Here is a 72,089-nt window from a genome sequence, read left to right as displayed (position 1 = left end):
AACAAGCGACATCCATACCTTAAGCCTACAATAAATTCTTAATAATTAATAATAAAAATGATAATAAATCTTAGTAGTATAAAACAAACACCTAACAAGAAATATCAATCACAAGATTGTTAAAATGTGTATTATTTTAGTTATTCACTAATCTTGGTTTTTATTTTATAATAAATTTATCGCAAAATATTCATTTGGAAGTTAGACAAACTCTTGATCTTTCAAGTAATTAACCACACATACTCGTTTCTTTTAACTTAACTAAATCATTCACTTTAACCTCTTTAATTTTATTTTTTTAATACATTAAAATCATTTATTAGTCTAAGTTCATACCAACTATTCAATTTTCAACCTAATATATACATACAACTTATTGGTTAAAATAAATATGGTTTAAATCACAACCATAAATGAAAATATCATAAGTCTATTTTTCTAATAGTTAAAAATTATGTAAATTTTCAAATACAAAACCTAAACTGAAATGTATATTTAATTAAACATCAATGTGAGACTAGCCCCCTTGGTAGAGGTTTGCTTTTAGATTGAAGGTCTTGTGTTTTAATCCGGACGGTGGTGAACTTTATTAAATTGGTTATAGTAACTTTTAACAACTAAACACTCATTATAGAAATCAAGAATTTAAACATTATAATTGCATACTGTGCAACGCGCGGGAATTCGTCTAGTATACTTATAAATGAAACATTTTTCCTTTCATCACATTCATTTGAAACCCCCCATGCATTTTTCCTTTCACCAAATTCATTTGAAACTCCAATGACTTTTGTATTTCTTTCTAATTATGATTATAAGTTGATTAAAAAGTTTTAAATAAATATCAAACCTAAAGTGTAATCATAGACAAACTAACTTTCAGTATTAAAAGAATATATTTTCTTCTACTTATAAAGTTATGTTTTTAAATTTTAACATATTATACTTAATTTATTAGGTCAAACATTGTGTTATATGTAAACCATTATCATTTTAAAGCTATAACTTTTGAACAATCTGTATAAAATACTTAGATTGTTCATTTAAATTTAATCTTACAGGGTCAACTTAAATATAAATTTTAGTTCAACTTAAAACCCAAAGAATCTTTTGTAAGTAGATAAAAGTGATAAATTGGAGTGTCTTTCTAATAATGGTTATAAGTTGGTTAATAAGGTTAAATAAGTATCAAACCTAAAGTGTAATCATAAATAAACTAAATATCAATATTAAAATGATATTATTACTTCTACTTATAAAGTTATGTCTTTAACTTTAACATATTATACTTAATTTATTAGATTTAATATATTGTTGTATGTAAACCATTATTTCTTTATAGCTACAACTTTTGAACAGTTTGAAAAAAATATTTAAATAGTTAATTTGAATATAACATTATAGGGTCAACTTCAATATAAATTTTAGTTCTACTTAAAAAACCCAAAAACTAATTTGTGAATAGTTAAAAGTGATAAATTGTAGTGCTAAATGCAAAAGCTAAATTGTAATATCAATTTAACTAAAATATTTCCTAAAAATAATTTTATAATCATTAAAAGTTTTCAAATAAGTAGCTTAAAATGACTTACAATAACAATAGTTAAAAATAAATCTATATGAATAATTATATTGTTACCTTTAAAATCAAAAAAAATTGGTTGATGTTTTAAATAGCTACAATGATAGAAATCAAAAAGTTTAGCAAATAAATTTTAACAAATTAGTTAACAATAACAACAACTATAAATAACATTAAATCATATATTATATTTAATTTTATTCATGAGTAAGCCGCGGGTAAAGGTCGTTCAAAAGATTTAGATTATGCAATTTAATAGATTTATATATTATCATATAGTTCAAAATAATCAATATATTATATCAACTTAGTATAATAATTATAATATCAAATTTAACAACATTATTATTATAATAAAAAAAATCTTATTATTTGTACAGATCTCTGCTATATAGATGCTTTTGCGCAACGCGCGGACATTTGCCAAGTATATCTTATATACTTATAGATGAAGCATTTTTCATTTCACCAGATTCATTTGAAACTCGCATACATTTTTTCTTTCACCATATTCATTTCAAACTCCCATAACTTTTCAATTTCTTTTTAATAGTGATTATAAGTTGGTTAATAAGGTTAAATAAATATCAAACCTAAAGTGTAATCATATATAAATTAATTTTCAATATTAAAAGAATATACTTTCTTCTACTTATAAATTTATATTTTTAACTTTTAACATATTATACTTAATTTATTAGGTCTAATATGTAGTTGTATGCAAACCATTATCATCTTAAAGCTACAACTTTTGAACAATTTGTATAAAATACTTAAATTGTTAATTTAAATATAACGTTATAGGATGAACTTAAATATAAATTTTAGTTCAACTTAAACAACTCAAAGAATACTTTGTAAATAGTTAAAAGTGACAAATTGTAGTGTTTTTCTAATAATGATTATAATTTGGATAATAAGGTTAAGTTAGTATCAAACATAAAGTGTAATCATAAATAAACTTAAATCCAGGTGATGCCCTCCGTCATTGAGGTCGAGGGTTCAAGTCTAGTGGTGGACATATGTGAAATTAGGTGTTAGTTTTGAAATAGATTATAGTATTTGTATTTGTCGTTTAAAGAAAACTAAATTTTAATATCAAAATAATATTTTTCTTTCTACTTATAAAGTTATGTCTTTAACTTTTAACATATTATACTTAATTTATTAGATTTAATATATTGTTGTGTGTAAACAATTATCAGTTTAAAGCTACAACTTAGAACAGTTTGAACAAAATACTTATATTGTTAATTTAAATATAACATTACACGATCTACTTTATTATAAATTTCAGTTCCACTTAAAAAAAACCCAAATAGTATTTTGTGAATATTGAAAATTGATAAATTGTAGTGCTAAATGCAAAAAGATAAATTATTCTATTAGTTTAACTAAAATATTTCTTAAATATATTTTTATAGTCATTAAAAGTTTTCAAATAAGTGACTTAAAATAACATACAATAACAATTGTTAAAAATAACTCTATATAAATGATTATATTGTTACCTTTAAAATAAAATAGAAATTATTTAATGTTCTAATATTTACACTCATAGAAATTAAAAAATTAAGAAAATAAATTTTAAAAAATTAATTAACTATAGAAACTATAAATAACATTAAGCTGTATATTATATATAATTTTATTCATGAGTAACCTGCGAGTAGTGGTCATTCAAAAGATTGAGATTATGCAGTTTTAATAGATGTATATATTATCATATAATTCAAAATAATCAATATATTATATCAACTCAGTATACGAATTATTATATCAAATTTAACAAAAACTTTATTTTTATATTTAAAAAAACATATATTTTTACAGATTTTAGCTGTATAGATGCTTCTGCGCAACGCACGGGCATTCGACTACTATATCTTATAAAGCTAGCATTTTTCCTTGAATCTAATGCATTTGAAACTCCCGAGACCATTTTCCCTTGAAGCTCATGCATTTGAAACTCTCAAGACTATTCAAATTATAAAAATTAATTTATGATTAATTGAAATTTTATTATTTGTAACTCTTAAAACCCTTCAAATCGTGTTATTTAATTGATGAGTTAAATGAAATATTTAGCCTATATAAGACATTTGTAGATTACATATTGCATGTATCTTAACAAAAAATGATAAATTATATTTGTAGGGTTTGAAAAGTTATATGAGTGGTTTCATGGATTTAAGAAAGCAATTGCAACATTTCCAAATATAAATTCATGTAAACTCAAATTGTGTGCATGTAAAGTTTTAGATATTAACCAAGGTTCAATTTAGGCATGTTTTTAAAGGTATAATTGAGATCATTTTTTAAGTTTATGTGTTATGCATCTTTCTATAATCACATGATGATGAAGTGGGATTGATAATTACTTCTCATGAGCTTTTGGTAAATCAACCATCAAGTTATTTATTAATTAAAGCAATTAACTTTTTTAACATGCATGTATCTTTATGTTGTCTCTTTTTTTTTGTTTAGAAAATATATTTTATGTACAAAAGAACATTACTTAACATGTATTTTATGCTATGTATATACTATGTTAGTTTCTATCGCTTATTTTGTTGTAAATAACATCGATGGAGTTTTTTATAATTGATTTTGATGAAAAGAGTTTACAATTATTATTCCAAATTGTTAGTTATAATGGCGAATTAGAATAAATGATTTTTAATATGATATAACTTTATTATTGAAAACAAATAATTATGTGTGTTATAAAAATGAATTCTTTATATTCTACTAAAACTTATATGGATGTACCCAATTTTAAAAGTTTTTATAGTAATAAAAACAAATTATCTTATTACATTTGTCAATTTCCTTTTTCCATATCCGTTCTTTATCGTAAAAGAAAAGTAAAATAACTAAAATATTAATATTTTCATAAGAAAATATAAGTGATAAAAATATACCTCAAGTGTAACACTCTTCATCCCCTAACCCACTCTTAACATATATCTTTTAAGATTGGTCGCAGTACATAACAATTACTATAGTTTGAAATTGTACCACAATTTTATCTAGATCATTCATTCTCTTCCAATATTTCATAACTTTAAGGAAAAAAAATAAAAGAACAATAAAAATGTATGATATTTTTTTTAATATAATAATGAAAACTGCCAAATAATTAGTGTTTAATTAGTAAAAAGTAATAATTATTTAAGATAACGTAAAAGAGTATATTATATTAAGAAATTATTGTTATTTGAAATAATAATAATAATAATATAAATAATAATAATAATAATAAATATTCAAATAAATTATTTATAATTTAGTTAAAATACCTATTGTTAAAATAATTTTAAATCAAAAACTTTATTCAACTTGATTCAAACACAATTTTTTATATCTTTTTTATCGTATACTTAAAATTATTATAATATTAGTTACAACTTAGTATAAAAATTATTATTTCAATTATAAATACTTATAATATTGTTTTTATAACATATAATTGTTAATATTTATATTACATTATTTGGTATAAATTAAAAGTTTAAAACTCCCACTACAACTGAATAGTTTCTTTTATTTAAATTTAATTATTATTTCAAATTTAATGTAATTTGTCTTTATATTTTCTACTACATTAAAAAAATTAACTTATGATTATTAATGTGCAATATTTTTTTTTTATTTTCCACTTATTTATTATACACATTGTAGCTATATTAATAGTATATAAGTAAGTTTTGATTAAAAAATCATATGTTTGAAAAGATTTGTGATACAAAATGAAAGAGTTGAAAAAAAAAAGTATTGTCGCATCAATGATTATTTCAGCACATTATTTATAACAATGTATCTATATATCAAATGTATATTGATTTCTAAATATTCATTTTGAATGATTTATAAGTGTTTAATAAGTTTTGTTTGATGTAAATATTATAATGTTGTAGAGTTTCTACTTATTATTTGTTTTATGTACAAGTCGACATGTGTTTTATATATAATTTTTAGAACTTAAAACGTTCTATAAAATCATCAAAAGTTGTAGTATTTATTTTTTCACACTACTTTTTTTAATACATAGAAATCAATATATGTTTGATATCATCATTATCTATATCTATATCTATCCATATCATCATACATACTTATAAAGTTCACATTTTTTTCTTGAATCTCATGCATTTGAAACCCTATTTTCTAAGTTCCTCAAACCACATTCATTTGGAACCCCCTTTTTTAACTAATGCAACTCAAAATTTTCTTATTTATGATCGAACACTCAAAAGTTTTATAATTTATATTATGTTTAATTACCATTTAGTGAAAAGTTTATTATAAAAAGACCAATCTTTTGAGAAGACATGCATACAAATCATATACAAATTTCAAAAAGAAAACAAAATTAAAGGTTTTTGTATTGGGTTGAGGTCTTATGACCACTTTTTAGATATGCTATTATATTAGCGCTTTTAATTTATAAGTTTGTTATACTAATTTGTTTTTATATTTTTTTCGTTTTTGGATTATTGTAATACAATGGTTGTATATTGTGGTTTAATGGTTAATAATGGTTAAATATTTTAAATATGGTTTTTTGTTTTGTAATTGTACCGTTTCAAAAAGATAATTATTTAAAACTAATACATATGTTATACTTTCCATCTCTCTCTCTCTCTCTCTCTCTCTCTCTCTATATATATATATATATATATATATATATATATATATATATATATATATATATATATATATATATATATATATATATATATATAGGTCAAAACACTTCAACCAAAATTCATTTAAAATCTAATATTTCAAATGCTTTTTAATAATGATTGTAAAAATTTCAACATGTGTTACTTAATTGATTGATTAATAAAAATATTAATGTTTTGAAACTCCTAACTCTTAAACTTATATTATTTAATTTGTTAGTTAACTAAAATATTTTTCCTACATAAAGATACCATTTTTATGTTTGGTTATTCATATTTGTTTATGTAATTAGAAAACAAGGTGTAAATAGAATGATTACTTCAATTTCACATAGGAATCGATACCACTAGAGAGGTATGTTGTTTTTAACCGGTGATAGGAGATCCACATACCCTTTTTTTTATTATTTATGTTAATTCTTAGCAATATCTATTTTATATTCCTATTCACCTTAACTTTTTAGGTACAAATAAGGAAGAGGATTATCAGCGCACCAACATAATGTCAAATGTACGCCTTGCAAAATATGTAATTAAAATTAAATATCATATTTACTAATCGACTTATTTTAAAACTCTTGATGACATTTATGTATAATGATATATTTTGTATTCATTCTTAATTTCAATTTTTAATATTTGAAAGTGTATATATGAAACCTTGGATGTTTTGGTGTAATATAAATAGTAATATACAAAGTTTAGTAGTTCAATATTGTTTATTAATAGCTCATTCAAAACAATTTATTTGTTATTTTATCCAAAAAATATTATCAACATAAGAAAAGTAGATTATATTAATGTTATACTAAAACTTATAATATATATTGGATATTATAAAAGTAAGGAAAGTTTATAAGGTATGGACTATATTAGATAGTATCAAAATATAAGTTGATGGATTTTTATGTTATTTGATAATTCGGTTAATGCCCAAAACATGACTAAAAACGTAAATTTCAACCTATTTCTATTTTTTTCCGTAATTATTTTAACCACTTAAATGCATTTTTGCCCAACGCACGAGGTTAGGCCTAGTCATTATCATTATCATTTCATTATCATTATCATTCTATACTTATAAAGGAATCATTTTTCCTTTCACCACAGTCATTTGAAACTCACAATCATTTTTCCTTTCACCACATTCATTTGAAACTCCCATGACTTTACAATTTCTTTCTAATAATGATTATAAGTTGTTTAATAAGTTAAATAAATATCAAACCTAAAATGTAATCATATATAAACTAAATTTCAATATTAAAAGAATATATTTTCTTATACTTGTAAAATTATGTTTTTAACTTTTAACATATTATATTTAATCTATTTGGTTTAACGTGTTGTTGTATGTAAACCATTATCATTTTAAAGCTACAACTTTTGAAAAATTTGTATAAAATACTTAAATTGTTAATTTAAATACAACCATACAAGATCAACTTACAATAAATTTTGGTTTAACTTAAACAACCCAAAAAATATTTTGTAAATAGTTAAAAATGATAAATTGTAGTGTCTTTTTAATAATGATTATAAGTTGGTTAATAAAATTAAATAAACATCAAACCTAAAGTTTCATCATAATTAAACTAAATTTCAATATTAAAATAATATTTTTACTTTTACTTATAAAGCTATGTATTTAACTTTTAACATATTATACTTAATTTATTAAATTTAATATGTTGTTTTATGTAAACCATTATCAGTATAAAGCTATAATTTTTGAACAGTTTTGACAAAATACTTAAATTATTAATTTAAATATAACATTATAGTGTCAACTTCAATATAAATTTCAGTACGACTTAAAAAACCCAAAAAATATTTTGTGAATAGTTAAAAGTGATAAATTGTAGTGCTAAATACAAAAACTAAATAGTAATATCAATTTAACTAAAATATTTTCTAAAGATATTTTTATAATCATTAAAAGTTTTAAAATAAGTAGTTTAAAATAACTTACAATAACAATAGTTAAAAATAATCTATATAAATAATTACAATGATGAAAATTAAAACCTTAAATAAATAAATTTTAAAAAATTAATTAACAATAACAATAACTATAAATAACTTTAAACCATATATTATATTTAATTTTATTCATGAGCAACCCGCGCGTAGAGGTCATTCAAAATATTGCGATTATGCAGTTTTAATAGATTTATATATTATCATATAAATCAAAATAATCAATATATTATATCAATTTAGTATACAAATTATTATATCAAATTTAACAACATAATTGTCATATTTTAAAACACATATATTTGTAAACATTTCAGCTATATAGATGTTTCTGCGCAACGCTCGGGCATTCGTCTATTATACTTATAAAGGAAACATTTTTCCTTTCACAACATTCATTTGAGACCCCCATTCATTTTTCCTTTCACCACATTCATTTGAAACTCTCATGACTTTTCAATATCTTTCTACTAATGATTATAAGTTGGTTATATAAACTAAACTTCAATATTAAAAGAATATATTTTCTTCTACTTATAAAGTTATGTAAACCATTATCATTTTAAAGCTACAACTTTTAAATTTTTTTATAAAATACTTAAATAGTTGATTTAAATGTAACTTTATATTATCAACTTAAATATAAATTATAATTCAACTTAAATAACTCAAAAAATATTTTGTAAATAGTTTAAAGTGATAAATTATATTGTCTTTCTAATAATGATAACAAGTTGATTAATAAGGTTAAATAAATATCAAACCTAGAGTGTAATCATAAATAAACTAAATTTTAATATTAAAATAATATTTTTACTTCTACTTACAAAGTTATGCCTTTAACTTTTAACATATTATACTTAATTTGTTAGATTTAATATGTTGTTGTATGTAAATTATTATCAGTTTAAAGCTACAATTTTAAAACAGTTTAGACAAAATACTTAAATAGCTAATTTAAATATAACATTACATAGTCAACATATATATATATTTCACTTCCACTTAAAAAACCGAAAGAATATTTTGTGAATAGTTAAAAGTGATAAATTTTATTTAAATGAAAAAAAACTAAATTGTAATATAAATTTAACTAAAATATTTCCTAAAGATATTTTTATAATCGTTAAAATTTTTCAATAAGTAGCTTAAAATAACTTACAATTACAATAGTTAAAAATAAATCTATATAAATGATTATATTGTTATCATTAAAATAAAAAAAATTGTTTGATGTTTTAAATTATTACAATGATAGAAATCAAAATGTTAAGAAATATAATTTAAAAAAATTAATTAACAATAACAGCAACTATGAATAACATTAAACCATATATTTTATTTAGTTTTATTCATGAGTAACCCACGGGTAGAGATCATTCAAAATACTGAGATTATACAGTTTTAATATATATATATATATATATATATATATATATATATATATATATATATAACTCAAAATAATCAATATATTCTATCATCTTAGTATACGAAATATTATATCAAATTTAACAACAACATTATTGTTATATTAAAATAAAAAACTTATATTTGTAAATATTTCAGCTATATAGATGCTTCTGCGCAACACACGGGTATTCGCCTACTGCACTTATAAAAGAATATATGTTTCCTTTCACCACATTCATTTGAAACTCCGATGCATTTTTCATTTCACCGCATTTATTTGAAACTCCCATGATTTTTCAGTTTCTTTCTAATCATGATTATAAGTAGGTTAATAAGATTAAATAACTATCAAATCTAAAGTGTAATCATATATAAACTAAATTTCAATATTAAAATAATATATTTGTTTCTACTTATAAAGTTATGCTTTTTAACTTTTAACATACTGTACTTAATTTATTGGTTTTAATATATTGTTGGATGTAAACCATTATCATTTTAAAGCTATAAATTTTGAACAATTTGTATAAAATACTTCAATTATAAATTTAAATATAACATTACAGGATCAACTTAACTATAAATTTTAGTTTATCTTAAAGAACTCAAAGAATATTTTATAAATAGTTAAAATTGATAAATTGTAGTGTCTTTCTAATAATGATTATAAATTAGTTAATAATGCTAAATAAATACCAAACCTAAAGTGTAATCATAAATAAACTAAATTTCATTATTAAAACAATATATTTACTTCTACTTATAAAGTTATGTTTTTAACTTTTAACATACTATATTTAATTTATTAGATTTAACATATTATATGTAAACCATTATCAATTTAAAGCTACAACTTTTGAACAGTTTTGACAAAATACTTAAATTGTTAATTTAAATATAACATTATATTGTCAATTTAAATATAAATTTTAGTTCCGTTTAAGAAACCCAATGAATATTTTGTGAATAGTTAAAAGTGATAAATTGTTGTGCCAAAAGCAAAAATTCCCATCAATATTTTGTGAATAGTTAAAAGTGAATATTTTGAAACTCCCATGCATTTTTCCTTTCATCACATTTATTTGAAACTTCCATGATTTTTCAGTTTCTTTCTAATCATGATTATAAGTAGGTTAATAAGATTAAACAAATATCAAACCTAAATTATAATCATATATAAACTAAATTTCAATATTAAAATAATATATTTACTTCTACTTATAAAGTTATGTTTTTTTTTTTAACTTTTAACATACTGTACTTAATTTATTGGTTTTAATATATTGTTGGATGTAAACCATTATCATTTTAAAGCTAGAAATTTTGAACAATTTGTATAAAATACTTAAATTGTTAATGTGAATACAACGTTATAGTGTCGATTTAAATATAAATTTTAGTTCCGCTTAAGAAACCCAATGAATATTTTGTGAATAGTTAAAAGTGATAAATTGTAGTGCCAAATGCAAAAACTAAATTATAATCTCAATTTAAATAAAATAATTCCTAAAGATGTTCAGTTCATGATCATCATCATGCCAGTAGTAATCGTTATTTCTTCTCTAAATTTTAAGCTTTGTTCATTAAAATTAATAAATAAAGGTAAATTAGTGGGTTTCATTTAAATCGGTTCTTGATTTCATTTATAGATAATTTCTTTTCAGGTTTAGGTATGAAAAAAAATGAAAGAGGGTGAAGGAGAGGAATATGTCACCATATTGTAAAAGTTGTTTTCTTGAATTTTCATTTTTCAGTGTCCAGCCCAAGGTCGGTCATCGGTCAGATTGGGCAGCTCAGTCATCCTGCCCATTGAGTTGAGCTAGGTTCCACGACAGGTCCACCAGAGTTTACCACGTTGCTCGTCACATTGCATGAGTTAACTCCCACCATAGTTCCAGTTGACACCTGTGTGTTTCCATATATTTTTTCAATTTTTTTCTGAGAGATGATTGAAGCCTTAGATTTTGTCGTCGAATGATAATGAAGCAAGTTTACGGTAGTTGCAAGAGTGTGATGGTGAGTGATGAAGATGAAGATTCGTCGGATAAATGTCGTGAGCAACGACGGAGGAGGATGGCCATGAGGAGGTTGGTCACAGGTGCGCCCGATTTATCATTTATTGCTACGGAAGATAAACGTCAGAAATATTGTGTGGCACAGACAATCACCGATATCCCGACGACTTCCATGCTCGCGGCTGCGATCATGAGCTTTATTAACAACATGGAGATGTCGCCGCCACTGCTTCACGACATCCTGTCGGTGGTCGGTAGGCAGCGTGAAATGGAAGATGAAGTTTCAGTTCGGACGCACTTAGTTTTCGAATAAGTAGCTTAAAATAAATTACAATAGCAATAGTTAAAAATGACTCTTTATAAATGATTATATTGTTATCTTTAAAATCAAAAAACAATGTTTGATGTTATAAATAATTATAATGATATAAATTAAAACGTCAAGAAAATAAAATTTTAAAGAATTAATTATCAATAACAACTATAAATTATAGTTAATTAACATTAAACCATATATTCTATTTAATTTTATTCATATGTAACTCGCTGGTGGAAGTCATTCAAACGGTTGAGATTATGCAGTTATAATAGATATATATATATATATATATATATATATATATATATATATATATATATATATATTATAATTCAAAATAATCAATATATTTTATTAATTTAGTATATTAATTATTATATCAAATTTAACAACAACGTTATTTTTATATTTAAATCTCCTATGACATTTCAATTTCTTTTTGATAATGATTATAAGTTGATTAATAAGGTTAAAAAATATCAAACCTAAAGTGTAATCATATATAAACTAAATTTCGATATTAAAAAAATATGTTTAATTCTACTAATAAAGTCTTGTTTTAACTTTTAACATATTATACTTACTGTATTAGTTTTAATATATTGTTCGATGTAAATCATTATCATTTTAAAGTTTCAAATTTTGAACAATTTATATAAACTACTTAAATTATTAATTTAAATATAACATTACAAGGCCAACTTAAATAGAAATTTTAGTTTAACTTAAAAAACCCAAAGAATATTTTGTAAATAGTTGAAATTAATAAACTGTATTGTCTTTCTAAAAATGATTAAAATTTGGTAAATTAGGTTAAATAAATATCAAATCTTCAGTGTGACCATAAATAAACTAAATTTCAATATTAAAATAATATCTTTGCTTCTACTTATAAAGTTATGACTTTAACTTTTAACATATTATACTCAATTTATTAGATTTAATATTTTGTTGTATGTAAACCATTATCAATTTAAAGCTACAACTTTTGAACAGTTTGGACAAAATACTTAAATTTCGGTTAATAAGGAATAAGTATCAAACCTAAATTATAATCATAAATAAACTAAATTTTAATATTAATATAATATTTTTACTTCGACTGATAAAGTTATGTCTTTAACTTTTAACATATTCTATTTAATTTATTAGATTTAATATGTTGTTGTATATAAACCATTATCAATTTATAGCTACAACTTTTGAACAGTTTGGATAGAACACTTAATTGTAAATTTAAATATATAACATTACATGGCCAACTTCAATATAAATTTCAGTTCCACTTAAAAAAAACCAACGTATATTTTGTGAATACTAAAAAGTGATCAATTGTAGTGGTAAATGGAAAAACAAAATTGTAATACCAACTTAAATAAAATATTTCATATATATATATATATATATATATATATATATATATATATATATATATATATATATATAATCGTTAAAAGTTTTCAAATAAGTAACTTAAAATAACTTACAATAACAATAGCTAAAAATAAATCTATATGAATGATATATTTATTACCTTTAAAAAAAATTGTTTGATGTTTTAAATAATTACAATGACAGAAATTAAAACGATAAGAAAATAAATTTATAAAATTTAATTAACAATAACAACAAATATAAATAACGTTAAACCATATATTATATTTAATTTTATTCATGAGTAACTCGCATGTAGAGGTCATTCAAAAGATTTAGATTATGCAGTTTTAATAGATGTATATATATTATCATGTAATTCAAAATAATCAATATATTATATCAACTTAGTAGACGATTTATTATATCACTTTTAACAACAACATTACTGTTATATTTATTAAAAAATTAAAAAAAAAAAAAAAACATATATTTTTAAAGATTTCAGCAATATAGATGCTTTTGCGCAATGCGCGGTCATTCGCCTAGTCATACTGCATTATAAAGAAAGTATTTTTCCTCTCACCGCATTCATTTGAAACTCCCATGTATTTTTTCCTTCACCACATTTATTTGAAACTCCCATGAATTTTCAATTTCTTTCTAATAAAAATTATAAGTTGGTTAATAAGGTTAAATAAATATAAAACCTAAAGTGTAATCATGTATAATCTAAATTTCAATATTAAAATAATATCTTTATTTCTACTTATAAAATTATGTTTTTTTAACTTTTAACATATTATACTTAATTTATTAGTTTTAATATAGTATTGGATACAAACCATTATCATTTTAAAGATACATTATTGGAACAATTTGTATAGAATACTTACATTATTAATTTAAATATAACATTACTGGTCAACTTAAATATAAATTTTAGTTTAACTTAAACAATCCAAAAAATATTTTGTAATTAGTTAAAAGTGATAAATTGTAATGTATGTCTAGTAATGATTATAAGTTGGTTAATACAGTTAAATAAATATCAAATCTAAAGTGTAATCATAAATAAACTAAATTTCAATTTTAAAATAATATATTTACTTCTACTTGTAAAGTTATGTCTTTAACTTTTAATATATTATATTTAATTTATTAGATTTAAAATGTTGTTTTATTTAAACCATTATCAGTGTAAAGGTACAACTTTTGAACAGTTTTGACAAACTACTTCAATTATTAATTTTAATATATCATTATAGTATCAACTTAAATATAAATTTCAATTCCACTTAAAAAACAAAAGGATATTTTGTAAATAGTTAAAAGTGATAAATGCAAAAACTAAATTGTAATTTCAATTTAACTAAAATATTTCCTAAATATATTTTTATAATCGTTAAAAGTTTTTAAATAAGTAGCTTAAAATAACTTACAATAACAATAGTTAAAAATAACTCAATATAAATGATTATATTGTTACATTTAAAACAAAAAACAATGTTCGATGTTTTAAAAAGTTATAATGATAGAAATTAAAACATTAAGCAAATAAATTTTAAAAAATTAAATAATAATAACAACAACTATAAATAACACTAAGTCATATATATATATATATATATATATATATATATATATATATATATATATATATATATATATATATATATATATATATGGGAAAAGTGAATATACCCTAAGGGTATATAAACGTAGGTACCCAAAGCCACTATAATACAATGTTTTATTTGATATATTCATTATAATGTTCTTAAACTTCAACCCTTAACTTGATTTACTTTCAATATTTTCAAAATTTCACCATTATCTTCCTCTTACATCACATCTTTTTGTCAAACACTACTAAGCTATATATATTATAGTTAAAAGTGAAAAATATGTAAGAGGACAATAAATGTGAAATTTATAAAATATTTCGAAATAAATCAAGTTAGAAGTTGAATTCTAAGAACATTGAACAATTACAACGTATATATATGACACAAGACGACGTAATATAGTGAGTTTGGGTACCTAAGCTTATATACCCTTAAGGGTATATTCACTTATATATATATATATATATATATATATATATTTAATTTTATTAATGTGTTACTCGTGGATAAGAGTCATTCAAAAGATTGACTAAACTGCAATATTAAAATCTCATATTATATTTATATTTAAAAAATTATGACTTCAACTTTTTAACATATTATAGTTAACTTATTAGTTTAAATATGTTGTCGTATGAGATCAATTATCATTTTAAAGTCACAACATTTGTATAATTTTTGAGTTGATGCAAAATAGTTAAATTATTAATTTCAGTATAATATTAAACAATTAACTTAAATCAAAATTTCAGTTAAACATGAAAAAAAAAATTGAGAGACTATTTTATAAATAGTTAAAGATTATAAATTATAGTGTTAAGCCTAAATTGTAATCCTAAATTAAATAAAAAAAAAACCATTAAACTATTTTTTATAATCATTAACAATTTTCAAATAAATAGCTTAAAAATAACTTAATATAAGAATAGTTAAAAGTAATATTACATAAAAAAAACTATAATATTTTCTTTAAAAATAAAAACAATGTCTTTTGTTTTAAATAACTACAATCATAGAAATTAACAATATTAATTAAATAAGTTTTAAAAACTTTAAATTTCTGAAACCAAATTAAAATAATTAAGAGTTGTGAAATACGTTATTTTAAATAATTTACAACAGCAATAGTTAAAAGTAAAGTTATATATAAAAGTTATATTGTTGTCTTTAAAAAACAAAAAACAATGTTTGATATTTTAAATAATTACAATGATAGAAAATAAAATCTTAAACATAAAAACTTTTTAGAATTAATTAATCATAACAACAACAAATATAAATATCATTAAATCATATATTATATTTAATTTTATTCATAAGTAACATACATGTAGACGTCATTAAGACACTTAGGATTATATAATTTTAAAAGATATCTACATTATCATATATACACTAAATTTCAATATTAAAAGAATATATTTTCTTCTACTTATAAAGTTATGTTTTGAACTTTTAACATAATATACTTAATTTATTAGGTCTAACTACTGAAACATTTGTATAAAATACTTAAATTGTTAATTTGAATAACCTTATAGGATCAACTTAAATATAAATTTTAGTTCAACTTAAACAATCCAAAGAATATTTTATAAATAGTTAAAAGTGATAAATTGTATTATCTTTCTAATAATGATTATAAGTTGACTAATAAGTTAAATAAGTATTAAACCTAAAGTGTAATCATAAATAAACTAAATTTCAACATTAAAATAATAATTTTACTTCTACATATAAAGTTATGTCTTTAACTTTTAACATATTATACTTAATTTATTAGATTTAATATGTTATTGTATGCATACCATTATCAGTTTAAAGCTACAATTTTTAAACAGTTTAGACAAAATACTTAAATTGTTAATTTAAATATAACATTACATGGTCAATTTAAATATAAATTTCAGTTCCACTTAAGAAACCCAATGAATATTTTGTGAATAGTTAAAAGTGATAAATTTTAGTGCTAAATGCAAAAACTAAATTGTAATATCAATTTAACTAAAATATTTCCTAAAAATATTTTTATAATCGTTAAAATTTTTCAATAAGTAGCTAAAAATAACTTACAATCACAATAGTTAAAATTAACTTATATAAATGATTATATGGTTACCTTTAAAATAAAATAAAATGTTTGATGTTTTAAATTATTACAATGATAGAAATTAAAAACGTTAAGAAAATAAATTTAAAAAAAATTAATTAACAATAACAACAACTATGAATCACATTAAACCATATATTTTATTTAGTTTTATTCATGACTAACCCGCGGGTAGAGATCATTCAAAAGACAGAGATTATACAGTTTTAATAGATGTATATTTTATCATATACCTCAAAATAATCAATATATTTGATCATCATAGTATACGAAATATTATATCAAATTTAACAACAACATTATTGTTATATTTAAAAAAAAACATATATTTGTAAAGATTTCAACTATATAGATGCTTCTGCGCAACACGCAGACACTCGGCTACTATACTTATAAAGGAAGCATTTTTCCTTTTACCACATTCATTTGAAACTCCCATGCCTTTTTCCTTTCACCACATTTATTTGAAACTCCCATGATTTTTTAGTTTCTTTCTAATCATGATTATAAGTAGGTTAATAAGATTAAATAAATATCAAACCTAAAGTGTAATCATATATAAACTAAATTTCAATATTCAAATAATATCTTTACTTCTACTTATAAAGTTGTGTTTTTTTTAACTTTTAACATATTGTACTTAATTTATTGGTTTTAATATATTGTTGGATGTATACCATTATCATTTTAAAGCTAGAAATTTTGAACAATTTTGTATAAAATACTTAAATTATTAATATGAATATAACACTATAGTGTCAATTTAAATATAAATTTTAGTTCCGCTTAAGAAACCCAATGAATATTTTTTGAATAGTTAAAAGTGATAAATTGTAGTGCCAAATGCAAAAACTAAATTATAATCTCAATTTAAATAAAATAATTCCTAAAGATGTTTAGTTCATGATCATCATCTTCTCCTAAATTATAATCTCAATTTAAATATACATATTGTACGTAATCGTTATTTCTTCTCCAAATTTTAAGCTTTGTTCATTAAAATTAATAAATAAAGGTAAATTGGTGGGTTTCATTCAAATCGGATCTTGATTTCATTTATAGATAATTTCTTTTCAGGTTTAGGTTTGACAAAAAATGAAAGAGGGTGAAGGAGAGGAATATGTCACCTTCTTGTAAAAGTTGTTTTCTTGTATTTTCATTTTTCAGTGTCCAGCCCAAGGTCGGTCATCGGTCAGATTGGGTAGCTCAATCATCCTGCCCATTGAGTTGAGCTGGGTTCCACGATAGATCCACCAGAGTTTACCACGTTGCTTGTCGCATTGCATGAGTTAACTCCCACCATATTTCCAATTGACACATGTGTGTTTCCATATATTTTTTCAAATATTTTTTAGAGATAATTGAAGCCTTAGATTTTGTCGTCGAACAATAATGAAGCGATTTTACGGTAGTTCAAGAGTGGGATGGTGAGTGATGAAGATGAAGATTCGCATGGTCATAAGGAGATTGGCCACATGTGCGCCTGTTTTATCGGTTATTGCTACTGAAGATGAACGATAGAAATAATGTAGGACACAAACGATCACCGATATCTCGACAACTTCCACCCATGCGGCTGCGATCATGAGCTTGATTAGCATCATGGAGACACCGCCGCCGCCGCTTCACGACATCATGTCGCTGGTCGGTAGGCAGCGTGAAGTGGAGGATGATGTTTCAGTTCGGGCGAACTTAGTTTTCGAATAAGTAGCTTAAAATAACTTACAATAACAATAGTTAAAAATAACTCTATATAAATGATTATATTGTTACCTTTAAAATCTAAAAATAATGTTTGATGTTATAAATAATTATAATGATAGAAATTAAAACGTCAAACAAATAAATTTAAAAAAAATTAATTATCAATAACAACTTTAAATTATATTTAATTAAAATTAAAATATATATTATGTTTAATTTTATTCATATGTAACTCGCGGGTAGAAGTCATTCAAACGGTTGAGATTATGTAATTATAATAGATATATTATCATATAATTCCAAATAATCAATATATTTTATTAATTTAGTATACTAACTATTATATCAAATTTATCAACAACGTTATTGTTATATTTAAAACTCCTTTGACATTTCAATTTCTTTTTAAGAATGATTATAAGTTGGTTAATAAGGTTAAAAAATATCAAACCTAAAGTGTAATCATATATAAACTAAATTTCAATTTAAAAAAAATATATTTACTTCTAGTTATAAAGTTATGTTTTCTAACTTTTAACATATTATACTTAATGTATTAGTTTTAATATATTGTTGGATGTAAACCATTATCATTTTAAAGTTTCAAATTTTGAACAATTTGTATAAAATACTTAAATATAACATTATATGGTCAACTTAAATATAAAATTTAGTTTAATTTAAACAACCTAAAGAATATTTTGTAAATAGTTAAAATCGATAAATTGTATTGTATTTCTAATAATGATTATAATTTGGTTAATAAGGTTAAATAAATATCAAATCTTCAGTGTAACCATAAATAAACTAAATTTCAGTATTAAAATAATATCTTTACTTCTACTTATAAAGTTATAACTTTAACTTTTAACATATTATATTTAATTTATTAGATTTAATATTTTGTTGTATGTAAACCATTATCAACTTAAAGATATAAGTTTTGAACAATTTGGACAAAATACTTAAATTGTTAATTTGAATATATAATTACAGTGTCAACATAAATATAAATTTCAATTCTAATTAAAAACTCAATGAATATTTTGTGAATAGTTAAAAGTGATAAATTGTAGTGTTAAATGCAAAAACTAAATTGTAATCTCAATTTAACTACAATATTTCCTAAAGATATTTTTATAATCGTTAAAAGTTTTCAAATAAGTAGCTTCAAATGACTTACAAAAAAATAGTTATAAAATTACTCTACATAAATGATTATATTGTTACCTTTAAAATAAAAATATAATTGTTTGATGTTTTAAATAATTACATTAATAAAAATTAAAACGTTAAGAAAATAAATTTTAAAAAATTAAATAATAATAACAACAACTATAAATAACAATAAACCATATATTATATTTAATTTTATTTATGAGTAACCCGTGGGTAGAGGTCATTCAAAACATTGAGATTACGCAGTTTTAATAGATGTATATATATTATCATATAATTTAAAATAATCAATATATCATATCAACTTAGTATACAAATTATTATAAAAAATTTAACAACATTATTGTTATATTTAAATAAAAAAAAACATATATTTGTAAAGGAAGCATCCTTTTGTATAAAGGAAGCATTTTTCCTTTCACCACATTCATTTAAAAGTCCTATTCAGTTTTGTTTTCACCACATCCATTTGAAACTCACGTGACTTTTCAATTTCTTTCTAATAGTGATTATATATTAGTTAATAGGGTTAAATAAATATAAAACCTAAAGTGTAAAAATATATAAACTAAATTTAAAGATATTAACAGAATATATTTTCTTCTACTTATAAAGTTATGTTTTTAACTTTTATCATATTATACTTAATTTATTAGGTCTAATACGTTGTTGTATGTAAACCATAATCATTTCAAAGCTACAAATTTTGAACAATTTGTATAAAATATTTAAATTTCTATTTTAAATATAACCTTATAGGATCAAATTAAATATAAATTTTAGTTCAACTTAAACAACCTAAAGAATATGTTGTGAATAGTTAAAATTGATAAATTGTAGTGGTTTCTAATAATGATTATAAGTTAGTTAATAAGGTTAAATAAGTATCAAACCTAAAGTATAATCATAAATAAACTAAATTTCAATATTAAAATAATATTTTTAATTCTACTGATAAAGTTATGTCTTTAACATTTAACACATTATACTTAATTTATTAGATTTAATATGTTGTTGTATGTAACTATTTTGGACAAAATACTTAAATTGTTAATTTAAATATAACATTACAGGATCAACTTCAATATAAGTTTCAGTTTCATTTAAAAAACCCAAAGAATATTTTTTTGAAAAGTTAAAAGAGATAAGTTGTAGTGCTAAATACAAAATTTAAATTGTAATATCAATTTAACTAAAATATTTCGTAAAGATATTTTTATAATCATTAAAAGTTTTCTAATAAGTACCTTAAAATTACTTTTAATAACAATAGTTAAATACAACTCTATATAAATGACTGTATTGCTACCTTTAAAATAAAAAAAATAAAAAAGGTTTGATGTTTTAAATGATTATAATGAAAGAAATTATAACGTTAAACAAATAAATTTAAAAAAAATAATTCACAATAACAGCAAATATAAATAACATTAAACCATATATTATATTTAGTTTTATTCATGAATAGCCCACGGGTATTCATGAATAAAACTCACATGCATTTTTCTTTTCACTACATTCATTCGAAACTCCATGGCTTTTCAATTTCTTTCTAATAATAGTTATAATTTGGTTAATAATGTTAAATAAATATCAAACATAAAGTATAATCATATATAAACTAAATTTCAAAATATCAAAAGAATATATTTTCTTCTACTTATATTGTTATGTTTTTAACTTTTAACACATTATACTTAATTTATTAGGTCTAATATGTTGTTGTATGTAAACCATTATAATTTTAAAGCTACAACTTTTTAACAAGTTGTATAAAATACTTACATTGTGTCTTTCTAATAATGACTATAAGTTGATTAATAAGGTTAAATAAGTATCAAACCTAAAGTGTAATCATAAATAAACTAAATTTCAATATTGAAATAACATTTTTATTTCTACTTATAAAGTTATGTTTGTAACTTTAACATATTATACGAACTTTATTAGATTTAATATATTGTTGTTTGTAAACCATTATCAGTTTAAAGCTACAACTTTTAAACAGTTTTGGCAAAATACTTAAATTGTTAATTTTAATATAACATTATAAGGTCAACCTCAATATAAATTTCAATTCCACTTAAAAAACCCAAATATTATTTTATGAATAGTTAAAGGTGATAAATTGTACTGCTAAATGCAAAAACTAAATTGTAATATCAATTTAACTAAATTATTCCTAAATATATTTTTATAATAGTTAGAAGTTTTCAAATAAGTAGCTTAAAATAACTTACAATAACAATAATTAAAAATAACTCTATATAAATGATTATATTCTTAACTTTAAAATAAAAAAATGTTTGATGTTTTAAATAATTACAATGATAGAAATTAAAACGTTAAGTAAATAAATTTTAAAAAATTAATAAACCATAACAACAACTATAAATAACATTAAACCATATATTATATTTAATTTTATTCATGAGTAATCTGCAGGTAGAGGTCATTCAAAAGATTAAGATTATGCAGTTTTAATAGATGTATATATTATCATATAATTCAAAATAATCAATATATTATATCAACTTAGTATAGGAATTATTATATCAAATTTAACTACAACATTATTCTTATATTTAAAAACCATATATTTGTAAAGATTTTAGCTATATAGATGCTTCTGCGAAACGCGCGGACATTCACCTAGTATACTTATAAAGGAATCATTTTTTCCTTTCACTACATTTATTTGAAACTCCCATGTATTTTTTTTCTTTCACCACAATCATTTGAAACGCCCATGACTTTTCAATTTCTTTATAATAATGATTAAAAGTTGGTTAATAAGGTGAAATAAATATTAAACCTAAAGTGTAATCATATATAAACTAAATTTCAATATTAAAATAATATATTCTCTTTTACTTATAAAGTAATGTTTTTAAGTTTTAACATATTACACTCTATTTACTAAGTTTAATATGTTGTTGTATGTAAACCATTATCATTTTAAAGCTACAACTTTTGAACAATTTCCATAAAATACTTAAATTGTTAATTTAAATATAACCTAACATGGTGAACTTAAACATAAATTTTAGTTTAACTTAAACAACCCAAACAATATTTTATAAATAGCTAAAAGTGATAAATTATAGTTTCTTTCTAATAATGATTACAATTTAGTTAATATGGTTAAATAAGTATCAAACCTAAAGTGTAATCATAAACAAACTAAGTTTTTATATAAAATCATATATTTAATTCTACTTATAAAGTTATGTCTCTAACTTTTAACATATTATACTTAATTTATTAGATTTAATATGCTTTTGTATGTAAACCGTTATCAGTTTAAAGCTACAACTTTTGAATAGTTTGGACAAAATACTTAAATTGTTATTTTAAATACAACATTACAGGGTCAACTTCAATATAAATTTTAGTTCCACTTAAAAAATCCAAAGAATATTTTGGAAATAGTTAAAAGTGATAAATTGTAGTGCTAAAACCAACAACTAAATTTTAATATCAATTTAACTATAATATTTCTAAAGGATATTTTTATAATCGTTAAATTTTTTTAAATAAGTAGCTTATAATAACTTACAATAATAATAGTTAAAAATAACTATATAAATGATTATATTGTTTCCCTTAAAATCAAAAATCAATGTTTGATGTTTTAAATAATTATAATGATAGAAATTAAAACGTATAGCAAATAAATTTTAAAAAATTAATTAACAATAACAACAACTATAAATAATATTAAACCATATATTATATTTAATTTTATTTATGAGTAACCCATAGGTAGAGGTCATTCAAAAGATTGAGATTATGCAGTTTTAATTAATGTATATATTATTATATATTTCAAAATAATAATATATTATATTAACTTAGTATACGAATTATTATATCAAATTTAACAACAACATTATTGTTATATTTAAAAAAAACATATATTTGTAAAGATTTCAGCTATATAGATTCTTTTACGCAACGCGCGGGCATTCACGTAGTGCTTGAAAAAGGAAACATTTTTTCCTTTCACCACATTCATTTGAAACTCCCATTCATTTTTCCTTTCACAACATTCATTTGAAATTCCTATGACTTTTCAATTTCTTTCTAATAATAATTATAAGTTGGTTAATAAGGTTAATTAAATATCAAACCTAAAGTGTAATCATATATAAACTAAATTTCAATGTTAAAAGAATATATTTTTCTTTTACTTACAAAGTTATGCTTTTAACTTTTAACATATTATAATTAATTTATTAGGTCTAATATGTTGTTGTATATAAACAATTATCTTTTTAAAGCTACAACTTTTGAATATTTTATATAAAATACTTCAATTGTAAATTTAAATATAACCTTATAGGACCAACTTAAATATAAATTTTAGTTCAACTTAAACAATCCAAAGAATATTTTATAAATAGTTAAAAATGATAATATGTGGTGTCTTTCTAATAATGATTATAATTTGGTTAATAAAGTTAAATAAGTATTAAACCTAAAGTGTAATCATAAATAAACTAATTTTGAATATTAAAACAATATTTTTACTTCTACTTATAAAGTTATGTCTTTAACTGTTTACATATTATACTTAATTTAGAAGATTCAATATGTTGTTGTATGTAAACCATTATAAGTTTAAAGCAACAACTTTTAAATAGTTTGGATAAAATACTTACATCTTTAATTTAAATATAACATTACAGGGCAAACTTCAATATAAACTTCAGTTCCACTTAAAAAACCCAAAGAATATTTTGTGAATAGTTAAAAGTGATAAATTATAGTGCTAAATGCAAAAAGTAAATTGTAATATCAATTTAACTAAAATATTTCCTAAAGAAATTCTTATAATCATTAAAAGTTGTCAAATAAGTATTTTAAAATAACTTATATTAACAACAGTTAAAAATAATTCTATATAGGTGATAATATTGTTACCTTTAAAATAAAAAAAAAAAAATGGTTTTTATTTTAAATAATTATAATGATCGAAATTAAAAAGTTAAGCAAATAAATTTTAATAACTTAATTAACAATAACAACAACTATAAATAACATTAAACCGTATATGATATTTAATTTTATTCATTAGTAACCCGTAGGTAGAGATCATTCAAAAGATTGAGATTATGCAGTTTTAATAGATGTATATATTACCATATAATTCAATATAATCAGTATATTATAACAACTTAGTATATGAATTATTCTATTAAATTTAACAACAACATTATTGTTATAATTAAAAAAACATAGATTTATAAATATTTCAACTATATAGATATTTCTGCACTTTTCTTCAACTACATTCATTTGAAACCCCCAACATTTGAATTTCTTTTTAAATTAATATTTTAAATCCAATATTAATTATTTATTTTCAATATAATATATTTAGTTTGTTATTCTATATATGATCTTAAATTCAAAACATAATTTTTATAATATATTCAAGCATATTTTTTCTAAATAGTTAAAAAGTTTAAATGTAAGATCTAAATTAAAATGTCAAATTAATAAAAAATTTGATTAAAATTAACTTTTTATAATGATATTTTTTTTTCTAAAAATAGATAGTTTAAATTAAATTAAAAATATTAAAAGTTTAAATAAAATATTAAATATAAAACATGTATCAAAAGATAGTTTTAAAATTTATTAAAAATAATAAGGTATAACTAAACTATTAAATATAAAACCTACATCGTAATTCCAAATTCACTCAACATATAAATATATTTCATTGAAATAATATCACATAAAATATGTCTATCGAAATTGAGTTTTTTTTTTTATTTATTTATTTTATTATTTTCATAGGCAATGGCTATTGAGATAATGCGATTTTAAATAGAATAATATGTGATCTATTATTTGATACTCATAAATCAATTACGAAAGTAATTTCTTATACTCATGCTTGATACTGTTTATCATTTATTAAAATACTTAGAATTTTCTATAATAAATCAGTGTAAGAACTATTAATTTAAAGTTACTAACAATAATATATTTATTTTAAAAACATATGAGCGAAATATCGCCTAGAGATTAGAGAGACATTTTTACTTGCATCAAATGCATTTGAAACCTCCATGACTTTTCAATTTCTTATTAATAATTATTATAAATTGGTTAATAACATTAAATTAATGCAATAACTAAATTCTAATCATAAATTAACTAAACTAAAATATTAAAATATCATATTTTAATACTATTTACACAATTATGACTTTAACTTTTTAACATATTATTGTTAACTTATTTGTCTATATATATTGTCGTATGTGAGCAATTGACATTTTAAAGTCAGAACTTATGTATAATTTATGATTTTATACAAAATAATTAAATTATTAATTTGAATATAATGTTAAACGGTTAAATTAAATCAAACATGCAGTTAAACTTGAAAACAATCGAGAGACTATTTTATAAATAGTTAAAAGTTATAAATTATAGTTTTAAACCTAAATTAACAAAAAAAAAAATATATGAAACTATTTTTTATATTCATTAATAATTTTATAATAAATAGCTTAAAAATAATTTACAATAAGAATAGTGAAAACAATATTACATAAATAATTATAATGTTATCTTTAAAAACAAAAACAATATTTGTTGGTTTAAATAACTACAATCAAAGAAACTAACAATATTCATTAATTAAATTTTAAAAAAGACAAATTTATGAAACCAAATTAAAATAATTAAGAGTTTTCAAATACATTAGTTTGAATAACTTACAACAACAATAGTTAAAAGTAAAATTATATACAAAAGTTATATTATTACCTTTAATTACATTTATATAAATTAAAATCTTAAGAAAATAAACTTTTTAAAATTAATTAATCATAACAACAACTATAAATATCATTAGACTATATATTATATTTAATTTTATTCTTGAGTAACCCATAGGTAAAGGCCAGTGAGACAATTGAGATTATAGAATTTTAAAAAATGTCTACATTATCATATAATACAAAACAAATAATTTTTATTCCAACTTATTTTAAGATTTACAACATAAGAGCTAGGAACAACGTCATTGATATATTTAGAAAAATATATTTGTAAAGATTTCAAATATATTGTAGTATTCTATGCAACGTGCAGGTATTCGTCTAGTATACTTATAAAGGAGACATTTTTACTTGCACCACATGCATTTGAAACATCCATGACTTTTCAATATCTTTCTAATAATTATTATAAATTGGTTACTAATATTAAATTATTGCAAAATATAAATTCTAATCATAAATTAACTATACTACATCATTAAAATATTATATTTTACTTATATTTATAAAATTATGACTTGAACTCTTTCACATATTATAATTAACTTATTAGTTTAAAAATGTTGCCGTATGTGAGCAATTGTCATTTTAAATTCACAACTGTTGTATAATTTATGATTTTATGCAAAATAAGTAAATTATTAATTCCAATATAATTTTAAACGGTTAAGTTAAATCACAATTTCAGTTAAATGTAAAAAAATTGAAAGACTATTTTATAAATAGATAAAAGTTATAAATTATCGGGTTAAATCTAAATTATAATCCGAAATTTAAAAAAAAAAAAAACCATAAAAGTATTTTATATAATCAGTAAGAATTTTCAAATAATAGCTTAAAAATAACTTACATTAAAAATAGTTAAAAGTAATATTATATAAAAATATTATAATACTATATTTAAAAACAAAAACAATGTTTGTTGTTTTAAATAATTACAATCAAAGAAACTAACAATATTCATCAAATAAATTTTTAAAAAGTTAAATTTTTTAAACCAAGTTAAAATAATTAAGAGTTTCCAAATATGTTATATTAAATAACTTACAGCAACAATATTTAAAAGTAACATTATATATAAAAATTATATTGTTACCTTTAAAAACAAAAAATAATGTTTGATGTTTTAAATAACTACAATTATAAAAATTAAAATTTTAACCAAATTAGCTGTAAAATTAATTTATCATAATAACAACTATAAATATCATTAAACAATATATTATATTTAATTTTATTCATGATTAATGCGTAAGTAAAGGCCACTGTGACAATTAGGTTTATAAAATTTTAAAATATGTCAACATTATCATATAATTGAAAACAAACAATGTTTATACCAATTTATTATAGATTTATTATATAATAACTAACAACAACGTTATTGATATATTTAAAAAAATATATGTTTATAAAGATTTTGAATATATTGTTGTATTCCGCGCAACATGCGAGTACTCACCTAGTATAACTTATAAAGAAAACATTTTTTTTCACTACATTCATTTGAAACTCCCATGACTTTTCAATTTATTTGTAATAATTATTATAAGCTGGTTAATAAAGTTAAATAAATATCAAACCTAAAGTGTAATCATATATAAACTAAATTTCAATATTAAAAAAATATATTTACTTCTACTTATAAAGTTATGTTTTACCTTTTAACATATTATATTTAATTTATTCGTTTTAATATATTGTTGGATATAAACCATTATCATTTTAAAGCAACAAATTTTGAACAATTTGTATAAAATACTTAAATTATTAATATGAATATAACATCACACGATCAACTTAAATATAATTTTTAGTTTAACTTAAACAACCCAAAGAATATTTTGTAAATAATTAAAAGTGATAAATTGTAGTGTCTTTTTAATAATGATTATAAGTTGGTTAATAAGGTTAAATAAATATCAAACCTAAAGTATAATCATAGATAAACTAAATTTCAATGTTAAAATAATATATTTACATCTACTTATAAAGCTATGTTTTTAAGTTTTAACATAATATACTTAATTTATTAGATTTAATGTGTTGTTTTATGTAAACCATTATCAATTTAAAGCTATAACTTTTGAAAAGTTTGGATAAAATACTTAAATTGCTAATTTAAATATAATATTACAGTGTCAACATAAATATAAATTTCAGTTCCATTTAAGAAAACCCAAAAAAAATATTTTATGAAAAGTTAAAAGTGATAAATTGTAGTCCTAAATGCAAATGTAAATTGTAATCTCAATTTAACTATTATATTTCCAAATGATAATAATGATTATAAGTTGGTTAATAAGGTTAAAAATATCAAACCTAAAGTATAATCATAAATAAACTAAATTTCAATATTAAAATAATATTTTTACTTCTACTAATAAAGCCATGTTTTTAACTTTTAACATATTATACTTAATTTATTAGATTTAATATGTCGTTGTATGTAAACCGTTATCAGTTTAAAGCTATAACTTTTGAAAACTTTGGACAAAATACTTAAATTGTTAATTTAAATATAAGATTACAGTGTTCACTTAAATATAAATTTCAGTTCCATTTAAAAAACCCAAAAAATATTTTGTGAATAGTTAAAAGTGATAAATTTGTAGTCCTAAATGCAAAATCTAAATTGTAATGTCAATTTAACTATAATATTTCATAATAATATTTTTATAATCGTTAAAACTTTTAAAATAAGTAGCTTAAAATAATTTACAATAATAATAATTAAAAATAACTCTATATAAATGATTATACTCTTACCTTTAAAGTCAAAAAACAATGTTTGATGTTTTAAATAATTATAATCATATAAATTGAAAGATCAAACAAATAAATTTTATAAAAATAATTAACAATAACAACAACTATAAATAACATTAAATTATATATTATATTTAATTTTATTCATGAATAATTCACGGGTAGAAGTCATTTAAACGATTGCGATTATGCAATTAATATATATATATATATATATATATATATATATATATATATATATATATATATATATATATATATATATATATATTAGCATATAATTCAAAATAATTAATATATTATATCAATTTAGTATATAAATTATTATATCAAATTTAACAACAATGTTATTATTATATTTAAAAACCATATATTTGTAAATTTTTTAACTATATATGTATTTCTGCGAAACGTGTGAGGATTCGTCTAGTTATTTATATGTTATATGCTCCAAATGACACTTGAACGGGTGAACTTTCAACTTTTGAAGGAGGTTGTTCATTAAATATGTTTTACACGAAAGAAATATTAAGCTTTACATATAATTTTGTCTAAAAGGCAACACATTTTCAATTAAGAAACTAAATAAAGATTAGAAATGTTACAAGGTAATCAATGGCTAGAATTAATGATTGCATAACTGCCAATTAATTTATCTTTTAACAAATCAAAACGTAGGAGGTCATTGTTTAAATACATACTATTTAATAAGATATTTAATGTTAAAAATCATATTTTTTGTTTTTCAAAAATCTTTAATTTCATTTTATAACCTCTATAAATACCTGAGTTATATTTGCATAAACATATCTCTCTTTTTTATATTGATCTATTTGGAATAATCATGAAGATTTTTGAGAAAATAGTTACGGTGATGGTTGTGCTCACGATGCTAGCAGGCAAAGCATATCCACAAATTGGACATTGCACCATTGTTGATATTGAGGATTGTTTTCTAGCATTGCACGATCCTAGTATACCACCAACCGATAAATGTTGTGATGAATTCAGACAACACAAAGATTGTTTATGTTTCTACAAACGACACTACTTCAAGTTATTTGACACTGTTCATGCTTGTCATATCGATTTCGAGGACACTTGTACATTATTATCTAAATAGTTTATATGTTGATAAGTAAAATTTATTGTTTACACTGAGGTTACATATGTTAACCTATACGACAATTTCTCTTTTGGGATTTAGATACATGTTTCCCTTACCATACTTTTGGGCTTTAAGTACCTGATTCATTTTCAAGACTCTCTCAGGCCTAAACCTGTTTCATTTTCAAAACCAAATCGTTCATACCACTCATATTTACTCTTCAAAAACAATTTCGGTTCTCTTCCTAAGTTTCACATGGTTGGTCTTTCAAGGGTGTGACTCAAAGCCTTCAAGAAAACCTAGAAGCAGGTTCACATATTTGATATTTAGTATAATTATAAAGCAGGTTGCCACTTTATACCCCAAATCAAGATAACTTAAAATATTTAAAATATTTAGAATTTTAGTTGAAAGTTGTATTCCATGCGCGAGAGTTGTCAATTAACTAATTAAGCAATTAAAGAGTTGTTAGTTGTTCCGGCTGTGACTCATTCTTTTCATCAATCAACATCCTTTCTAACTCATTCATCCTTAATATTCGTTAATCATCGGTTCCTCTCATACGTTCTAACCCCGACCACCATGAAAACGCATATACACTTGAGCCCAGGCCTCCTGGCACTCACAGTGCTCATTGTCATATGTTCCCCAGTGATCTGGTGCCAAGAAACTCGAGCATATGATGTCTGTTTTGAATCAGTTGAGTGTGGATAGCTTTGACTAGATTACCCGTTTTGGGGGTTAGATCGTCTGGCATAGTGCGGCCACCCTGGTTTCAGCTAGCCTGCCCATCGAATGTTCCCATACTCAATTTCAAATCAATAAACTACCGAGTTTTGCGTACGGATACCAGTACACGGACGATCACCGTCGCTAGAAACGATCTCTGGGAAAGCTTTTGCCCTCGATTTCTATACAACACCTACTACAACTCGATGCTGTTCAACAGTGATAATTTTCCGCAGCTGAATGTGTCTTTGTACTACGATTGCAATGCTAGTAGTACAGTGATACCTATGAGCACTAATTACAGATTTAGTTGTAATGTGAATGAGAGCCAAAGTGACAGTTATTTCATAAGAAATGATCAGCTAATCCCCAGCGTGGCCAATTTCTTGGATCAATGTCAAAATCGCATCGATGTACCAGCGAATCAATCTTCAGCAGCTCGATTGGCGTTCGGGGTGGCTACAACAGATGATCTGAGGTCAGAACATTTTTGAAAGTAAATCCGAACATTTTTGAAAAACATAAGGGTAAATCCGAACATATTTGAAAATTCAAAGGCTTCACCGGCATTAGGTAACCGGTTACCTGAAAACCGACTACAAGGGTAGAAATGAACAAATTAAACAAAACTTTGGGATTTAGTGGACCTAAAACACGTCCAAGGGTAAAACCGACATTTTTGTAAAAACTTAAGGGCTTTTATGTCATTTTCCCATTTCTTTTTCCATTTTCTTATTTTTTTTTTTTCTAATTATAATGATGATTTTGCCCCTACTACCACACTCACCCACCTTCTCTTTAAAATACATATTATCTATATCTCTCACTCCATTATGTTACAGGAAACCATCGCCATTGGCAGGAAACCACCGACATTGCCGAACATCGTCTACATCTATTGGAAACCACCACGCACCGTGCCACCCTCTTTTAATTTCTTTTATTTTTCTCTATTTTGTTGTAACAATATTCGAAGCTGTCAAAATGCTCTTCAGAAGAAGTGAGGGTTTCAGATCTACCGTTAGAAAACTCTAATCGGCTGGTGGTGGTGGTCGCATGTACAAATCAGGGAAATATAGAAAACAAAGGGTTCTGTGTGTGTATATATATATATATATATATATATATATATATATATATATATATGTGAGTGTGTGTATGTGTTTTCCAGCTTTGTTCTTGACATGGCCATCGTCTTTATCGTTTGGGAGGGAGGAGAGCGCTGCCACCTCCTGTAACTCGACTTCACCGGAAACCACTTTGGATTCCACCTCGATCGACGACATTATGTTTCGTTGCTACCTTACGCGGTTTAGATATGTTCGTCGCCAAAGTTGGTGGGGAGCTTTGGAGATGGTGGTCGAGTTCTCTGGTGGGGAGCTAGTCCATGTTGCCATCATCGGCCTTGTAGATCGTCGACAGTGTAGATCGCTTGTATTCTAGATCTACAACAACGAGATCTTCAAACAAGACCGACAAGAAGGGTTTCTATATCAAAACTCCAACAAAATCATAAAGAAATGTTTCAACATCGGGTGGAGGCAACATTGGAGAAGGAGAGAGACGGTGGAGAGAAAGAAAGACATACTGGATAGAGAATGGCAGTTATGGTCGTGTGCCAGTCTTGTTTCGATAACACCTCCTCAAGTCTGAAACAAAGTGCAATACATCATATCATACTTCTTTTATCTTTTTTTACAAACTAATATATTTCTTAAATACGTTTATTCTCAAGTATATTTTTTTTATTGGATTGTATCTATTTCAGAAACTTTTATCTTCGAATTTCAGGTTTTTGCTTTGGTTTTTTCTTTGTCATTGAGGTCACGTTTTAGAATTTATATTGACGGTTTAGCAAAAACTTTGAAAATCTATCAATGATAGCATTGTACATTCATTAAAAAATGTTTGTATTTCTTGCATTTAACCCATGTTAGCTTTGTACTTCCACAACAATTTTTCACAAAATCAATATAAGAACACACCAAACCCGTTTCTTTTTTCCTCTTACTTTTAAATCACGAAAATGCCCTCAGTTACATGTAAAAAAAGTGTAGTTTCTGATTTATCACAATTACCTCAAATATATCTCCTAAGCCATAAATAGTATAACACTTATATTATTTTTCGCTTAGGGTGAGTATTCCTTAAATTACATATTTTATCTCATATAAATGATAAATAATTTGCTTTCCGATATTGAACATTTTATATAAACAATTGGGCTAGCTTAAACTAATTGACTTTTGATCTAAACAGTTTATGGGCTAAGCACCACAAAAGCCCAATAGCATCATCTTTATATATGACTATATAGCATACACATTTTTAGATGTTACCTTTAAAATGAACACTTTTAGGTATTCACTGAAAATGTTGAAAGATAAGCGCATTCAAATGGAGCTAGAAATCCAGAAAGACAGAGATATAAGAAAGTTACCTTTTTACCTAAGATAGAGCTAGTAATTTGCTGTTTTCGTGAGTTACCCGTTTAATTGAAGCACTAAACACTTTTGATCCCTAATCTCACAATGTTGGGAAGATTTCTTGTTGGAATCGACGATAACTCACAGAAATTGGGGCAAGAACGAACTAGAATGCTGTCTTTCATCGAACACAGGAAGGAAAAGTGAAGAATGCATCGTTTTTTTTCTTTTAATCTGCGTACGCCTTTAGCAGCGACAATAAAGGCTTTACCGGCGACAAATGTTAACAGTGGCGACTATCTAGAGGGAAGGGTACCACGTTTTTTTTTATACCACAATTATCGGCGACATTTTCGATCTTTAGCGATGACACAATGTCGCAAGTATTGGTTTTGAGCTGATAAGAGGCCCCAACTGTTGGATTAGATACCCGATCGAACGACTGAGGTCAACCAAAAGGGGATAACGCGGATTCGGGTGAAAAGCCTTTAGCGGCGACACAATTAGCAGCGACAATTGGTTGCGTCGTCGCTAAAAGTCAACGTCACCAGTAATTATGTGACCGCAAAAACCATGATTTCTTGTGATAATTATAAGGAATGTGTATACAATGGAATTCAATTATTGTTTAAGCTTATTTTTTTATGGAAATTTTGCAACGGCTATGTTAATTATAATATGTGGACATTGATCTAAATGCATAATTAGATATTCCACTTCATCTATTCTTCCTTTTCAACACGGGTATAATGCGTTATGGATTTTTTCCCCCACTGTTAGTATCAAATGCTGAAATCTGTTTCAACTATGTGTGTTTTCGGTAGCAGCAACACCAAGCTTCAAATTATAACCTTTAAGCCTCTCATAACTTGTATTTCTTACAAAAAACTTTCTGTTATAAGTTTGTAATGGGTTTGTGTTTACATAACATATATATATATATATATATATATATATATATATATATATATATATATATATATATATATATATATATATATATATATATATATATATATATATATATGGCATATTAGTGGGTTATATGGTTATTTAACAATGTTTTACATTTCCCCGAATTCATGCAATAAGTCGGTTGGATATTAGTTATGCATCCGCATTTCGTTGTGTTACCAAAACATGCATCGTCTTTGTTTATAGCATATTTAATTACCAAGTTGAAAATTGATTGCATTTTCGTGACAATGTTGCATAGTTTGGTATAACACGTTGAAACATTTGCATGTAATTTGGGTAAAAAAATCAGTTTGTTCATTTTGTTTTTGAAAGTTGCTGCGTAAATAAGCATTTAAATTTAAGCCTTTGTTTATAATTAGAGTATGATAAAAATAAATTTTTATTCTTTAAGGATATGATAAACACATGTCATCATGTACTTCTTTTTCTATCACTCGGGTTACTTATCGGGGCATTTGGTTCATGGATTGTCTTGAACGGATTTGGAATATTATTAAAAAGTTAGAATTTAATTGATTAAGAATTCAATGGGAATCAAATTCTATCATTTGTTGGGTTGAAACAAAAAAAAAGATAGAAATCAATTTGGGACAGATGAAAAATCATATTTTACCTTATATTTTAGCTTATATTGAAACAAATAAGTTCTAGGCCGGTGATAAAACCAGAGGGAGTGGGTGGGTAGCACCTACCGTTCTGCCACCTCAGCTTGCATCACAACATCCCTTGTGTGCAGTTTGAACTGCACTCTCCCTTCCACGGCTTCCTGCTACCGCACACTTCTCTCTGTATACTTTCTCTTGCTGGATTATTTCTTATTTGTGGGCTGGTTTAGACATTTTCTTGAGCTACAAAACCCACAATGAAACAAACCAAGGGAATATTTATTTTGCCATTTTAATTTTTTTAATTTGTATTATGCTTGGCATATTGAGCAAAAGAGGACAAGTATTGAATTTTTAGGGCTTATATTTGTTCAAGTGACTAAACAAATGGGTTGTAGGATTTTTTTAAAAGTTTTTAGGATTTTTTTAATGTGAGTTTTATTTTTAATTAATGAGTTTGATTTTTAATTAATCAAATATTATGTTTTTAATTAAAAATATAGTTTTTATTTATTAGAAAAAAAATGTGACACCACTCCTTGGGTGTGGCAAGAAACCATATTTTTGTGGTTAAATGTGATGTGGCGCCTACAGACAGTATGTTAAAATGCGGGAGCGTGGCACCATTCCCTCTAGCCTAATACCCAAAACCATTTTACCTCTCTTATTGCACATGTCACCTGAATGACACATCAACCTTATCACATTTTTATTTTTATTTATTTTTATTTTTTTTTTCATCCCTTTCAATTCATACCTTTTATTACAAGCTTTAATGCATAAGATATAAGTGAAGAGAAGAGAGGAAAATGTGGGAGCATTCAGTTGGCTAAACTTATGGGTGATAATTTTCGACACGACTCACAATACGATACGAAACCGATATAAAAATAAACGGATTTGGGTTAAGATTTTGACCGGTGAACCCGACAACCCGTCAAATAAATAGGTGGTGTCCGAGTTTGTAATTGGGTCCACTGGTCAATCCACCAACACGTATAATTTTTTTAAAGGTTGTTATCAGTTTAAAGCAAGCTCTCCGGAGGTGCTTCAACGTATAATATATTAGATTTAAATTATACCACTACACCTATCTCTCTATGCGTATTGCGTGCACTAAATCAACTAGTCCTTACTAGTACGCAAATAATATACGGCTTCATGGGTCAACCCACCAATTCATGAACCCAAATGTGACCCACGGATCCATATAATTAAACGGGTTAGACAGGTCGAGTCCGGGTTGATGTTTTCAATCCACCAACCTAGCCCGGTCGAAAATATCCATTACTCGAATTACCTGCCCGATTTTTTCGAGTAAAATTTTTCGGGTATTCGGGTAACCCGAATTTTTTTAAGGTCGGGTACAGAGTAGGTTTGTTGGGTCTCGGGTTATACCCTGTAGCAGATATTTGATCACGCTTAAACTAACTATTATTATTGAAAAACATGAATCTCTTTTACTATGGAAATATGACACTAACAATAGTAAAAACAATTGTTTATATATCACCATGTTCTTTAAAATTTAATTGTTTTATAGATTATAGTTTTTATTGCAACTAACAAACTCATTATATTGACGAAAGTTCAGAACATAACAAAACTTATGGTTATAATTATCATAAACATTTTAAACTTTAAAACCAAGATCTTCAAGTATTTGTTTTTTTAACATCGTATTAGATTAGATTAAGATGTTAAAAGATTACTTGATATCTCAAGTATTATTGAATAAAAAATCAAAATGTTCAAAGCTTGAGTAACTTCGTTTATGTTTCGTTTGTTTATATAAATAAAACTAATATATTTCGGGTAATACACAACATATTGATTTCATTAAATTTATTTTCATATGCAATTCAAAAAAAATTATATATTTCGGGTAATATCCGAATTACCCAAATCCGACCCACTACTCGAATTTAATTTAGGTCGAATAACAGGTATTTTTTTTAACATGAAAAATCTGAATTACCCGAAACCCAAATAATTACCTGATCAACACCTCTACACCAACCCGTGATCGCCCAACCCCTGACACACGATTACGCTAAACCATTAAACCATCCTCTTTCGTATTACCACAATCCAACGACTCCATGCAACTTTATTAATTGATTGACATGATGTTTAGGTTGCAAAAGGAAAATTAATGAATTCAACCATTCTGAATACCCTACACAGTTCAAAGATGTTGAAGTTTTCTGTCACGTGGCATGAACAGATTGGTTCTCTGTAAGTGAAAATTCTGAGATTTTGAAATAAAACCAGTATTATGAATTATCTAATTTTCCTGGAAATTCATGTAAAAGTGACCAAAGTGGTGTGGGTGAACATAGAAAGTCATCAGCACATACTTCTATTTTATATATTTCTTCTCTAAAATCTGTATTTCATTTTTACAGGATGACAATCCACACGTACTTATAGCGTTGACATGGAATATTTTAGTCTAATTGGTTTGGTGTTCGAGTTTTTCATTTAGAGTGTTCTAAAAAAAAAATTATTGAAAAAGTTTTTAAAGAATAACTTTTTGTTAAACATATTTATTAAGATGAAAAATAAAGTCAAATCGAAGGCTCTATTTTGATTTGAATTTTCATAATTTTAGATATTTTTATTCTTTCTTGAACGAGTTGGCAATAGAGTGATAGACTTTTCCATGCTTTCATTATATTCATAAATTGTTTTTATTTTTTTTTAGACGAGTTGACAATAGACTTCTTCCTGCTTTCGTTCTTTTCAAAACTTCCTCTTTCTAATTCATTCTTCATCAACTCCTTTCTTTCTACCCCAACCACCATGAAACCCAGTCTACCCCGGAGCTCAGCCCCCTTCGTCTTCACTGTGATTCTCTCCTTCGGTGTCCATTTCCCAACCATCTGGTGCCAAGAAACCCAGCGACCATTTGATATTTGTGGCGAATCGGTCAATTGTGGAGCAATTACAGTAGAGTACCCATTTTGGGGGTTAAATCGTCCGGCATACTGCGGCCACCCTGGTTTTCAGCTAATCTGCCCATCGAATGTTCCCCTACTCAATTACGAATCAGTAAACTACCGAGTTTTGCGTTCGGATACCAGTACACAGACGATCACCATCGCTAGAAACGATCTCCGGGAAAGCATTTGCCCTCGATTTCTATACAACACCTCCTACAACTCGACGCTGTTCAACGGCGACAATTTTGACCGGCGGAATGTGTCTTTGTACTACAATTGCAATACTAGTAGTACAGTGATACCTTTGAGCGCTAATTACAGATTTAACTGTAATGTGAATGAGAGCCAAAGTGACGGTTATTTCATAACAACTGATCAGCTAATCCCCAGCGTGGCTAATTTCTTGGATCAGTGTCAAAATCGCATCCATGTACCGGTGAATCAATCTTCAGCAGATCGATTAGCGACAGCGATTGCTACAACAGATGATCTGAGGTCAGGTTTGACGGCCGGTTTCCAGCTACAGTGGACGGCGAATAACAATGAATGTGATCGGTGTATTCGGTCGGATGGTCAATGTGGGTCAAACTCAGCGTCGCCTGATTTGTTTGCTTGCTACTGTGCTAATGGAAATTTCTCGTTAACTTGTAACAATTCGGATGGAGGTGGAGGTAAGTGATTTAGTACTATTCAAATTTGTTTTGATTTATATAGTAAGCACACTATATTAAAAAAAATCAAAAAAACAAATAACATATAACAAACATTAATACATGGCATTAATGATATATTAATTTAGGAAGTTGTTTTTTAATAGATTAGAAAGTCTCACGCAATAAAAAATCTTTATAAAATGACTTTTTCTCGTAAGTTTTTATATGTAATATATAAAGTTATAATATATTATTTTTAGTAGTTTTTTTTAGATTATAATTCACAAATATTTTTTATCTTATTTTATTTTAGAGAGTTGGCTAATACTTAGAGCATGTTTGGGATTTCTTTTAAAACAACTTTTACCCTTTTAATTTTCTAAAAAGTTAAACAAATATATCAAAAGATGTTTGTGTGATAAAAAAGATCTTTTAAAATGAGGTTTTGTGTAGAAAGAAAAGTTAGTGTTTCAAAAATCACAAAATTCTATTTTATGTAACTTTTGGGAATTTTTGACTTTTATTAAAAAAAAAATACAAACACATTTTAAAGATTTTCTTTTAAAAAAATGCATTAGCTAAAAAGTCATTTTACAAAAATGGCTTTTAACATTAAAAAATAATCTCAAACACCTGCTTAAGGTATATATATATATATATATATATATATATATATATATATATATATATATATATATATATATATATATATATATATATATATATATATATCTTTCTAAACTATCTTTACTCTTGAAAATAGATCATATTTGAATTTATTTTGGATTATTCAAATCTATATCTTAAAAATCGAAATCAATTTGGATTTATTTGATTGGATCAATCGTTTATTCAAAAACACATCCTTGTATATTAAATTAATGACAAAATTGCAAGAATAGTCCATGTGGTTAGCTAAAAATTATCGTTTTAATCCAAAGAGGTTTGGACTATAATCAAAGATTCAAAGTTTTCATTTTATTACGAGTTTAGTCCAACTTATTTAGAAATTTTTTATAATGATGATTTTTCTCTTACTTTATTTTTTAAATTTCTTTTTTACTTTTATTAATTACTTTTTCCATTTTCTTATTTTTTTCTAATTATTAGATTTTTTTTAAAAGAAAACAAGAAAATAAAAATAAAAGTTAATCATACCCCTACTACCACACTCACCCATTGTATTTCTAAAATACATCCAATCTATATCTCTCACTCCATTGTGTTACCGGAAACCATCGCCAACGGCAGGAAACCACTGACACCGCCGAACATCGTCTACACCTATTGGAAACCACCACGCACGGTGCCACCCTCTTTTAATTTCTTTTATTTTGTTGGTTCAATTGGAACATCGTCTACACCTATTTACCTTTTCTATATATTTGTCTCTATTTTGTTGTTACAATTGTCGGAGCTGTCAAAATGCTCGTTAGAAGAAGTGAGGGTTTCAGATCTACCGTTAGAAAACCCTAATCGGCTGGTGGTGGTGGTCGCATTTACAAATCAAGGAAATTCAGAAAACAAAGGGCTCTCCCTCTCTTTCTCTCTCTCTCTCTCTCTCTCTCTCTCTCTCTCCCTCTCTCTCTCTCTCTCTATATATATATATATATATATATATATATATATATATATATATATATATATATATGTGTGTGTGTGTGTGTGTGTGTGTGTGCGCGCGCGTGTGTGTGTACGTGTGTGTATGTGTTTTCCAGCTTTGTTCTTGACGTGGCCATCGTCTTTATCGTTTGGGAGGGAGGAGAGCGCTGCCACCTCCTGTAAATCGACTTCACCGAAAACCACTTTGGATTCCACCTCGATCGACGACATCAGGTTCCATTGCTACCTTACGTGGTTTAGATATGTTCGTCGCCAAAGTTAGTGGGGAGCTTTAGAGATGGTGGTCGAGTTCTTTGTTGGGGAGCCGATCCATGTTGCCACCATCAGCCTTGTAGATCGTCGACAATGTAAATTGTTTGTATTCTAGATCTACAACAATGAGATCTTCAAACAAGACCGACAAGAAGGGTTTCTATATCAAAACTCCAACAAAATCAAAAAGAAATGTTTCAACATCCGGTGTAGGCAACATTGGAGAAAGAGAGAGACGGTGGAGAGGAAAAAAGACATACTGGATAGAGAATGGCAGTTATGGTGGCGGTTTCCGACTGGTGTTGGTGTTTTTTTGAAGGTCGTCCAATGAGAAGGGTGATGGTCCGGTAATGTGCAAGTTTAGAGTTTCAATGTTCTTCATCTGTAATGTGTATATATATATATATATATATATATATATATATATATATATATATATATATATATATAGAGAGAGAGAGAGAGAGAGAGAAGGAATGGGGTGTGGAATAAACAATCAATAGTTTTTCTCTTAGTTATTCTAATATAAAAATTGAATAAGAAATTAATAAAAATAATAATAAAAAACTGAAAGAAAAAGTAAGGGAAAATTGTCATAATAAAAAAGTTCAATATAAGTTGTATAAAACTCGCAACAAAGTGAAAATCTTGGACCTTTGATGATAATCCAAAATTTTTAAACCAAAATTACCGTTTTCAGCTAACTACGAAGAACAGTTTTGCATTTACATCAAAAAATAATCATTAGAATGTTAACATTAAGTCGAGGTAAATGTTTTAGATATATATTGAAATGACACATTGATAATTAGTAAATATGTATTTTTAAGAAAATCAAGAAGTTTAAAATTTTATCTTTTAATTTTAACATAAATTTTCAAATATGCATTCAAAATGACTCTTCTAAAAGTATCACAAAAAAACTATGTGTACATGCTAAATATGGATGCATATATATTATTTTCCAATGTATATATGGGCTCATATAAAAACTATGGAAATCATGGAAAAACTCTAATATTTTCCGTCAATTTATTGTTTTTTTTTTTTTTAACAAAAAATCCGATTATTTTATATTTTGTCCTTAACGAAATATTCTTGATTTTTTTCAAAAGAAAATAACAAGTTATCGGAGATTTCCTTAAAAACTATCGTAGCATGCACATTTGAAATTCGGTTGAAAAAATCATTATGCTATAATATGGATGTGATCTATTGTGTGGTCGTAAGAATATTTATGAGGCAATGGATGGAAAAAGAAAATAATGGGTTACGATCTCAGGGTCCATATTATTAATATGGAATAACATGTACCACATAATTACCTACATTTCATTAAAAAGGTATTTTAGTTAATTAAACTTGATTTAAATAAGGAAATTCATATTTTAAGTTATAATTAATTTCTTAATTGAAAAAATCTGATTTTTTAAAATTAATTCAATTTCAAATTTAACATGATGTTTAATTAGATTGATTTGTATTTTTAAAGAATAGGGATTCATCGAGATAATTTTTTAGCACTAATATAATATTGGAAAATGCATATGCACTTATTTTTTTCGATTTTGTTTCTAGTTTTTGAATTCAATGTTCACAAAAATTCATTTATACATGTATTCTTTAATAAATTAATATCATTATTATAGAATGATTGTGTTTTTTCTCAATGTTTATATATATACTAGTTGAAATCTTTGCAAATATATGTTTTTTTAAATATAACAATAATGTTGATATTAAATTTGATATAATAACTCATATGGTAAGTTCATATAATATATTAATTATTTGAATTATATGATAATATATACATCTATTGAAATTGCATATTCTCAACCGTTTGAATGACCTCTATCTGTCAGTTACTCATGAATAAAATTAAATATAATATATGGTTTAATGTTATTTATATTAGTTATTATTGTTAATTAATTTTTAAAATATATTTACTTAACGTTTTAATTTTTATCATTGCAAATACTTAAACATCAAACATTGTTTTTTGTTTTTAAAGGTAACAATATAATTATTTATATAGAGTTATTTTTAAATATTGTTATTGTAAATTATTTTAACTTATTTATTTGAAAACTTTAACAATTATAAAACTATATTTAGGAAATATTTTAGTTAAAAATATATTACAATTTAGTTTTTGCATTTAACACTATAATTTATCACTTTTAAGTATTCACAAATTATTCCTTGGGTTTTTTAAATTGAACTAAATTTTATATTTAAGTTGACCCAATAATGTTATATTTAAATTAATATTTTTAGTATTTTATCCAAACTGTTCAAAAGTTATGACTTTAAACTAATAATGGTTTATATACAACAGCATATTAAATCTAATAAATTAAGTCTATTATGTTAAAAGTTAAAGACATAAATTTATAAGTAGAAGTAAATATATTATTTTAATATTGAAAATTTAGTTTATTTATGATTACACTTTAGGTTTGATATTTATTTAACCTTAATAACCAACTTATAAACATTATTAGAAAGATACTACAATTAATCACTTTTAACTAGTTACAAAATATTATTTGGTTGTTTAAGTTGAACTAAAGTTTATATCTAAGTTGACCCTATAGTGTTATATTTAAATTAACAATTTAAGTATGTATCCAAACCGTTCATAAGTTATAGCTTTAAAATTATAATGGTTTACATACAACAATATATTAAAACTAATAAATTAAGTATAATATGTTAAAAGTTAAAGATAACTTTATAAGTAGAAGTAAATATATTATTTTAATAATAAAATTTAGTTTATATATGATTACACTTTAGGTTTAATACTCATTTAACCTTATTAACTAACTTATAATCATTATTAGAAAGAAATTGAAAAGTCATGAAAGTTTCAAATGAATATGGTGAAAGGAAAAATATTTCCTTTACAAGTATACTAGGCGAATGGTCGTGCGTTGCTTAGAAGCACCTATATAGTTTAAGTCTGTACAAATATATGTTTATTTTTTAATATAACAATAACTTTGTTGTTAAATTTGATATAATAATTCGTATACTAAATTGATATGATATTTGACTATTTTGAATTATATGATAATATATACATCTATTATAACTTTATAATCTCAATCGTTTGAACAACCTTTACCCGCGAGTTACACATGAATAAAAGTAAATATAATATATGGTTTAATGTTATTTATAATTATTGTTATTGTTAATTAATTTTTTAAAATTTATTTGCTTAATGTTTAAATTTTATCATTATTATTTAAAATAAATAACATTGTTTTTTGATTTTAAAGGTAACAATATAATCATTTATATAGAGTTCTTTTTAACTATTGTTATTGTAAGTTTTTTAAAGCTACTTATTTGAAAATTTTTAACAATTATAAAAATATCTTTAGGAAATATTTTACTTAAATTGAGATTATAATTTAGTTTTTTGAATTATCACTATAATTTATCATTTTTAACTATTTAAAAAATATTCTTTGGTTTTTTAAGTGGAACTAAAATTTATATTTAAGTTGACATTGTAATGTTATATTTAAATTAATAATTTAAGTATTTTATACAAATTGTTCCAAAATTGTATCTTTAAAATGATAATGGTTTATATCCAACAATATATTAAAACTAATAAATTAATATAATATGTTAAAAGTTAAAAAACATAACTTTATAAGTAGAAGTAAAGATATTATTTTAATATTAAAATTTAGTTTATATATGATTACACTTTTGGTTTGATATTTATTTAACCTAATTAACTAAATTATAATTATTATTAGAAGGAAATTGAAAAGTTATGGGAGTTTCAAATGATTGCGGTGAAGGGAAATAATGCATGAGAGTTTCAAATTAATGTGGTGAAAGAAAAAATCTTTAATTTATAAGTATAGTAGACGAATTCTCGCGCATTGCACAGCGAAGATTAAAAATATATTGTTAAAATATTGAAAAATATATGTTTAAAATTGTTATGTTATTGACATTAACTTTCAGATAATATTTTTACACTAATTTCTCTCTCTCTTTCTATATATATATATATATATATATATATATATATATATATATATATATATATATATATATATATATATATATATATATATATATCAATTATTTTGAACAATAATATTCATTGACATCAACCCACATTCCTCATTAATAGAATTAAATATAATTATATATTTAGTATTATTTTTAACAATTATTATTATTGATTAATTATATTTTTACTTATTCGATCATTTTCTAATTTCAATAATGATGTTCATTTAAAATGCAATTTATTTATAGCTAAATGTAATTTATAATTTGATGTTATTATCATTTACAATTGCTATTCATTAATTTTAAACCACTTATTATTAATAATAAGTTAAAGAAGACTTTTAAGAAACACTTAATATTATTATTAAAATGTGAAACATATACTAAATAATAAAGTGATAAGATAGACAATTTGCATTTCAAAAGAGACTTAATATGACATATCCATGTAATTTGATTTTATTATTTATAATTATTGCTTATTAATTTTAAACCACTTGTTATTTTTAATAAGTGAAAGAAACTTTTAAAAAACTCTTATTATTATAATTAAAATGTTATACATATATTAAAATATAAAGTGATAGTATAGACAATTTGCATTTTAAAAAATGCTTGCATAGATAATATGACATATCCATGATTTTTAAGTAATTATTGTTTTGAAGCAACATGAACATACAAACATGTATACAATAGTTAATTAAATATTATATATCACCTTCGATACCATATAATCGATAACATGAATCTAATCTAATTTACATTAAAATTTCAACCACAACATACAACGATATTCTTAAAAGAATACCTAAATCAAGAAAATACAAAAAAGAATTAGTAAATAACAAACTTACAAATTAAAAACTTCAACATAATAACATGACATAAAAAATTGTTCAAAGCCCTCAAACCAACACAAAAAACTTTAAACTTGTTTTCTTTGTGAATTTCGTATTTGTTTGTATTTGTGTGTCTACTAAAAAAGATTGATATTTTTATAGTAGAGTATCCATTAATTGTTTATTAAATATATTATATAAGTTATAAAACCTTTGAATTGCTAATCTTTATTAATAGATTTTTGAGTGGTATTCATTAAAATAGTAGGTTTCAAATGCATGAGGTATTTGCAAATTTTTATAGGGTTTTAAATGCATGAGGTTCAAGGAAAAATGACAGCTTTATAGGTATGTACTAGGCGAATGCTCTCGCGTTGCGCAGAAACACCTATATAATTGAAGTCTTTATAAATATATGTTTTTTTAATATAACAATAACGTTGTTGTTAATTTTGATTTAATAATTTGTATACTAAATTGATATAATATATTGGTTATTTTGAATTATATGATAATATATACATCTATTATAACTTAATAATCTCAATCTTTTGAATGACTTCTACCCACGAGTTATACATGAATAAAATTAAACATAATATATGGTTTGATGTTATTTATAGTTTTTATTATTGTTAATTATGTTTTTTAATTTATTTGCTTAATGTTTTAATTTCAATCATTATAATTATTTAAAACATCAAACATTATTTTCTGATTTTAAAGGTAACAACATAATCATTTTATATAGAGTTATTTTTAACTATTATTATAAGTTATTTTAAGCTACTTGTTTGAAAACATTTAACGATTACAAAAATATCTTTAGGAAGTATTTTAGTTAAATTGATATTAGAATTTAGTTTTTTGTATTTATCACTACAATTTATCACTTTTAACTTTTTAAGTTAACAATTTAAGTATTTTATCCACATTGTTAAAAGTTGTAACTTTAAACTGATAATGGTTTACATATAACAACATGTTAAATCTAATAAATTAAGTATAATATGTTAAAAGTTAAAGACATAATTTTATACGTAGAAGTAAATATATTATTTTAAAACTGAAATTTAGTTTATTTATGATGACAGTTTAGGTTTATATTTATTTAACCTTATTAATCAACTTATAATCATTATTAGAAAGACACTATAATTTATCACTTTTAACTATTTACAAAATATTCTTTGGGTTGTTTAAGTTAAACTAAAATTTGTATTTATGTTTACATTGTAATGTTATATGTTTAAATTAATAATTTAAGTATTTTATACAAATTGTTCCAAAATTATATCTTTAAAATGATAATTGTTTACATCCAACAATATATTAAAACTAATAAATTAAGTATTATATGTTAAAAGTTAAAAAATATAACTTTATAAGTGGAAGTAAATATATTATTTTAATATTGAAATTTAGTTTATGTATGATTATACTTTAGATTTGATATTTATTTAACCTAATTAACCAAACTATAATTATTATTACAAAGAAATTGAAAAGTCATGGTAGTTTCAAATGAATGTGGTGAAAGGAAAATATATATTGGAGTTTCAAATGAACGTGATGAAAGGAAAAATGCTAGCTTTATAAGTATATAATGATCATATTGACTAGGAGAATACATGCGCGTTGTTCTTTTTCAACACATCAAACATTTTTTTTTACTTTAGCTCTATGGCCATCAGCACATACGACAACCATCCCTAGTGGCATTGGATGGTAAGTACGGAAGCTCTCTCGTTCCCCACAAACATGCACAGTGGCTCTAGTGTCTACGAACCATCCTCGAGCATAAATTGCTCAGATAAGCAAAGAGATCATGAAAATCTCTCAAAGGTTCACACTTGTCACCATATCAGTCACTTTCTCGACTGCATGTGCAACCAGTCCTGATTTGCGATCTTTGCATTCTCTAACATAATACCCAATCTCTTCACATACGTGGCAAGGTCTGGCCCTCTTTGGCTTTTAGTTAGGAATATGATGACTTGGTTTCTTGAAACTTTGTTTCTGGGGTCCCAAGTTCTTCTTGTTCTGTCCCTCGGACTTGCCTTTGTGACTAGAACCCCCAGCTGACACGTGATGCACACTCGATCCAACTTTACCACGCTTATCCCTAATGCAAGTTTCCTCCTCAATGTGAAGGTGTTTCATCAGATCATCCAAGGAGTAGTCCTCAGATTTATGCATCATTCTCTTAGAGAAAATTTTCCACGAGGGTGGCAGTTTTGCGATAATCTCACTAACATGAAAGAGTTCTAGAATAGAGATGGAGAGTGTGTTCAACTTGTTGACCATGACTTGGAGTTCATGCACTTGCTCCATGATTGATTTTTCATCAACAATTTGAAACTCTAGGTACTTAAACACAAGGTATTTGTTGGTACCTTCCTCATGTGCCTTGTACTTGAGTTCCAACGCATTCCATAGCTCTCTTGGATCTTTAACCGGCACGTAAAGATCATAGATCCAGTAATACATGGATTTCTTGATGTGACCCACACACAGTTCCTCAAACTCTCTACGCAGAGCCCTTTTCTTTTCTAGTTCTGTGATGACCGTTGGGTCCATAGTTTTCCCTTTCTCGGGAAATGGATTAGTAGGAATGGGTGCCAGATCTGGGTCCAACACAAAGTACTAGCTTCAAAACATGAAGCATGAACTTGACCTTTTCGGCCTAATGGGTGTAGTTATAACCATCGAATTGGTCAAGTTTGGCAAACTCTTGGTTCATGAAGTGGAGGCTAGATGTAGTGTCCATAAGTCTATCGATTTATCATAATTAAAAACGTTTAAGAATGTTGTAAAATCAAACTAATAGACGTGCAAGGAAACCGATAAATAATATTGAGAATTATATGTCGATTAGTTGCAAATAATAGATCCAATTATTATTAATATGTTTTCCAAGTTTCTTCCAGAAACCAGATCTATCCTTCTCGATTAGATCTGATTATAAGAAAGGTAGAAGAAGACTGTCCTGTTGTTTGACGAAATTAAATGCAAGACAGAAAAATAAAACTGACCTGTCGATGGCTGATCTTGAACTTGAAATAACTATATGGATCAGACACATGTCCTTAAAGGTTTTACTTCGCTTCTATTGGGTGTAAGCAACAGACTAAAACCCCAGGATTTATTGCAGATCTATCGATTTTCCAACAGCACTCGAAAACGATAAACGCATAGTGAATATTCGAAAACTAGAAAAAATTCGTAGAGAGACGAAGAGAATTTCAAATTTAGAGAGCCTTTATTACAGATCCTAGAGAGCTATAATTATAGGCATTGAAACCCTAGAAGGAAAAAAAGGGGCCCACATGGGTCGACCCTTGGAAACCTTAAGGAAACGACTTACTCTCCAAGCTATCCATTTTCTAACCCTTCCAGAATATTTTGTTGTCATATCTACGAGGTGGTAGAATATTCTGCTGCCATATCTACGAAACATTAGATTATTCTGTTGCTATATCTTCCCCCACTAAAATAGGAAACTTGCCAACTTGGAAGATTACCGCTATAATTTCCATCAATATCACTATAATTTCCAACATCCCCTACTTGTGGGCTTCTGGTTGAGTGTTAGAGAGATATTGACTTAATGGTTGTAGAAACTTTTCAACAAAGTCTCTGTATTTAATAGTAAGCAAATTGAAAACGAAATCAGAAAAAACTCTTTGTTGAGCACAACAATAAAAGAAAAATTTTGTGCAAATAAGGAAAACTTTGCACAAATGTTCAAGTTTCGTGTCTGTAGGAAACATGTTATTAGATTGCTCTTCTAAGTGATTCACCTAGTAGGTGCATGCATGAAGAAGTCGATGTTGGATGTATGAATAGGAGGTAGGATTTCTTCCATTTGAACTTCATTTTACTGGTATTGCAAAATAATACAACACAATGATTTGGTAATTTATATATGTTATTTGGAGGTGTTGCGGGACATACAATACAAACATTTTTCCATAAGAGCCAACAAAACCAAGTGAGCTACTTAGTTGGACATGTTTTTTACTAAACAATGTGTTTGATAATTAATGGAAGTGGTGCTACATGTAAAAAGCAAGGGGTTCGTTAACATCACGAGTATCAAGGTCAACTTATACTATTCTCACAAGATTATCCATATTAATTGTTCGGGTGAAGTGCAACCCAAATAGACCATACCGGGTCGGGTCAAGTACATACCAATTATAGTTATGGACTTAGACATTAATCCAACATAAGGATGTTGAGAATAAATTCTGAAAGACCTCTACATAATGGTGTGGATGAGAGGATGACCAATACATTGAACAAGAGGAAAAGAACATGAGACTACATGGAGGGTTTCCTAAAATGTTTTGGGAAGATTAAGTTAGTATAAGAACTTATTTAATCAACAAAGGACCCTTACCCCCATAAGCTTCATAGTTTACGAAGTGGAATGCCACGGTCAGGAGATTTTGCTCAAATACTTGAAAGTATTTGGTTATGCCTAGTATGTCAAGATTAACGAATATTAAAAGACACAAACCTGAGGCGATGACAAAGAAGTGTGCCTTTATAGAATACATGTTGGACGACATGGGTTATCATTTTTTGCAATTACCAATTAACAAAAAAGGTTATTAGTAGCTTGGATATAGTGTTCAAAAAAGTGCCTTGTACAAGTTGAGATTATATCAAACCCCTATAGAGAAAAAAAATTAAAAGTAAGAATAAAGTTAAGTTCGGTGAAATCTTAGAAAACAATATTGTAAAACCTGTCAGTACTCCTATGATAGGTTAAAGTTCATGAATTTTTGGGAGCACATACGAACTTCGAGATGGTGGGAGTCAAGAAGCTGAAATTATTGATGAGGAAGAGACTCCTTTTTTTTTTTTTTTTGGAGATCTACTAGAGAAAGAAGAACTCCAATAAGGTATTCTTCTTCAATAAGATAATTGTTACTAATAGAGAATGGTGATATTGATGGGTTTTGGTCATAAGACATCGTATGTGCTCATACAAACCCTAATGCTTGGATCTAGGTTTCTCTATTGTACATGCTTTGAATCCAAGCCTATAAACCCTAATTCTAGCATACAAGTAATCATATTAATATGTAATTAGGTTTAAGATCATACCTTGATTGTTATGTAGCAATAACAATCCAATTCCTCCTTGAATTGACTTTGGAAGGCTTAGAGTCACAAGTGTCACTCCTCTAATGGCTTACAAACACCATAAGCAAGTGGAGAAGGTATAAAGAGAGAGGTGAGAGGTTAGAATTCGTATCTAGGACCTCTTGGGAAGGGATACACGAATTCATGACCCTAGGGGTGTTTATATAGGTGTAGAGATAGGGTTTCAGTCATTATCCTTATCTAGTTGATTATCCATTAAGCAACCAATAAGATAATCCTTGAATCCTTATCATACTCGAATTCTAAGGCTTTCCAACCTTAAATTCGTCCATCATATAAATAAGATAATCCTTACCTTATTTTGTAACTATCACATAATTACAAATCAGCCCCTCTAGTTTAATTAATTACATTTGATCACAAAACTAATTCTTAATTAATTATTGACCAATATTAATTAAACAAATATGATTTCTCCTTTAATATATTATTCTTATAACATATTAATAAATCATATTATCCTCTCTCTCTCTTTATTCATTTCTCCAATCAAGTTGCTTTGGTGAAGGCAACCCAAAAGGACCATGCACCATCGGGTCAAGTACATACCAAAATAGTTATGGACTTATACACTAATCCAACAGTCTCCCACTTGGATAAGTCTAACAACTATTCTGCGTATGACTTCAGATCCTGATCTGCAATCGTAGCTTTCCAAAGCCGCTGTCAACTCTGATCATATCAGATACGCGTGTCCTTAGATAAGGGATCATATATTCCTCCATTCTAGATATCGTATGAGATATGATTTCAAATCATTCTCTTTGTACTATATCTCGATTTCCGATTTATGACGACAGACTAATTGAACAAATCAAATTAGCCCTAGCCCGGCCGAGCATTTACGTATGTCATCACTAAACCATCGAGGGGCCCAAAGATATCGCTTTTATCCTACTTTGGATAAAAGGAACGGATAAACTTTGATACAATGCTCGCTTTCACTCACTCACCGAATTACACACAACAATATGTTTTATAACACCAAGTTACTGGTGCGTTTACATATTATCAATGTGCAACCGATCAGCAAGATACAACTCACACATCTCGGTTTCAAGAATATAAGATGTTATCGTCTCACTAATCACTCGAGATAGTGATCCAAGTGAGCGTGGGTTTAATCCAATGCTCAAATCATATTCGTAAGCACTCATGAACGTTGCAGCAAACATTTTCTTATGTCTAATACTTTTCTAGACAATCCACACACCAATTTATGATAGTCTTCATTCATATCTACTTCCAACATATGAACGACTGTGGCCCGTTTGAATAATTCGATTATTCTTAATAAACTCAATTATTCTGGAAGTCAAAACATGCAAAGTGAAACACAAGAATAATACTAATCCCATATGGCCTCAAACCTTTGAGTATAAACAAAACACATTTTATTTATCACCATATCAATTACTCATTATTTGTCGTTTCGGGTAATCAACTTTTTACTTGAATCATTACACTTGTCCTATGCTCCTAGCATGCACACAATGTTTACCTATGGTTCTTACTTTTGTGAAATAGACAAATTGAACACATTTCCAATCATTCTCATTTCACAACTCCAAATCCATTTTCTTAAGTGTAAGAATATCAAATTCTTGTTACTTAGAGAATATACTAGATTCTAACACTTTATGCAACGATCCTTTTGTAATGTCACTGCACCAAAGTCTCAAAGACTATTGCCAATGATATTACAAAGTCCTCTATCAGAGATTGTTACAAGACAATTCCTTAGATGTGATGTCTCTCTCTAAAAGTACATTCCTTTGAACATCCTTTTGCATAACAGTTTCTAATCTAGATTTTCAATATTTACTTCCCAATATAGATACATTTCCATACTTTCCATATGACAACTCATTTCTTAATAGAATCTTTTCTATTCATCATAATGTCAATATGGTCCATTAATACCATACTTCCAACTACTCACAAGCAACCAACCCTCGTCGAACTTTGGATTGTTCTTTGACAGTTGTTTAATTATTTTAGTCAAAACCGATTCTAGTCCCTTTTCCCTCTAAATGCGCTAGACATTTGGAAAATTTTAGAATGGTCAAACATTAAAGCATTTGCAATCGATCCTATACCCGAAGCGTATGGGACACGATGCACAATGTTTTATTTGCTATGTTCTCAAAATTCGAATTGTGAAGAGGAATGTCGTAATCATAATCGAAATTTTAAGAACACACTATGTACCTTTGACTAAATTTATTAACATTTCACAACCTAATCCTTTAGATTTGAAATGAAGCATAATATTCTCTCCCTTAATTATAGCAAAACAACTATACAACCCTTACGACTTTGCAAGGTATAACTCTTGTTTTTCTATAATTAATATTGCCAACTATGCAATACTTGCCTTAATAATCATACAATCATAACATTTATGCTCCCACTATCATGATGATTATTATAAAACATAACACTTATGCTCCCACTAGCTTCGACATATATTCATAAACATCTTAACTTTCAGAAAAACAATACTTATTGAATTTCTTAAGTTCATGTTTCTAATACTTAGTGCTTTGATAATCTTTTATCAAGACTTCTTGAACTTATACACTTTTGCCTTAGATAGTTCATAAGTGTGTCTTAACAATTAAGACTAATTGCCAAACCTCACAATTCAAATTATGGAAAGGGATGCCGTAACCATGATCGAATTCGAGAATGCAATTTTACAATCACTATCTTTTAAAATCTTTCTTAGCGAAAGCATTTTCTCACAATCATTTTCATGAAGGAGGAAATCTTATGACACTTAGATTTAAACGGTGTATGTGTTCCTATCCATGTGAATTTGTTAAAACCAAAGTTTACGAAAAATTCAAACTCATATGATCGAACTTTCTTAATCTTGATTTCTTGCCTTATGGTAGCACAGCTGCCCACCACGTCTTCCAAGTAGTTAAGCAGCTCACCTTTTTCCTATCAATGTACTTTCCATTGATCAAGGTCCTTTCCTTTTATGCATTCAAATGAGAACTCATAGGACTCACATGCATAATTAACTCGATTGGATTGGCACAGAAACAAAATAATATCTTCACGACAGGTTGTAAACCTCAACTCGTGTGCTAGTGATGATCGATAAGGCTTATTTGATTTGTTCTTGAAACTTTTCAAGACTATTAAGACTCCCACTGACTCCTTGACATATAAGATTCTTTTGTCAATAAACATTTCTTGACAAACAAATTTTCAAGAGTTAGTGTAGCTTGTAGCAAAACACTTCATAAATTGGTCATAGTTGGTCTTTATCTTATCCAAGACATCACAACTTTCCACATTTGATGAATGTTATAAACCTTTAATACTTTTCACTCATTGTCACAATCTTAACTTTAAGACTTGTTATTGGAACGAAGTATGATTGTCTTCTTGATTTGACCATTTCATCAATCTTTTATTCCTCTTCTTGGACATACAATTGTACCAAGACTCACTTAGAGGATCAATTGAGATATGGTTCTTAATCATTAAGACCTATCATAAAGCATAAAAGCTACTCTCCCTTCTTCTTAGAATGGAGAAACTCTTATCTTTCTGCCTACTCGATTCTTCTTATTCGTTTTGCTATTGATCTAAACCCTTTAATCAATTCAAAATTACACTTAATCTTGTAAGTGTAATCATATTTACTAAGCCTTTAGTAAATCATGACGAATATCTTTGTTACACTTATGGTGAACTCGATCAACACACAACTTTGTGTACTCGATCTCCTAGTCCTTCACTTGACACTTTGTCAATGAATTAGTCTAATTTCCAAATATGAAATTTCTCAGTCATCATGCAACCAAGTTGCGTGATTCCAAGTTTGTGTCCAATTGAAACTTGGGCGATGAGAAACTCTCCCTATTTGGTAAATTCTTGACATTTCCATAAATAACATAATTAAGAATCATATCCATTCATTGTAGAAATATGCAAACATCAATTTTCATAACGATTTCATTGCAAGGAAGTAAACAAATAAATAAGTCAAACAAAATTTATTTTATTTATAAAAGCAGTGGAAAAACATTTGTCCTTACAATGCAAAATCCATTGAAAACTATGTAAAAAATGAAGAATTTCTAACAACTCAATCATAACTATCTAAGCTCAAAATCCAATCTTCAAGTCCATGAGATCGAGATCCATCTCTTGTGATTAGATTCAGCTTGCTCTCTTATCAAGCTTCCTTTCTTTTCACCGATCCTTCAAAACATTCAAATGCAATCTTATCACATCATGTATTAAGAATCAATGAATAGGAACTTAATGGAGTTAGATAGTGGATTCTTACCTAAAGCGTAGTCATACTTTTGACTCTCCCATCTCTTAGATCTATTAGGTAGATAGGGAAACTTCGTCTCCAATGCCCCTTCTCTTGGCAATAAAAGCAAATTGACTCCTTTGGAACAACACATGGAACTACTTCAGACATCGCCTTTCTCTTATGATCAAACTTTTCGATCATTGCATGTCTTTCATTGCCATTGTCTATATCCATAGAGGTCTTGAAGGCAGATTCACCAATCAACTTTGCTTTTCTATTGCGCCAAACCATTGTTGATTCAGCAGCAATAAGCATGTAGGTGAGATCTATAAGTGTCACGTCGTGGTTCATCATATAGTACTCTCTTACGAACTCACTATACGAGTTAGGAAGTGACTGAAGAACCCAATCAACAGCCATCGCTTCACCGACAACGGATCCCATCATTCTTAATCTATCAATGTGTGACTTCATCCCTAAGACGTGTGCACACACCGACTTGCCCTCTTAATGTTCACTTGCCAAAAGGGCTTTGAGTGATATTGAACCTTTCAATTTTACAATCTTGTGGGTTAGGGAGAATAATTGGAGGAGGAGGAGGAAGTGAAGCATGAATTCTTGTTCCTCGATCGAATCGTGGAATATCATCTTCATGTGGAATGCTTGTTCCACGGGACTTGAGAAGACCATAGTTGTCGAACTTTGACATCGGGAGAAAAACGAATTCAAGTTAGTTGATTGATTGAGTCCTTGGTAAATCACCCAAATGAAATTCCAAGGCTAGGACCCAACACAAAATCCTACAACTCGGGAGAGGGATGCCGTAACCCAAATTGCAGAACATTTGAAGGTAAGTGAATGACGATTCACTAGTTTCCACCATGAAAAACGAAAAAAGAAATTTAAGTTTTAAATCTATGAAAACTCCTAGATCCTTTGAGATTCATTGAACATTTCAATGGCATGTTTAAATCTCGATATGCCTCTCTTGTTTGTGACTGGGATGCCGAGGATCACAAAGCGGGTGTGAATAACCATGCAAACTACATGGTGCCCTCACATGTTACAATCACCTATTCGATGTGCCGGTAAACCACACACGCTCCACCGAACTATGACAAACATTAAGTCGCCCTTTGCTACCTTTTCTTAGAACCATTTAGTGTGCCGGTAAACCACACACGCTCCACTAATGTCTTCGCAAGGGCACAAAGTGTAATTTCATGGAATTGCATCAATTCACTTTTGCCTAAGTAACTAAGATTGGGAATTTGAAAAACATTTAGTTACTTTGTATTTCATTATACTTATAATGGAAGGTTTCGTCCTATCCTACCCGTTCGGCTAACGACCCTCCACTAGTCAAGAGTGCGGTGGGTAAGAGTGGATACCCATTCAATCGCCATTTTATAGGCAATTTCCTTAAACACCCCTTATAGACCAGCTTCGTGAATGAGGCCTACTAACGGTAAGACTGACTTTTACTCATACATATATAGAATGTTAGACTTTTAATATTATATATAGTATAGGGTGCATTTTATACTTTTAAAATACTATGTGGTTAACTTTAACAATTACACTTTTAATTCAATTAAATGGTTAACCAAAACTTTTATGGATTTATTAAACCTCTTTTAATTATACTCCTTAATTAATTAATAAAACCATAAGGGTGTGATTTGAACTTTTCAAAACATTACTAGGGTTTTAGAATTTAACATTTCTAATTAAACTTTTAATCAACTTTTAAATTCCAAAACTTGAGGGCAAGTTTTGAAACCTTTTTCAAAACATTAGGGTTTTAACTATTTAAATTTCAAAACTCCAAAACTTTTGGGTTCAAATTTAAACTATAAAACCTAAAGGGGAAAATATGAAACCTTTCATAACAACAAGGATCAAATAACAAATAATTTTAAATTAACATTTAATCACATAATTATCCATATTTGATTTATTTAATGATTTCTTGCAAAACAATTTATCAATTTACTCAAAATAATTAATCAATTATCTTATAAGGAAACAATTATCTTGTTAATTGATAATTATCTTTAATTAGATCAAGAATATAGTCATATATATCATAAAATCGGATTTATATTGATCTAACATGATAAGGTAACTATCCAAATGCAAAAACAGCAAGAAATCCCGAGATAAGTATTATCTGACGCTCGAACTCGCCGAGTACCACACTGTACTCGCCGAGTTGAGGTCTACTCGCCGAGTACACTGTGGTACTCGCCGAGTTCCTCAGCCATAAAGCCCAAAAAATGATTTTCCAGTTATACAATGCATCAATACAATTGAAACCAAGCTAGGCTCTGATACCACTGATGGGTTTTGGTCATAAGACATCGTATGTGCTCATACAAACCCTAATGCTTGGATCTAGGTTTCTCTACTGTACATGCTTTGAATCCAAGACTATAAACCCTAATTCTAGCATACAAGTAATCATATTAATATGTAATTAGGTTTAAGATCATACCTTGATTGTTATGTAGCAATAACAATCCAATTCCTCCTTGAATTGACTTTGGAAGGCTTAGAGTCACAAGTGTCACTCCTCTAATGGCTTACAAACACCATAAGCAAGTGGAGAAGGTATAAAGAGAGAGGTGAGAGGTTAGAATTCGTATCTAGGACCTCTTGGGAAGGGATACACGAATTCATGACCCTAGGGGTGTTTATATAGGTGTAGAGATAGGGTTTCAGTTATTATCCTTATCTAGTTGATTATCCATTAAGCAACCAATAAGATAATCCTTGAATCCTTATCATACTCGAATTCTAAGGCTTTCCAACCTTAAATTCGTCCACCATATAAATAAGATAATCCTTACCTTATTTTGTAACTATCACATAATTACAAATCAGCCCCTCTAGTTTAATTAATTACATTTGATCACAAAACTAATTCTTAATTAATTATTGACCAATATTAATTAAACAAATATGATTTCTCCTTTAATATATTATTCTTATAACATATTAATAAATCATATTATCCTCTCTCTCTTTATTCATTTCTCCAATCAAGTTGCTTTGGTGAAGGCAACCCACAAGGACCATGCACCATCGGGTCAAGTACATACCAAAATAGTTATGGACTTAGACACTAATCCAACAGATATGAACTAGACCTGAAAGAAGAACATGGAAGAAGATTTGAACTTGTTTATTAAGAATCAGACTTGGTCCTTCGCCAAGCTACTAATGGTAGAGAAAGCACTATAGAACAATTGAGTTCTTTTGGGCAAAGATAAGATAAATGATAATAAGTCGTGTGAGGCTTGATTGGTGGTTAATGAGTTTCAACAAAAAATAGGGGTTGACTACAATGAGATTTCTCTCCAGTTATGATGATGAATACTATCATATTGGTCTTGGGTATTATGGCTACAGAAGATATCCATCTAGAGAAACTAGATCTAAAAACAAATTTTCTAAATGGTGACCTGGAAGAAGACATTTACATGGAATTAATAAAGAGTTTTCTCTTAGTTGGAAACAAAAATATAATGTGCAAGCTGAAGAAAGGTTTGTATGGGTTGAAGCAAGCTCCAAGATAGTGGTAATTGAGGTTGAATTGTTTCATGCAACGGAATGGGTGCAACATATGTAATATGGATAATTTTGTTTTCAGAAGATGTTTGGATCCTCATATATGATTCTTTTATTGTATGTTGATGACATGTTAAAAGCTAGATCAGACATGCATGAAATAAAAAAGTGAAAGATATAGATGTCAATAGAGTTCGAGATGAAGGACCTAGGAGATGCTAAGCATATATTGTGCATAAGTAAAGCCACATATAGAGTTGTTGGTGCTTTGAAACTTTCTCAAGCAAAGTCTATCAAAATTGTTGTGGAGAAGTTTAACATGTCAGATGATGTACGTTATGGTGTGCACCAGACCAAATATACTCATGTAGTGGGAGTTGTGACAAACTTAGTTATAATCTAGAGAGAGCATTAGGAAGTAGTCAAATGGTAGGTATGATACTTAAAAGGTACTTCTAAGGTTGCCTTATACTTTAGAAGAAAAGGGGTAGTCTTGGAAGGTTTTGTTGATGTTGATTTGGGGGTTGTGTGGATTCGAGAAAGAGGACAAATGAGCATATGTTTGCAACTAGGGGTTATAAAAATCAGTTGGATGTTTAGGTTATAAAAGAGTGTTGCTCTTTTAACTATAGAAAAAGAGTATATGAAGATTGTAGAAGAAAAAAAAGATATTATATGGTTGAAGAACTTCTTATCATAACTAGGGATGCATCATGAATATTTTGTTTTGCGTTATGAAAAACAAAGAGCATTTCACTTGGTGGATAGAATCCGGTGTTTTGACAGTAGGACACAACACATTCAAATGAGGCACCACTTTATACAAGAAGTTATAAGTGACGAGACTCTGAATCCGAAGAAAAATCCTTGGAATAAAGAATAAAACACATATGTTTAACAAGATAGTGACTACAGAGAATGTGAAGTTGTGTATGAATTCAACTGGTCTTATAGTTACTAGAGAGAGAGAGAGAGAGAGAGAGAGAGAGAGAGAAATAGATGGGGTTATAAATTGTAGAATGTTTCAGTATATTTTTTCACCAACCTCCAAGAATGAGATTGTTAAGTTGTAGAGTCTAATGGTGTCCCGATCCCAAATCAATGGGCAGCGGTCAAGGGGCAGTGCCACAAGAATATTTTTTTTTATCACATTCAACATGAAAATGTGTAATGGGCCAGATTTATCAGGCTTGACCTTATTGGTTTTCTCAGTAGAAATCAATAAATCTCTCTCTCTCTCTCTCTCTCTCTCTCTCTCTCTCCCTCTCATGTTCAATCTGCGGATGTAGCCAATCACTTTGATCATGTAAAGTATACAAATTGATCGTGTTCTTGTTTTTTTTTTTGGATTACTACTTTTATGCGAAATTGTCTAAATCGTTCGTTGAAGTGTTTAAACCCTAATACAACATCCTCACATGGAAGGGGGGGGGGGGGGGGGTACTTACCAATCTTTGTTTTACTTGTCCCTCAATATAAAGACTCATTCACACACGCTTTACTTTGCTAATTTTCCTTCATACCTTTTTACCTTTAGATTATTTCAATTTTAATCTCCATCAATATAAGTTCAACTAAGATCAATGTTACTTTTTTTCTCAAACAGCATCCAAGGGAGCTGCAAGGAAGCTTATAATTGGTAAGTAGACAAGGTTTTCTTATTATTTATCCAAGCACACAATTTTGAAAAGTTTTACTATGAATATACAATTGTACCTCCCTTTTCGTTGTATAATAAGATAAATGATACTAGATTTTTTAGATGCATTTAATGATCGTGGAAAACTATGTGCAGGTATTTCATGCAGCGTTGTTGGAATCTTATTCGTGGTGTTTGTCATTCTATATAGAAAAAAGAGGTTATGGGAATCTCTAGGTGCTCTTCGGCTAAATGGAAAATCTAATTTTCTGGTAAGGATCTCAATATATATATATATATATATATATATATATATATATATATATATATATATATATATATATATATATATATATATATATATGTTAAAGTTTCTACATAATATTATCCCAATTCCCTAACATAAGGTTACATTGGGTATGGACAACAGGGAACCACCAGAAATCATCAAATAGAAATATTCATAAGGAACTATGGGACTATGGCCCCAAATAGATTCAAGTACTCACAAATCAAGAAAATGACAAACTCGTTCCATGACAAACTGGGGCAAGGAGGATTTGGAAGTGTCTACAAAGGACAAATGTCTGATGGGCAACTAATTGCAGTAAAGCTCTTGGGTAATGCCATTGGAGATGGGAATGATTTCATTAATGAAGTTGCTAGCATTGGTAGAACTTCTCATGTCAACATAGTGAAATTGTTAGGATTTTGCTTTGATGGAAAAAAAAGAGCCCTCATGTATGAGTTTATGCCAAATGGATCTTTAGATAAGTTTCTTCGTGGTGATGGATCTCATTTAGACTGGAACACATTATTTCAAATTGCAAAAGGGATTGCAAGAGGTTTGGAGTACCTACATCAAGATTGTAACACAAGGATTGTGCACTTTGACATAAAGCCTCACAACATTCTATTGGATGAAGAATTTGTCCCAAAAATATCTGATTTCGGATTGGCTAAGTTGTGGAAGAGGAAGGAGAGTATTGTATCTGTAACTGGTGCAAGAGGTACCGCTGGATACATGGCCCCTGAAGTATTTTTCAAGAGTCTTGGAGGGGCATCTCACAAATCAGATGTATATAGCTATGGGATGATGGTTCTTGAAATGACAGGTGCACGTAAAAAGAACAACTCTAACGACACAAGCATGAGTGAAGCATATTTCCCGGATTGGATATACAAGAAAGTAGAAAGTGGTGATAATCTAGGGGTTGATGGGGTGACAACCGAAGAAGAAGAGGAATTATCTAGGAAGTTAGTGATGGTAAGCCTGTGGTGCATCCAGTCTGATCCATCAGATCGACCATCTATAAGTAAAGTTGTGGAGATGTTGGAAGGAAGCTTTCAGTCATTACAAGTTCCACCTAGACATTTCTGGTCATCTCCCCCAAGGCATGCCGAAGGACATTCTCCATCAGCCTCACATAATATGAGCAGCGAGGGAATATTAAAAATGCAGGCTACCGAAGAAGAATTATCTTCATGACTCTCACAAAATATTTTTTTTTGAAGTGATATTGACAAATATTAATTCTATTCAAAGACATCTCTCATGAATTTTGTGTATACCAGCCAAAATCAGCTACAACAAAGTGTAGATGTAATCCATGCTTTCTTTTGGTTTTTAATGCATTGCTATTAAAAAACTAACACGGGACAATGTTGAAACTTGAAAGCACTATCACTAGTATAGAAGAGGTTATCAGTTGTACAGAAGAGGTTTAATGATGTGGTTAATCTTATTTGTTGATGCAGTATCAAACCACCAACAAATATAGCGTCAAAAAATAATATTATTTGTTGATGCAGTCACACATCGGCCATCGCATTAGAAAATGCTATAAACCGCCAAATAAAATATCCAAGTAAAAAATTACGAATAGCAACCAAAAAATGAGAACCACCCTATTAAACAATTGCACCAAAATGTAAACCCACTCTATTAATATATCGCACTAAAAAATGGGAACCCGCCTTAACAAATATGCTTAAAGATCTTTTTTAATACGTTTCTCTTATTTTTGATGCTACAGATATCACACCAAGAATGGGAACCTAATTTATTAATATATCGCACCAAAAAAATGAAAACGCATTATTAAAACAATGACATCAAAAAGATGAAAAACACATCATTAAAACAATGCCAAAAACACATTATTAAAACAATGTCACCAAAATATGAGAGTCCCATCGTCATACAAAAAACCAATAATTTTTAATTATATGTTTGGTTACAATAAAGCCCAACCATCCTTTAAAATAACACTTTAATACTACAAAAGTTCCTAATTCTTATAGAGTTCTTTTCCAACCATCATTCGTGAGTCAATTAAACGCGACATCATTTCTAAGACCATATCTTCAAATTTGCCAAACATACTTTTTCTTCTTTGAAATCTGTAAAAAACAAACAAACATATATATATATATATATATATATATATATATATATATATATATATATATATATATATATATATATATATATATATATATATATATATATATATATATATATATAGAAAAAATGATATTTTAAATATATACAAAACACTTATTGTATTTTGTAAATCATGTTGAATAGTCTCAACAAACTCGGGTATATATATGTTTAATTACAATATATTCATGTTCCCAACTACCTTCTTATTGGTTTCATTGCATTTAATTCACAATTAACTATCTCAAACCATTAAAAATAATTTGATAAAAAATAATAGAAAACATACATTTACCATTTTCCACGTAGTAAATTGTTTCGGGAAAACATTATCAACTAAAGAAGCAAAGATGTATTCTCTTCATCCTTTTCTTTTTACCATTTAAAAAATCAATAATATAAGCGGATTTGCTAGTTGGACATAGGATAAAAAGCATCCAATGTTGACTACAAAAATAAGAATTATAGAACAAATAAGCACATATGTGTAGTGTGCATATGTATGCATATGTATTATCGAAAAAAATTACTTGTAACGCTCTATTTCGAATCTATCCCTAATTCGAGGCTGTGGCCCGAAGACCAGTCATAATAAGGATTAGGTGTAACAACCCAATTTTCAAAAGAAAATTTTCATTTTTAAATAGTCAAAAACATTTCCAATAAACTGTAAAATATCAAGTACATTTGTTTTCAAATTCATGACGTCAACAATATTATTCCAAACATCAGAGTGTCCCATAAAAACGTCTGAGAGAGAGTGCATGCCGCGCCATCAAACCTTGCCCTTGCCCTTAGGCTCAAATGTACCTGAAACAAATCCACAAACTGTAAGCTAATGCTTAGTGAGTTCCCCAAAGCATGCCCCACACAATCCACATAATCATATTAGCTATAAAAGCTCCATAAACCACATAAGCCATGCATGCATATAAGGATGTCATGGGCTCCTCCCAAGGTCTTATTCCAGGATGACATGGGCTCCCCCACATGGTCTTACACATAAGTACCATGGGCTCCCCCATGGTCTTTAGCTGGAAAGCCATGGGCTCCCCCATATGGTCTTACATCCACGTACTAGGGGCTCCTCCCATGGTCTTTACTTGAAAATACATGGGCTCCCCCACATGGTCTTACATCCACGTGTCATGGGCTCCCCTATGGTCTTCCCTGCAAGCATCACATATATAACTAGCATAAAACTTAGCATAACTAACTTTCATACCATGTATCTCTACAACAACGAGTGTACCACATATCACAAAATGGGTCAGCCTTGGTGCCTTGGACCTATTGGTTTGTGGAGGAGACTCACATCTTGAGAATGCTGAATTGACAAGATAGGATCAGAAAGTCCCAATGCACAAATCCAACTCAGCTGCCTAAAAATCATCATGTGATTAACTTGTCAAAATCCCGAAATACCATAAATACCCTCAAATTCAACCCTGGTCAAAGTCAATGCCAGCAGTCAAGGTCAACAGTCCATGTTGACCCCAACTCGCCGAGTGCATCCAACAAATCATCGAGTTCCTTCAGAGTCCATACAACCGAAAGCCCGAGTCAACTCACTGAGTCACCTGAGTAACTCGTTGAGTTCCTTAATGTCCAAAGGCCAAAAACTCCAAACCGAAATCCCTTGACCGAAATCTCTTAATCAGCTCACCAAAATCACTCTGGATCCCGAAAATGGGAAAACCCTACCCGCCTCGTCGAGTTGGCTAATCAACTTGTCGAGTCCTTTCAACCCTTTTGTGTCCAGTCCTTTCAAGTGGGATCCAAGGCTCTAAACTACAGATCCAACCCCTTATAGTGTAGTTACCATGTAAAGTTGCAAACTTTATGTGCATGCAAGACTTACAAGGCTAAAACACTAAAACTAAGGTTCCTACATGGTTTTGGTGAATGGAAAGGGCCTAAGTTGGATAAAGTGGGCAACTTTATGTCATCGGATACCTAGAGGTGTCCAGATCTGGAACCATATTCTTATGACAAGTCCAAATCTGTGTATGAAACCCTTTTTGCATCAAAAGTGACCATATTCTTCTATAAGATGAGATCTAAGTAAATAGAGATTAAGGTAGCAACTTTTTACCTCTAAATGGATGCTAACAGTAAGTAGATGCCGAATCCAAAGCTTTCTCCTCACTTCAATCTCTTCAACCTTCAAGTTTCCTTCCAAAAAGCCCAAGATTCACTCTCCAAATCTCACACACACTTAACAAATCACCAAACTACGACTAGGGTTTCTCTCCAGACTATAAGAACAATGAAAGAGGATACAAATGAGCCATAAGTTCTTTAAATGGGGTACAAACCCCTAAAAGTTATGGTTTTCCTTACAGTGCCTACTTGTCAAGTCGGGGCCTTCTGACTCGTCGAGTAGGATCTATATCCCGTGTCCTCATAAATGATCTCTACTCGACGAATTGGAGCTCCCCAACTCGTCGAGTCTTAGCACAAAACCCTAAAAACTTAGAGAATTAAATGATACCTGGAACAAGCATTGCATTAGGGCCTTTGAAAAGGTGATATATAGGACCATTTGGGTGCGAGCGATGTATTTGAAGTGATTCGGATGTTCGGTTCATGTTTTGGAGTCTAGGGGTATTTCGGTAAAGTGCTAGTTCAGGCTTTTTTGGAAATTGAGTTTTTGTTAAGAAGGTCTTAAGGATGGTATGAGTTGATATAAGTTTAGGGCTTGTCTTTACTTTTCCGTGGATATAAGGATCGTCGGAAACGGGCTTATAACAAAGAAGTTATGGCCTTTGGAAGTTTAGTGGTTTTAAGGTTTAGCTGGGTACGCGGGGCGTACTAGTGAAGAGAGTAGTACGCGGGGCACACCTTAGCGTACGCTGGGCGTACTAACCAGGATGGTCATGAGTGCTCTTCGGAGTACGCTAAGCATAGCATATATACAATGACATACTCCAATCAGACCCAAACTCCATTTTAGGATCTTGGACCTTCTTTAAGGTCCTTATCTCATAACCTAACCCCTAATATCTTCAGCCTTCATCCCTATAAACCCTAGAAATTGATCATTAGCCCCGATTTGAGTGGTTTTAGAGATTCAAAGTGATTTATGTGTGTTTTGGTGCTTGAGGAGGAAGAAAGAACTTCTTGAAGAGTCATTGTTTGACTTGGAGCTTTAGGATCCAGGCTTTATGCACCTAGACCAGACTTCTGGAGGTATAAAAGTCACAACCTTAACAAATATTTCTTGTAGATCTAGCTAGGTGGTGCTTTGTTATGATTTTGGTCCCTTTGTGGTGGTTCTTGTGTGTAGAAGTTACTCTAGAACCTTTGAGCTTCACATTTGGCCTTTGTTGGCGTTATAGAGTCATAAATTTTGGATCTTGATGAGTATAAACCTTCCATGCTTGATTTGGTAGTCTTTTGGTGAAGCTAGGGACTTATGATTTTGATTTGGGTCCCATTAAGTCATGCTAAGAAATAAAGTTAGGAACTTTATGACTTAAGAAGTCCCTTTGAATCAGATCTGGAAGTTTGGACTAAGGCCTAAAGGTATTAAGCAGTTTTTAAAACATTTTGGAGTGATTTTGACCTTTGGAATTCATCTTTGGTGTTTGGGCTTCATTCAGACAAGCAAAGGCTTAAAGCATTCGACTTTATGGATCAAGTCACTTATATTTAGCTATTATAAGGATTTGGACGTCTTGGCTTAATAGATTAAGAGCTAGAATAGAGAGTTGGTCAAAAAGGAGGAGTACGTTGGGCGTACAAGCCTGTACGCACAATGTATAAGCTCTTAAGCCAGTATGCTTAGCATACAAGCTGAGTACTCCCCGCGTACTCAACATAGTGGGATTTCAGTTTTTATGAAACGACCCAAAAATCACGACCAAAAAAATTTTCTTTAAAAGCATTACTAGAATCATAATTATAAAAACTGTATCATAAGTCATAACATAAATTCTCGAGTATTAATTCAAAACATAATATCATTATCAAAGTCAAACATTCCCAAGCTAACTGACTATGGTGTGTGCACTGCAATCTCCCTGAGCTCCTCTTTTGAAAACTGAGTACCTGAAACCAAAACTGAAAACCGTAAGCACGAAGCTTAGTGAGCTCCCCCAAACTACCACATACCATACAATAACATATAAACACATATTGGGCCTTGCCCAATGCATCGGGATGAAGCCCGGAAATTGCATCTGACCGGAGTCCGGAACTGACTGGGACCTTGTCCCCTGCATCGGACCAAAGTCCGGAACTAACTGCATCGGACCGAAGTCCGGAACTGACTGGGACCTTGTCCCCTGCATCGGATCGAGGTCCGGACTAACTGGGGCCTTGCCCCCTACATCGGACCGAAGTCCGGAAACTGACTGGGACCTTGTCCCCTGCATCGGACCGAAGTCCGGGCTAACTGGGGCCTTGCCCCCTGCATCAGACCGAAGTCCGGAAACTGACTGGGACCTTGTCCCCTGCATCGGACCAAAGTCCGGAACTAACTGACTGAACATAGCATAGCATAACATATCAACTAGCATGAACACATATACTGCATACTACATCGGGCCGTAGCCCGGAACACATAACACATAACACATAAAACATAGCACATAAATCCTATCTGAGCCACGAAGGCATCAAGCATACTAACTACTGCATCAGACCGAAGTCCGGAAACTACTACTAACTAAACGGGCCGGCATTGTGGCCTTAGACCCGTCCCTACTGGAAGGAAACTCACCTGAGACTGTTGAACTGATGCTGCTAATCCTCTTGACTGCTACTTGACCTCTGACTCCGAACTGCTGCTCCACTAACTCTTCGAGCTTCAAAAGCCAATAAAACACTTAGTCCAACTGACCTCCAAAGGTCACTAGGTCAACTCTGGTCAAGGTCAAAATCCTGGTCAAAGTCAACCTTACGGGTCAACCCTACTCGCCGAGTCTATCTACTGACTCGCCGAGTTCATATGCTCTGGGTCTTTCTTATTCGCGACTCGACTCGCCGAGTCAATCCATGACTCGCCGAGTCCAACTAGGTCCAAGTCCTGTCCTGTCCAACTCGCTGAGTCACCACCCGACTCACTGATTCGAGTCTCAACTCGAAGGGTTTAGGGTTTCGCGATCTGACTCGCCGAGTCCAAGAACAGACTCGCCGAGTCCTAGACAATCTTCAACCAACTCGTCGGGTTGTTCATCCAACTCGCCGAGTCCATGCCTAACTTCATCCGACTCGACGAGTTGTTCATCCTACTCGTCGAGTTCCTCCTCATCTTCAAGCTACTCGCCGAGTCCACTCGAAGGAATCGCCGAGTCTATCCAGTCCTCAATCCATGCAGTGGCTTTTCGAGCCAAACAGAGTTTCCATCTCATAGATCCATACTTCTAGGGACTATTCCCCACGTAAAGTGGCAAACTTTACGTGTAGATTAAGAGATCTAGGCTCAAAACACCCTAAATTCGGGTTTATGGCAAACATACTTCTTCAACATACCAAGGGCTGATACTTTAGGGGATTCAAGACCCAAAACAAACATGAATCTGAGGTAGCAACCTCAGATCTGAACCTCCAACTCGGATTGGTTACATATCATACTAAAAATGACCAAAACTCACATATAAGAATAGATCTAGGTGCAAAGGGAGTCCAAGCAACAACTTATTACCTCCAATTGTTCTGAAATGACTCCACAATCCCAGATCTACAGTCCCTTCTTGCACCTCCAAGGTCTTTCTTCCTCCTCCAAGCTTTAGTGCATTCTTCAAGGCAAGATCTAGCTCAAAAACGGATATGGCGGCTAGGGTTTGGTGTTCTGGGGTAGAGAGGCAGTAAAGGAACCCTAGGAAGGAGAATGAGACGCTTAAATAGGCTCCAAGTTCCCGGATTTAGGGTTTTCCTCGTTCAGACCCAATTCGTCGAGTCTCCTTGGCCGACTCGCCGAGTCGGTCGCTTTCACCACAACCCGGATCCCGCTCGGACTCGTCGAGTCCCTCCATGGACTCGCCGAGTCTCCCCTAAACTTGAGGTTTTCTTTCTTTTCTTGGCTTTCCAAACTTTGGGGTGTTACAACTCTCCCCCACTTAAACTAAACTTCGTCCTCGAAGTTTGCTACGATCAATTGCCTTCGAACTGCCTCCAACTCTCGGTCTGGAAAATCTAACGCCCTTTTGTCCATCACTCCAGCCACTCACCTTGTCGATCGTTATCGTTGGTACATACTGAATCCTTCTCCTTTCCATAATTTTCTTAGCGTTACTTCCTCTGACTGGCAATTATGTACCCCTCATCCGCCTACTGGATGCACTGAGACCATTTTGGTACAACTAATCTACCGATATCCGAGTTACCGGACTCCCACCGGTCACTATACTCCATCGCAATCTCCTAGTCGCTTCCAGCGACTCCTGAAAATACTTCGACTATCTATAACTGTTCCATCCATTCTTCCGCTCATACTGAAACGATGTTGCTGGAAATAGCTTGCTCATATCCCATCTGATTACTCAACTCCTACTAACTCGAGCCTTCCATCCTGAAAGAAAAGCTACTTGCCTAGCTATCTTTACATATCACTATACTCGGCCGAAGGCTCAGCTGATCCTACTGAGAGAGACTTGCCATTTCCAAATCAACCAACTATACCGTCAACACTTGCATTCCAACGCAAATACAATACTGACCCAAAACCCTGAACCTTCCAAACACTGAATTGTCTGCAATACTGAACCTGCCTGAAACACTAAACTGCCTGAAACGCTGATCTGGCTGAAACACTGAGCTGCCTGAAACACTGAGCTGGCTGAAACACTGAGTTGCCTGAAACACTGAACTGGCTGAAACACTGAGCTACCTGAAACACTAAACTGGCTGAAACACTGAGCTGCCTGAAACACTAAACTCAAACCCAACTGTGGAGTCAAGGGACCCGCACTTAGTCGCTTCCACGACTTCTGAATGAAATCTTCCTCTAGGACTAGTTTCCACTAGTTATCCTGTCATTGTGGCTCTAACAACCTTCCGATCCAACCGATCGGGTCCATACATCACATCCTGACATCATCCATTCCATGGCTAACAACATGATGGTTCCCAGACTGACGGTAGCCCTTAACATACCCGAACCCCAACGGTCCACTGCTACTCTGATCTTATAACTGATGTGACGATCTATAGCCAAAATTTGCTGACTTAGCCATAAATGAACCATTTGGGAAATCCAAATCTAACACGTGGATTCCCATATTCCCACTGCTGCACCCGAACGGGTGGGAATTACTACGTTCCTGCGTTCAACAACGCGCTCATGCTGCTACCAATCTGATAAAATCCACGGCTACACCCGCGGATTCACAACTCTCAAATACTATCTGGCTGCTAATGAACGCTACGGCTACCCCCCGCAGACTTACAACACTCTACTACTATCTGACTACTAGTGAATGCTACGGCTACCCCCGCAGACTTACAACACTCTACTACTATCTGACTGCTAGTGAATGCTACGGCTACCCCCGCAGGCTTACAACACTCTACTACTATCTGACTGCTAGTGAATGCTACGGCTACCCCCCGCAGGCTTACAACACTACTACTACTATCTGACTGCTAGTGAATGCTACGGATACCCCCGCAGGCTTACAACACTCTACTACTATCTGACTGCTAGTGAATGCTACGGCTACCCCCGCAGGCTTACAACACTACTATTACTATCTGATTGCTAGTGATTGCTACGGCTACCCCCCGCAGACTTACAACACTACTACTACTATCTATCCCGAGCACATCCTGACTATCCCTAGTCCCGCTAGTGATTCCTCATCCCGATTCCTCAAACCAGCCCTTAGTCTTTGAATTGTGCATCATCCCCGACATCTTATATCCTTGATATAATTAGCGCTTCGTCGAGGAATTCTCCGGCTTGGTTCCCAAACCAACCGTCTACTGATCCGGATACAAGAAGCTACTGTTGGGAAGTTTCCAACCTCCCAACTCCTGAATCCACATAATCCTGCATGATGGCTCTGCCACTGGCTACTAATACGAAGACATCTCCTGCTAACCGTTTTCTCCGGATCCTCATTCCGACTCACTTGAGCCTTTACAGGTGGTCCTCAAATCCTGGATTCCCAACCAGCTTCTAACCATCTCCATTACATGAACCCACTGTTGGGAAAAGTTCTCGAACTCCCAATTCTGAACTTCTCAATCCATCCATTACTGTGCTACTACCACTTCTTCTCAGAGCCGCGCACTCATTCTGAGTGACTCTTATCCATGTATACCCGGAGGGTTCTCCCCCACTTCGATCCTGCTTACCCCTTGCTGCTTCACATTCAAAAGAGATCCCGACCTTTACTACCATTCCAAAACTTCTACTGGGGAACCCAAGCCCGCCAGGTAGGAATTTGACCATTCCATCCAAACCACTATCCACTCCGAACTAGCGAAACGAACCAGATCTCTCCCTACCATGCTACAGTTACTGCATCCTTCGAAACTTCTCCATATGAGCACATCCCCTAACTACCAACCAATTATCCGAGGTATGCAAATGGCATATGACATAATCACAAGCAAGCCACTCCATAACACAACACTTATACCACAATTGATGCAGAAACCATAACAATATAATCATAACATAAGCTGACAAAAACAAAGTTACATACCTCCATTACTCAGTGCTGCTCGAATCCCTGCTGAAATCTACCGGAGAAACTCGGCTCCGAGCCGTAGGCACCCTTGCCCGGCCTTGACAACCACTGACAGTACTTGAAGTTCCAAGGGCAGGAGCTGGCGCTTGCCCTGCTGAATACAGACTCGGACAGTGGGCCTTCATGTGGCCCCTCTGACTGCAATGGAAACACAACGGATCAAGTCCCTGGGCGATGGTAACAACACAGTCTCTGCTAAAATGACCAATCTGGCCGCACTTGAAACACCCAACATCGCCACCACTTCTACGCCTACACACACCCATGAGCGTCCTTCCGCACTTCCCGCATCGACTGCGGCTCTGATAGTTCCTTGTCCTCAAATCTGAACTCTTGGGCCTCTACTCGAACCTGTGGCAACCTGAGTCTCATCCATTTTCCTCTTCCCTTCCGACTCCCTACCCGACTCTCGCTCCTGCGTTACCCCAACGGCAACGTCTGCTGACTGAACAACAGATGTCTGATCCTGAAGCCTCGCTATCAAT

General features: G+C 28.5%; 1 protein-coding gene across 1 annotated transcript; it reads left to right on the top strand.

Moving 5' to 3' along the window:
- The first annotated feature begins 38,132 nt into the window (after window positions 1-38,132).
- Window positions 38,133-62,149, top strand: LOC145043747 (LEAF RUST 10 DISEASE-RESISTANCE LOCUS RECEPTOR-LIKE PROTEIN KINASE-like 2.4). Its single transcript, XM_078992492.1, has 4 exons — window positions 38,133-39,029; window positions 60,424-60,456; window positions 60,613-60,728; window positions 60,887-62,149. The coding sequence occupies exons 1-4, from the start codon at window positions 38,219-38,221 to the stop codon at window positions 61,943-61,945; spliced, it is 2,019 nt and encodes a 672-aa protein (XP_078848618.1). The 5' UTR covers window positions 38,133-38,218; the 3' UTR covers window positions 61,946-62,149.
- The last annotated feature ends 9,940 nt before the right edge of the window (window positions 62,150-72,089 follow it).

Source organism: Lactuca saligna, chromosome 4 (assembly GCF_052625555.1).
Source record: "Lactuca saligna cultivar CGN05327 chromosome 4, ASM5262555v1, whole genome shotgun sequence".
Lineage (NCBI taxonomy): Eukaryota > Viridiplantae > Streptophyta > Magnoliopsida > Asterales > Asteraceae > Lactuca > Lactuca saligna.
The sequence above is the reverse complement of the archived record's forward strand: the minus strand, read 5'-3'. Positions and strand labels throughout refer to the sequence as shown.

What these genes read in the sequence shown, in the direction of transcription:
- LOC145043747 (XM_078992492.1), top strand. Translation starts at nt 38,219, where the DNA reads ATGAAACCCAGTCTACCCCGGAGCTCAGCCCCCTTCGTCTTCACTGTG. An exon ending in CAATTCGGATGGAGGTGGAG is followed by an intron (nt 39,030 to 60,423) that starts GTAAGTGATTTA and finishes TTTCTCAAACAG; the next exon opens with CATCCAAGGGAGCTGCAAGG. An exon ending in ATGGAAAATCTAATTTTCTG is followed by an intron (nt 60,729 to 60,886) that starts GTAAGGATCTCA and finishes TATGGACAACAG; the next exon opens with GGAACCACCAGAAATCATCA.